Here is a 72,089-nt window from a genome sequence, read left to right as displayed (position 1 = left end):
ATTTTATAGAGGTGAATAGCATCCTTATGGGGGCAAGGAGTGTTTGGTCAATCTTTTCAAGATGGATTTATTTAAGGGGGTCTATTGCCCTATTTTTGGAGGCTGGAAACTATTATGCTTTCTTTACTAGATGACTATTCTTGACCACTCTAATCCTATGGAGGTGGATTATTTGGTTGTGTGAGTTCGTTTGGTTCTTATTACTACAGGCCTCTATTTTTTTGTGAAGGCTTCAGGAGCTTTTCTAAATCTCAGATCTTTTGTGTGTGGGTGTGGCTATTTCCCCCCCCCCCCCACCTTATGGTGTTTAATGGTGCTTGGAAGGCTCAGCTTGTGATCAATATCTCTTTAGATCCTATGGAGGTGGGTCCTTTTTCTGTAGAGGTGGAAAAGTGGTCTGGCGGAGGGGAGATTATTTTCAGCTAGTTTTTCTTTGTTGGCTTTAACTTGTGCATTTTGGCACCTTTCCCAAAATTCAGTTTGCTGCTCATTTTGGGAGCTTGCTCAAAACCCATTGTGGTTTTTAGGGGCCTTGATATACCCTCTGGTTGTGGGAGCTATGCAAAACTCAATCTCTTGAAGATTAGGGGAGCCTTTTGAAACCCCTATGTCTCAATTCAGTTTTTAATGCTTGTTTTATGTAATCACTTCTGGCGAGATGCTAATAGTCATTACTTTGGTCTATTCTCTTTACTTCTAGGAGCATTTGTTTTCTAAAACTTATACTTTCTTATGAGTTTTATGACCTAATTCTCTAAATCTAAAATTCCTATTAAAATAATCTATTCTATTATAGCCTCCTAATATTTAACTAACTTTCATGTTGGGCATAAGTTTGCAACACATTCACCATTGAAAGATCATGAATAAAGCTATATTTTTTACCAATATTACCTTTTTTGATAATCCTTGAGATATAATCCCCTCACGATTCTCTTGAGATTGAAAATTGTATGCTTTAGGTTTCTAAGGCTAAAATTAAAAAGCTACACATAGAATTCGCTAGATCTCCAAATTTCTTGATCTCAAAACCGAAAGCTTAATAGGTATCCCCTCTTATAGAGAACCCAAATAAATTATTATTTAATAGTTTACATGGTGTATAAAATTTATATATACTAACATTGAAATCATGGAGTAAATGATTTACCTAACATTCAAATTCTCTCCACTCCACTATGTTGTAGTTCCTTATTAATAACATAGTGCATCTTACACCTATTTATTTTCTAATATCATTGTCCTCTTGGACATGACATTGAGCAATGCATGTATTTGGAATATGAAGTAAAATACATCATTGACTTTAATATCATTTAAGCAACTATTGTAAATGATAAATAATAGAAATGCACTACTCCTTCAAACCAAAACTTACAAATTATTACAACCACTTTATGATCCAAGTTACCTAGCTTTGTAGAAACTTCCAGAAATATAGTATCTATAAATCTTGAACCACAAGACAAATAACCTACAAACATGGTCAATGTTGAAGATACTAATCTGTAGAAAACCTAACCCAACTTGGTATTTACATTTACACATATCGAAACTTTTATATATGAACTTGATGGAGCTTTGTAAATTCCAACAAGAATTAATTATAAACCTACATGGAGAGTACACATTGATCATATTTTCATGTGAACATTGTTACAAAAGTATTTCTCTATGTACATCATCTACAACTAGACATGTATGAAAAATCAAGATTATTGATTATTATGCATGATCGTCTCACTCATCTTACTCTAGGTACATTAACCCCTCATATCTAGGTTAGACCCCAAATCCTTGTTGTGCCTTTTATAATAACACCAAAGGTAGACCAATTTAGTGTTAACTTGGGTCACCCTTGGCTAAATTCTATCAATGTGGCCCCTTTTGTAATCTATAATTGATTTAACTTTCTAGTTGAAGGAGAGATGTATACCAATTATTATAGTGGATTTTGACCCTTGCTCCATAATGGATAGTTTTTAGTTGATTAATTTTGGCCTAAACCTTTTGAAATTTATAGGCCTCACAATGAATTTTTGTTCCTTTTATAATAAAGTTTAAATATGAAAATTTTGCTCAACTATCATCCACTAGTTCCTTAGATCCCATTTTGATTTTAACTCATTAGGACTACTCATCTTTTGTAGCTATGTTAGTAATTATTTTTGTCCTATAGGTAGTGAATCGAGAATTGCTCAAAAAGGTATCCTTCCTTGATAAAACAATTATGTTCTTTATGATATGGTTCCTCCTCCATTGCCTTATTCATGACGATGAGGAATATTATAAACATAACCTATTCCTTCTTACCTCACATAAAATAATGATTTTTTTCTTTCTACTTATTCAAAACCTAGAGGAAAATAGTTTTTAATGAGAGGATATCCCCTTAATGTTGTTTAGTATCCTCCATTGATTTATTTCATTCATCTTTTGTTCGAGAAATAAAAATGATGGAAAATAATTAATATTCAGTGACACTTTGATTTATTTTACATAAGTTACTCTTACAACACTAGATAAAATTATAATTTAAAAGAACATTATATGTGATGTAGTTTTTTTAGTTCATATTCTTGTTGAAACAACTAAACCTTTCCCCAATAAACATTGTCCCCTATGCAATAAGATCATGCATTGACCCTTAACCAATCATTGTCTGCCAGAAATTTCTAAGTTTGATATATGACTAACCATAATAAAATCCTTGATATAGATATTCTTCTAAAGCTTGGGTTTAATCTAGTAAATATATTCACTATCAGTTACAAAAATGAGAAATTAGTGAGTCACATGTTTTTGTATTAAAGTTTCACCACTGAAGTTTGGTATGAAGTTCACTCCTCTCTTTAGACCAACTAAATTTCTCCTAAAACTATTAAGATGGCATTTTTTTATTAGAATAATTGCACTACCTTAAAATATCATGCTATCAAAGAACTCCATAAAGAAAAGTCTTCCATTTTTCTTACTCATAGATTTTAACAAAGACAAATAATGTAATCTTCATGGAGGAAGCCAAAAAAACCACAAATATCTTCTAAAAAACTATGTGAATCAAGGAAAATTTAGTTGTGTGCAATAAAGGAAACCAAGGAACGGTAGTTGAAATAGAAATCCTAAGAGATGATAAAGGTCAAATGATGGAAATCTATGCTTAAAATTTTAGGGTCATAAAAAATACATAAGCCATTAAATCTAAGGCTCAAGCTATTTGGTCAAGGATACGATGTGTTATGTTGCATGGATTTGAGAAAATATTTATTTCATATGACTATAAGGTGATTATTGATATCCTATATTCATCTTGAATACTACCATTTAAAATAAAATACTTAATTGAAAATAAAAAATAATTCTATCTACATTATCAAATGGAATATTTATCACATGTTTAGAGAGTGAAATAAAATAGTAGATGTTGGTTGAAAAATGGTATACAAACGCTAGTTTGGACAAATGTTAATGTAAACCGGAATAAGATTTTAGAATATGAGTTTTACAAGATAGGATATACTTTAGGGGTATTATCAAAGAGAAATTTTTGCTTGAGGTGATATAAGGAATGCATGAATATACATTAATATATGATTACATATGTGTCTGATTTTGGCATTTTTTATGTGTATATTATATTTTTTCCTAATATATAACTAGGATAGTATCTCAAATATATTCCTTGCTATCAATTAAGGGTATCAAATTACAAAATCATAAATCCTTTTGGTACAGAACTCCAGTTTGTATCCCACATATTTCTTGCTAGTGTATTATTAGGACCCTGGTTAGGTTATCTTGTGGTTCTGTTGGGAATAGTTTTAAATTTTCAAACTATTACCAAATCAAGAAGATAAACAACAAATGAGAGGAGAGATATGATTGATCAATTTTTTTATTCTTGATGTTGTCCTATGAGAGGGGGTTAGGTGCCAAGGGGATGGGAAATTGAAACAAGGAAAAGTTCCAAATAGACCTACGAAAAGAGGTTACCATTAGCGTAAATAAGTATATAACCACTATGGGATATAATATAAGAGTAATATAACATAAAATATTAAACACCATGGAAAAATGCAACAAAAATAATTCAACAGAGGCTTAGGAGAAAATTTTGTTAGAGAAGAAAGGTAAAATAGCTAGCCTTAATGGTGTTGAAAGGAGACAAAGAATAAAAAATATAAAGAGAAGAAAGACCTAGGAGGGTGGAAACAACAAAAAAAAAGACATGATAATGGCAATATGCGTGATACTAAGTGCTCCAGTTTAGATGCTAATAAGAAGTTAAGAGAAATAAAGTAGAATTAGAAGGGATTCTAAAAAAGTATAGAATCACTAGGTAGAAAAGTTATCAAGAAATTAAAAGAATAATTTAAATGGATATACAAGAGAAAGGAGAATGCTATCAGATGAACATAGTAGCGTTGAGGCTCCTACCCTTCCACAACTCTTAAAAAATACTGAACCTAAGATAGAATTGAAGAAAATTACAATAAAATTATACGATAGGTTTAAGGATTTTTTGCAAACTCTAGACAAAGTCCTATATATAACTACTGAATATTTAAATAAATTAGTTAACAAGAGAATACAAAAGTTAAGGGGAGTATGATGCAAGGGCAGCCTTAAGTACATCTAGTCATGTTTTTGATCTTTTAGGTTTTTGGGTAATATTGATGTGTTTTGGTCAAATGAGGTCATTTAAGACAATTTAGGGTTATTTGATCTATTTTGGGATGTTTAAGTGCAAATTTGTCAAAATATGTAAATGTTGCAAAAAGTTGTCAATGTTGTCGAGCAAAAAAATGTAAAAAGTTGTCAAAGTGGTTGATATTATTAGAAAAAGGGATTAGATGGTGGTTGGAGAGATAAAAAAGATGTAATTGAATGTAAAAGGAGGGAAAACACATAGACCAAGGTTGGAAAAGTGAATGAAGGAGAAAAAATCAACTTTTTGGCACACTTTTACCTTGCCTTTTTGTGTAAATAGTTTGAGTTATTTTTTGTATGGATTAGTATGACCTGAAGGTCAATTGGAGAAGTTGAAGAGTTGTCTTACCTTCCTTTTTCTTTTCATTTAAGTATATTTAATTGACTTTTGTGGGAGATATTGATTTTTTTGTGTTGATAGGCGAAAACCCTAGCTAGGGTTAACAATGAGCAAAACAATGTCATAAATTGGCTCTCCACCATTGTAAATTCATGTAAATGGGTGGAGGGCTATGTGATGGCATAATGTACAAGATTAAAAAGTTTCAAAAACTAAGGAGGTGGTTTGTATGTGTTCTAGTTTGACAGTCATTCTAAAATAGTGTGTAGTATGTTGTTAGGGTAGAAAATGGTAGGTTTTGGTTACACAAATTCATGTTTTGGATTTTTTGTCAAGGGTTTACTTAATAAGGGTGTGATAAGAGGTCTTCAAGACCTGTTACAACTTGTTTAAGGTTATTCTTAGGTTGTATTTCCTTAATCCACAAAAAGGACAACTCTCTTACACTAGTCTAGGGTGGAAAAAGTGCCTTACTAAACAAATCATGGAGTTGTCTATGATTGTAAAGGTTTTGGGATAGGTTACCACCTTGATGGTAATTTCATGTCCAAGGAATGCTCAAATAGGCCTAATGGTAGAAGTTTAGGAATGTAGGCTTAAATGCAGCCTTTGTGTATTGTTAGTAACCTTTAGAGAATAGTGTGTTTGAAGCCTTAATAAACTCATTCCTCTGCATCATTTCTGGTACCAGAGCAAGGAATATCAATCAAAGCCAATAAAATAATCTAAAACAAGTTGGGTTGAAGAGAATCCAAGATGCCTCCTAGGGTAAATGTTGAAAGAGCATTGGAAAGGATAGGCAAAGAGATTAGAGACTCTCTTTCCCAAGAGTTGAGAGAAATGAGAGAATTCCTTGATGGAAGAATTATAAAAGTTGAGATTAATCAGAGAAGAGGAGTGGTCATAGGATATTTTTGGCAGCAACAATGAAGGAAAACTGAGAGGGGGGTTGAATCAGTTTTCACCAGATTAAACCAATTAAGCACAATCTCAAATTTTGACCAACTAGAGCAAGAATAAAGATAAACACAATAAAAACAACACACATAACACCAAGAATTTTACATGAAAAACCCAGTTAAGGGAAAAAGAATAGTAGGAACCTGTTGGTTAACAAATTTGTCACCTAACTCTATATTATCATGCCCATAGAGATGACAAATGTAACCACAGTTCCCTAACAAAATATGAACTGGTTGATTCTCTACTTAGTTTATAAGGTGCCAGCTACCTTCTAATTATTTTCAATGAATAAACAAACAACTCATAGGATTTTAACCAGAAAGAAAATAAGGAAAGAGATATTAACCAAAAATCTTTGTAAAGGCATTCACTATACTGACTACTATTTTTCAGAATTTTTTGAGATTTTAAAATAAAGACACTATGAAACACCATTCACAGCTAATATTCCACAGTAATTGAAATTTCAAATCATCCATCATTTCAATATAAATTCACCAACTGAGATCCATTGCAAAGAACATAAAGGCATACACAGACCATAATTCAAAGCTTATGAATATATGAAAGCCACCAGTAGTTCTTCTATATTAAAAATAGCATATAACCATATGCATACAAGTCTTTATGTTCTAATGAGAAAAACAAAGTTTGTCACAAAGATCCCTAATTAGGAACATAGTCCAGATATTTAAAATATGAAAGATAACAATTTAGTGAAGGAAACCATTATTTTAAAAGTCTTTAGGACTTCCTGGTCAGCCAATGATCAATAAAAGTAATTAAAACATAAAACAAGAAACCACCCCCATCTATTCAACTTCTCATACTTCATCTTCAACAATGTCCCCCTCCTGTTTGACATGTGTTGCTTCCTGATCTTTGACCCTTTGATTGTATTCATGTTACCTGTTCACAACTGGCTCCTTCTCAAAACCCCCAATTCTAAGATATGAGAATTGGTCGAATTGGGTTTAAAATCTTCCAAATTTCATCAGAAAGTTAGTAGAAACATGATAAAACTGTAAGATAGGGTTTCCTTCCAATTTTCTAACCAAAATTATTGAGAATGCATCACTGATGCAAGAAAAATAATATGTTATCTTCCATAGGATCAGTTCAGGAAAATTTTGATAAATAGGTGCAGAAATAGGGGAAGGGTGATGAAGCTCTAGACCTTGTCAAGTAGACTCTTGACTAGCAAGGATGTAAACAAGATATGAGAATATATGGAAAGAAACTAACTGGCATAAATTCCACAATTTCTCATTCAGATGAAAACTAATGACAGAGGCCTAATCAATGAAACTATCGGTAGCATAGATAGTGAGGATGAAATGACACATCCAGAATTTGAAAACTCAGTAGAATTACTACCCACAACATGGTGCAATAGGACTATGACTTTCGCAACTTCATCTTTGAAATACATTCTTCTAAATTTAGTGCGTAGTTGAGACTTACCTCCTTTTTCTAAGTTATGCTAGTTCATTGCTATACAATTCATGCAGAAGTCAGCATGTGCGTGAGGCTAAAAGTACAAAGTTGTGTCACACTTTTATAAATGAAATGGCCAATGTTGATTCAACTTTTTAAATTAAATCAATAGAAAGTGAAATATATGTTTTGAATTTTGAAATGATGTAAACTAATCAGATTTATATTCTTATGTCTATTTTGAAATGATGTTCCTTTCTATAAAATTCATGCAAAAGTCACCATGTGCATGAAAGTACTCTTCATTAGCCAACACAAACATTCTCTCAGTCGCTTCTTTTCCAGGGAGACACAAAGTATGAGAAACACTTTTAGAGTTAATTCATGCGATCACTTTGCCATCTTTTGCCCAAATTTATTAAGTCTCAGGAAGATATATCTTAGAGAAAGCAACAACCAAATCTATGGAAGGGATAGAAAATAGAAAACCAATTGCAGAGGCCAAACCACACTGCACAATTTTCTCATGCAATGCAGTTGTCTTTCCTGTCTCTAGCTCTTGCAAAAAGGTTTCAAAATTCAATAGCTTTGTAACTATGTCTTGCACACCCACCAACTGATTTTGTATTATACCCTGCATGAGCACAAGCTAGATGACACACTTAGAGAACTCAAAAAAATGGAGGCTAGTTCAAAAATAATTCACCACCCTGTTCATGTACTTATTTGATGTGACATGCCCTAAATGCTGCATTTACTTCACCTCTTTAAATATGCCTTAATTCATCTTGTTCCCATTGACAAGGCAAATAGAATTAGTTCATATAAAACTTGACACAAAGATGGTGCCCTGAAATCTAGGAAAGATTTTACATGTTGCTCGGTCGGGGAAAACACCAACTTATGAACATAAGGTCGGGACTTGCGAGATATTTACAACCCATGACAACGTGACCAAATATAAGATAGGAGGATTCGGGAAATCAAGGATTTTTAGAACTTCCTAACTCAGTGATTGACTTATAAAAGGAGCATGATGCACGACATGACTTCTAGAAATCATTGACTCTACGACCAAAGGGGAGCGATTTCAAAATTAAAATAAAGGGGTAACACATTGGCTCTGAATGACGACAAGGAATTTTAGGATGTCGAGGATCTATAAAAATTGGTATAAGCCTTATTCATTGGGCAACATAGATGCAAGAAAGAAAACAATACAGACTAACTAGGAAAACAAAACTATGTATTGCTTTAACTGAAGATCTTCAAATCTTGCCTATTATAGGCAAGAGGCAGTGGAGTACCATTTGGGTAAGCCAATAGAAAGCATTGTTGCCGAGGATCTTCCTGATCTGAAAAGCCCCCATCCATAATGAATCAAACTTCTTATGTAAGCCTTTTGGTTCCCTTCTCTTGTCCCAAAGGAGGACCATGTCTCCAATAGAAAAATTTCTCTGCCTATCTCTCTTGTCAAAAAATTTCTTAATTATCTACTGGTGGTGAGCATTTCTATGAATCACCACATCACTTTGTGCTTATAATTTATTCAAGTACATAATCCTCTTCTATACTACAGATTGAAATTATTCATCCTAAATAGGCTTATGCAAATTGAGCGCAAAATGTTCTAGAGGAAAAGGTAAAACACTCTCCACCCCATAAAAAAGCTGAAAAGGAGACATGCCTATTGCCCTTCTGTATGTTACCCTATCTTCCCACAAAGCATCATATAACTTCTTATGCCATTCCATTTTATTCTCATCTACCAATTTCTTGATGATGGAAAAAAGATTCGTGTTGGTAGACTTAGCCTATCCATTACCTTGAGGATGTGAGGCCCTACCCCGACTCAGTTTGACATTTTTAGTTATTTGCATATTGAGACTATTATAGATGCTTTATTTTATGCTTTATGGATTTAGAACTTATATGATTCCATGATTTGGATCACATTGACATATGTTGATGCTTTATTTTATGCATGATTATTATGAAACTATATATGTTGCTAGAATAGAATTATTGTGAAATGGTGAATGTCATTATTGGGATTGCAGGACTTCATTTTGATGATAGAAAAATGATGCTTATTTTATGAATGGTTCAATTTTGAGAATTATGTTAATTGCTTATGTGAAATCGAATTTAATTGAATGAGATATTGAATTATTGTTGCCAATGTATGAGTGTTTGATGTGAAATGAAATCCATGTATTTAATTATGTATAATTGTGATTATTTGGAATTACTAATGTGTAAATTGAGATGTGCAGGAAAATTATCCATGTGACCATGGAATTTATATGGAGAACCAAACGTAGACCAATGTACATTTGTTAAGCCAGGGGTTGTCTATTTGGAGAGACAACACCCCATTTGTAATGTATTTTATTTGTGAAGTGTATGATGCTTGAGTGTTAAAATTAATTTTTATGTATATGTGTAATCCTACAAGAGACAAATTCCATGTGTGATTTTTATATTGTATTTTTATTGTGTCACTTGACACATGTGCTGATTAGTGTCATTGATTTTGACTTGTCTCTTGGAGGGAGTTTTGTTTCTACCAAAGCCATTCAAAAACATGAGTGTGGTCCCAAATTTGCCTTGGGTAGGGAGTCTTGGGAGTGGTCAACTCAGGTTTGACCCGTAGGTAAACGTCAGTTGGGTTTCTAAGGGGTTAAATGGACTCCTAGGGTCAGTTTTGGGGATTTTCCAAAGGTCCAAAGGGTATACCTATGGGTTAGGGGTATTTTGAAACATGTGACTACTCCCATGTGACTGTTTAGTCACCTCAAAAAGTGGTTTTTCCAAGGTGAGCGAAAATTCAACTTAGAAAGTTCCTCCTAGGATAGACAACCTTCCTTTTTGATGTCAAACTCTCTTCCCCATCTTCTCTCACCTTTTCCCCTTCCAGTTTTAGTAATGTGTAAGAGTTTGGGAAGAGCAACCAATGGGAACTCTCATCTCACCCAAGGGGTTGGGAAGTGTGTGAGAGGCCTTCTTAGGAAAGAATTGGAGACTTAGTGAGTAATCACCCACTCTCCATTTTTGGAGATTATGCTTTTGTTTTGAAAATTAGTAGTAGAATAGAATCTTTGGGAAAGATTGGAGAAAATTTTGTGTGGAATTGGGTAGCTCATCCCCAACTAAATCTAACATACCTATTGGCAGTATAAGCTTGGTTTTATTTCCTCTTATTTATGTTGTTTATGTTGTTTTGTTGAAGGAAAGAAATGCTTGTTGAAAGAGATGTGTTTATGTAAATTGTTGTTAAAAAAAAAAGTGCAAGCTTTCATTTCTATGTTTTTATTTATGTGTTCTTGTTTTGGGAGTGTCCAAGACCTCCTACTCTTTGGAGAGTAGGATGGTCTTGGGGTGGAAGGAGTATGACAGCCTTGGGTGAGAGGCTCTCCTTATGGAGAGTGATCTAAAGGGTGTCCTTTGTGACCCTTGCTGCATAGCCTTGTGTATGCATATGGGGGTCATAAGGGGAGAAGATATGGCCTTTAAGCCTTGGGGGGGCATAAGGTATGTGGATGTATCTTTTGTTGTATTTTGTATTGCCATGAGGTGGCTTGAATTGTAAAATTTTGGCTTGCAATCTCCCCAATGGTACTTGGTCCACTTCCACCCATGGAATGATCATCACCAAATGTGGTGAAAGTGTAGCTTGGGAAGGGAAGATGTATGTTGAGTGTTTGCCTTATTTTGTTGTGTTGTTTTCTTGTTTGTAACCTGTCTAGTGCTTAGTTCTCCAAGCTCGGGGGTGGCTTCTAGTAAGCCTAGGCTGGGAGGTGAGCTCTCCATGGTCAAAGTTGTATTTTATTGCAGGTTGCTTTGGATGGGAAAAGAAGAAATAAAGAGTTTTGTTGTTGTTTTTGTGTTGCAGAAAAGTTTTAAAGAAGAATATGTATTCAATATTAGCTTGTAAATAAAAGAAAAGATGTGAGCTATGTTGGATTTATTTCAAAAAAAAGAAGTGTATTTACGTTAAATCATATTCCTATGGAAGGGAATTAGTTGTTGGGTTTTCAAACCCATTTGTATTCTTATTTACCTTGTACTTAAATTTCCAAAGAAATATATTTTTCCTACTTATGTTAGTATTGCAAAAGAGAAAGCAAAAATGTATTAGCTTGTATTTGAATCTTCATGTTTTGCAAAAAAAAAGAGAAGTAGATGCATATTTGTGTATTCTGAAAAAAATTTAAAAAAATTAAAAATTGTTGTTACTACATATTCCGTTATGTTATTTATGCTGCTGCAAATCTAATTAAATTTGTCATTTTAAATTCCATTTAAAATAGAAAATAAACCCTGTAGTAGTAGTTTATTTCATAGAAAAAAAAAATATAGCATATAGTTTCTAGTCTTAAATTTGCCTACAAAAAAAAATATCTTTCCTCATTATTCAATCTGCAAATAATATCAGGAAAATGTGGTATGCATTTTAAGGATACACAGAAATATTAAACTCAAATAAAAGCCTAAATGAGTCATAGATTAAATAGTAGCAAAAAAAAATAAAAATATATATATATATATATACATTTTATTTCCTTAAATGTTATTCTGATAAATCGGTTATAAAACAAATAAAGAAACAGGAATGTATTTTACTAAACCTATTTACACATATTTTTATATAAATATATATATATTTATATATATAAAGTTGGTTCATGCCTTATAGAAAATTATTGCATGTTAATCCTTTAAAAAAAAAATGGATTTATTAACATATATATATATACATATATATATATATATATATATATATATTTACGTTTGTATGATTTAATTTTTTTCATTTTGTAAACACCTTTTAAAAAAAATAATAATAATAAAAAAAAGGAATTTTAATAACCCCAAGGGCCGAAACCCTGCGAAAACCGGAGTGAACGGCGCGGCCCGGCCGCACTGTGATTACTCATAGTGGACGGCTCGGTGCCGCGATTGTGGGTAACCACAGTGGACGGCACCGGGTCCCCCACTGTGGGTAACCACAGTGGTGGTGGCTCCCGGTCCGAAACTATGACTACCCACAATGGATGGCGCTCGGCCGCACTGTGGGTAAGCACAATGGCGCCCGGGGGAAACCCCCGCCCACTGCCTCTCACTCCACACGCAAAGAAAACCCTCCGCCGCTGCCGCCTCCTTTGGCCACTTGGCCCTCTCTCCGCCCTCCTCCCTTCGGCTCAGCCAAGGGTTAGAGCTCGGGCCGCCATCCCCGCACCTGCACACACACACACAAAAAAATGGAGTATACACATACAAAACACACACACAAAAATAAAAGAAAGTGTGAATGTTGTTTGTTTTACACACATGCCCTAACCCTATTTTCAGGTTAGGGCAAACACATTTAGTTTTTAAAAAAAAAAATAGGTATGGGGTGGGAATGTTAAAAAGGGGTAAATTAATATTATAAAATAAAAGCCCCATCTTCTCTTTAGAATGTATCCATAAACATAGATATAAAATTTATGAGTAAATATATATATATATATATATATATATATATATATATATATATATATATATATATATATATATATATATATATAAGTAGGTTAAGTTTTATATATATTTGGAATTAAATTTGTTAGTTGTAAAGCTAAGTTTTGTTTTGTTTTTTTAATTATTTGTCAAATGTAGAAGGATTTTAATAAGAAGGTCTATTCCTAAACTCTTGGTAGGATTAACCTAGGAGGTTTAAGATAAAGGACCCATGTGTGTCAAGTTGGCCCCCCTCTATTTTGAAATTTACTAGGCACCTTTTCATTAATGGATATTTTACTTAAGGGGTTAATTTAATCAAAGAGTTAGAGTAAATTAATTTTTAGACCCACTGTAATTTAAGAAACTATAAGATAATTATTGATCATTTAAATTTGAGATTAAATGTTAGGTTTGAGATTTTAATTATTTATTAATGGAAGGTTAGGGATAACTCTTTTGGGAGAAATATTAGCTCGCTGATGACTTAGTTAACTTTATCACAAGGTTAAATTAATTATCTGATTCACACAAAATATAGTTAAGACCAAACTAGAGTTGCATTATTTTAATTAAGTAAGTCGTACTAAATTAAGTATTTAAAATAAAAAATAAAAAAATTATCCTGTTTGTGCCCAAAAGTTTGGGCATGACAGAGGATAATAATCTGGGGAATGTCTCAAGCTAAAGCCATTTTCATTAAAAAATAGGGTAATCTTAGTTAATGAAAAATAACTAGCATTATCAACAACTATTTTCTTAAGAACTCCAAATCTTAGCAAGATATTTTCTTTCAGGAAACTGCACACTACCTCAGAAGTGGTATGTTTCACAGGGATGGCTTCTACCCATTTGGTGAAGTAATCAATGGCTGTCAAAATATGGGTGTGTCCGACAAAGGAATGCGGATTGATTGGGCCTATAAAAGTAATGCCCCATTGTTGGAAATGTTCATCTCTCACAAAAGGTCTCAAGGGTAACGCGGCTAGAGGGGGTCTACCAATAAACATGGCACACTTTTTACACTTAGATACCCATTCATATGCATCTTTGAACATACCTGGCCAATAGAACTTCTAGCAAATAACCTTGAAAGCTTTCACGAAAGAAGAGAAATGACCATAACAAGCCTCATTGTGGAATAATTCCAACAGCTTATTATGTTGCTCCTTATCTACACGTCTTGAGAAAGTACCATCAATTCCACTTTTATACAGGTTTCCTTCCCAAAGAATGCATCTCCTAGCCTTAGTTTAAAATTCCTTTTTTCCTTTGAGGACAAATGAGAAGAACAATCTCCATACATTAATAAATATGACACATCCGAGAACCATTCATTCGTTGTGCTAGTAAACAACACCAATGGAAGATTTTCTTCCTCAGAATGTTTGCTTTCTGCAATTGATTTCTCCAAGCCTTTTCCTCTAACAAAATTGGTAGGTTTGATATCCACATCATACTCCTACACTTTAGATATCCAAGAGCCCCTTTTATTCCAGCCGACCTCCTACTGAGTAAGAATACTTTTCACAGTTGCCTCCGGCACAAAGATGATAGCGTGAGAATACCGAATATAATAGTTGAAGCTCTTGAGTGATTTCACCACAACATACTCATGTTTCTCAAGAGGGGAATAATTTAGCTCATACTTCTTCAGAGGGATGCTCATAAAAGATATGGGGGCTTCAATACCTTGTTCATTCTTTTGCAATAATATAGCAGAAAAGGTATGTTGTGAAGCATATGAGTATATAATAAAAGCTTTAGAGAAATTAGGGTATACCAAGGTAGGTGCATTTACAATCACTATTTTGATGTCTTCAAAATATTTCTTTCCCTCAGGACTCCAATTGAAAGAAGGGTGTTTCTTCATCATTTCAACAATGGGATGGGTCAACTCAGCAAAATCACGAAAAAATCTTCTCAAGAAATTCACTTGGCCAAAGAAATACCGAACACCATCCTTTCTCATTGGCAATCTCAACTGCATGACCACCTTTACTCTTTCGAGATCGATCTTAATTCCTTCCTTTGAGACAATATGACCCAAGCATTTCCCCTTGGTTATGGCAAAGATATATTTATTTGGATTCAAAGAGATACATTCTTCTCTGCTTCACTACAAAACAACTTCCAGATCATGCAGATGATTGAGTCTGTTCTTAGAGAAAATTGTCAAATCATCCAAATAAATCACAATGATCTTGTTTTGTAAGTCCCCAAAAGATAGTTCCATGGCTCTTTGAAAGGTGGCACCACCATTTATAAGACCGAATGGCATTCAGTGATACGCAAATACTCCAATAGGAGTAGTGAAAATAATTTTATTTCTATTTTTTGGAGCTACTTCAATCTTATTATAACCTGAGAAACCATTAAGCATAGGCATCATCTCTGTGTTTGCAAATATTTGCAAGATATGGTCCATGACAGGCAAGGGATAATTATTCTTTAAGGAAGCCTTCTTCAGATTTTTGAAACCCACACATATCCTTGCCACCCATGTAGAATGATGAATGGGGTAGATAATCTTTGCATTTCACATCTTCTCAATTTCAGCAAAGATTTCACCAACAATCTTTGGATTATAAGTGCGTTGTTTCTACTTGAAAGGCATAACACCAGGTTTTAAAGAAATTTTATGCTAAAAGGTACCATTTCTGAATTTCTTCAAATTAGCATAGCTCCAAGCAAAGATATCTTGATATCACAGCAATAAATTTATCTATCTCTCCAAGATAATAATATCATTGGCTAATCTCTAAATCACTAGATCGGTGGAATTTACTAGAAATGGTTTTCCAGTCTATAATTGTTTTTTCCATTTCCCGGTTGTAATAAGATCATCTTCTATTACTATAGCCAATGTTTGAGCAACTTCTATATTACCAGGACCCTCTCTTTTTATAAGAAAACTTATATCAAGCAGTAAGGTGGTAATAAACATAGCCTTGATGAAATGTTCAGCAAGTCCGATGTTAGTAGAACTCCTATTATACAATTTCTTAAATTTTTCTACAAAATCTCTCATAGTTTCATGTACTTCTTTCTTCATAGAACCTAATTGAGCAACCAATACTGAATCATCCTTAGTTGTTTTGAATCTTCTTTCAAGCTTGGTTCTTAATGCATTCCAATCATTAATGCACTCAGCAATAAGACTAATCAAAGATTCCACAAACAACCTCATTTTAACATATTTGTGTTGCATTACCAAGATAGAAGATGCAACAAAGAAAGCCTTTCTATCCCCATTAAACTTAGGGATAATTTTTCTAGAGCCTTTGGGTAAGTCATGGAGTTAGGCCCTAGCTGCAAATATGATAGGACACTATGGTACACATGGTGCAGGTTGAGACATGATTTGGACAAGCAAGGATTGGGAAACAATCTTGAAGAGGTAATATAATCCCCTGCAATATAAGGGATTGAAAGAGACAATGCGAATAGGAAGATGTAGGCCTATTAGACCTAGGGGGAGAAGGAGGTGTACTGATAGTTTTAGTTCTCTGAATAGGTGGGACAGTTGGAAAGTTGATAGAGTCTAAAAATTCAAAATCTTGATCAACAATCCCTTTTTGCTTATCAACCCTAGTGTATCGTTTGGAAGCTAGAATTTAATAAGAAAGGCTAAGAGTTGCCAACTTCAACATAAGGGGTATATTTAATTAATTCTAAGGACTGGTAAAGGGGGGTTATCTTTAGCTTGAATAAATACTTCCTCTTGGGCAACATCCAGATGCACAACATTTTCTCCAAACTCCTCTTCCTTCTCCAAGACTACATTAACTCTGTGAAACTGACGTTCAGTCCTCCTCTTTTTTAGGCAAGGCGTTGAAGAGTTACCACTAAATCTTCTTGATTATTAACAAAGCAATCTACATCAGGTTGTAACATAGGGGCAACTTGGCTTGCCAAACCCATAACATACTACCATCCCACAAATGCTTCATAATACTCATCCTTATATATTTTCCCCACCAGAGTCGCCAAAAATATATTGGTTAACAAATTTGTCACCTAACTCTATATTCTCTTGCCCACCGAGATGACAAATGTAACAACAGTTGAACCAACCCAACAAAATATGAACTAGCTGATTCTCTTCTTATTTTACAAGGTGTCAGCTACCTTCTAATGATTTTCAATGAATAAACAAACAACTCATATGATTTTAATTAGAAAGAAAATAAAGAAATATATTTTAAGTAGAAATATATGTAAAGGTATTCACAATACTAACTACTATTTTTAGAGTTTTTCATATTTTAAAATAAAGCCACTATGAAACACCATTTATAGCTAATATTCTATAGTAAGTAAAATTTCAAATCATCCACCATTTCAATATAAATTCACCAACTAAGATCATTTCAAAGAACAGAAAGGAATCCATACACCATAATTCAAAGCTTATGAATATATGAAAGCCACCAATAGTTCTTCAATATTAAAAATAGAAGATAACCATATGCATAGAATTCTTTATGTTCTAATAAGAGAAAAAAAGTTTTCCCAAAAGATTCCTAATTAGAAACATAGTCCATATATTTAGAATATGAAAGATAACAGTATTTTAAAAGTCTTTAGGTATTCCCAGCAAGCCAATGATCAAGAAAAATAATTAAAAGATAAAAGAAGAAACTGCTCCCACCTATTCAGCTTCTGGTTATTCATCTTCAACAATCTCCCCCTCCTATTTGACATGTGATGCCTCTTGAGCTTTGATCTTTTTCCTATATTCAGGGTACCTATTCACAGCTGGCTCTTGTTCAAAACCCCGAATTCTAAGATATGAGAATCAATCAAATTGGGTGTAAAAGATTCCAAATTTTATCACAAAGTCAACGAAAACATGAGAAAACCATAAGCCAAGGTTTTTTTCCAATTTTATGATGAAACTCATTGAGAATGCATCATTGACATGGGAAAAAGTGTGCATGCTCTTCCACAGAGTCAGCTAAGGAAAATTTTGATAAATAGGTGCAAAAATACGGGAAGGGTGATGAATCTCTAGACCTGGCCAAGCAAACTCTTGAATAGCAAGGATGTAAACAAGATATGAGCACATATGGAAAGCAAGGGATTGACAGAAATTTTGCAATTGCTCATTTTGATGAAAATTGATGACAGAGGCCCAATAGATGAAACTATCAAAAGCATAGATAGTGAGGATGAAATGACCCATCCAGAATTTGAAAAAATCAATAGAATTACTACCCACAACATGGTGCAATAGGACTATGACTTTTGCAACTTCATATTTCTAATGCATTCTTCTAAGTTAGTGGGTAGTAGAGACTTACCTCCTTTTCCCGCCTTAAGACAATTCCTTGTTATACAATTCATGCATAAGTCACCAAACGTGCGAATGTACTCTTCACCAGCCAGCATAGACATGGTCTCAGTCTCTTATTTTTCATTGAGACACAAAGCGTGAGAAATGATTTCATGTTTAATTCACGTGATCGCTGCCACCTTCCACCTAAATTTATTGAGCTTTAGGGTGATATCTCTTGGATCAAGCAACAACTAGATCTATGTAAGGGACAACAAATAGAAAACTAGTTACGAAGGCCAAACCACACTGCACAATTTTCTCACGCAGCGCAGTTCTCATTCATGTCTCTAGCTCTTACAAAAAGGTTTCAAAATTCAATAGCTTTGTCACTATGTCTTACATGCCTTCCAACTGATTTTGTATTATACCCTATATGAGTGCAAGCTAGATGATACACTTAGAGAACTCAGAAAAATGGAGGCTAGTTCAAAAATCATTTTCCACCACATTCATGTACTTAATTGGTCTGACATTCGTTAAATGTCGCATTTACTTTGCCTCTTTAAACAGTGCCTTAATTTGGTTTATTCTTGCTGATAAGATAAATAGCATTAGTTCGTATAAAACCTGACACAAAGATGACGCCCCAAAACCTAGGAAATATTTGACATGTTGCTCAGTCGAGAAAAATACCAACTAACGAGCCTAAGGTCGGGACTTGTGAGCGTTTTACAACTCATGACAAAGCGACCAAATACAAGATAGGAGGCGTTGGGTGATCAAGAATTTTTAGAACTTCCTAACTCCACGACTGACTTAGAAAAGGAGCATGACACACGACATGACTTTAGGAAATGAGTGACTCCACAACCAAAGGGTAGCGATTTCAAAATTAAAATAAAGGGGTAATAGAATCTACCCATAATAAGATGATACTCTATAATATCATGTATAAATATTACAATAGGGAATGTACATACATTCAAGCACACTGCCTAAAGCTCACTACTCAAGATATAATGATCCAAAAGGCTCCAACCCTCAAGGAAGGTTCACCACCTTACAATAGTAATCGGACTACAATCCAGATTACAAGAACTACAAAAATAGTATCTGCTAATGCTTGATGATAGTTTTGATTAAGCTAATTTGTCTGCTCTACAAAAATCTCTTCTTAATACATCACACCGAAAGATAAATTTTCTTATGCGAACATACACCATTCTCTAATAATGGAGACACTACAACCACTTCCAAATTACATGAATCTAACACCTATTTTTATAATTCATCAACCTTGACTATAATGTTGACCAAACCCTCAACCCTTAATTACAAAATTATATATCACACGATACATAAATAAACCATCGAACCAATATAATATCTGATGTAACATTGACTAAACCAAATCTCTAAACATGCATCACCACTGGAAATGTCGTTAAGATTAACCGCAACACACTACACCATTAGAAATACTGCATAACATGAAGAATATCACCAGGTCAACAAAATCACCAATATCGCGCACAAGGATCAATACAGACCATCAAAATAAATAAGATACAATCAAGAAAGACTAACAAGAACATTAGAACCATCCGTAATAGTTTCACCAGCACCACTTATTCAAATATTCATCGACCAACACGCTAATTCTCAACAACACTTAATAACAATAATTCGGACTACAAAGATAACCTCCAGAGAACAAAATCACAAACCATCTGAAATGAAGATACATGTGAATATCCAAAACATTCTCCCAAATCTGCAAGCAAAGATATTTTCATACTGGAGTACAATGGATCAAAGACTAGAATCTACCAACCACTGAAAAGAAAAACTAAACTTCAAACTAGATCAAATGATGTGATCAAGTAAACTTCTAGATTACCAAAACCAATAACGAATGAAATATTCCAGTATCCCAAATAGATAAACCAACTAGACCAACTCAATGCAATCACCAGATCACCAAACAACTCTCTGCAACACCAAAACACATGAATATGTTGACATCAATGGCAAGAATATATCCTAGCAGCAATAATATCCAATAATCTCCCCATTTGGCATTGATGGCAACATATGAAAGTGAAAAACAATGCAAAGAAATGAATCAACACCAACAATCTGTAACAAACTCCCCATAAGACCATGCACACAAAGCTCCATAGGTAAATAAATTTTTCACATGCTCCTCTCCTCCTTTGACAACAATTCCAAAGACAGAATACAAATCATGTTTTAATCCCCAAAACTCATCCCCTAAGAAGGATAATCACTCCTCCTTAGGATAGACTCACAACTAAACATCCAAATCACACACTAACTACTCTGGCTGAGTAGACACAACAACTCATTAACCTAGATAAAAAGATAAGGCTCTCAAATCCATCGAATTGATGCAACTCCATGCATCTAATTCTGATCAAGAGGGGCGAAGACCTCTAGGTTGTCTCTCAAATAGACAAATGTATCTAAAGGAAAAGGCTTAGCTAAAATAATTACAATCTAATCCTTTATAGATACACATTCCAATCTGACTTCCTCATCATTGACTTTCTCTCGCAAGAAATTATACTTTATGGACACATACTTTGTTTTAGAATGCAGGCCCAGATTATTTCAAATATTGATAGCACTTGAATTATCACAATAAATAATAGTAGGCTCATCATAAATTAATTTGATATCCTTCAACATTTACTTCATCCAAACTACTTAAGTACAGTTGCTAGCAGCAACAATGCATTCAACTTCAGTAGTAGATACTAATACAACATCTTGTTTCTTACTATACCATGAACTCAATTTATTTCCCAAAAAGAATGCTCCACCGATAGTGTTCTTCCGGTCATCAACATCACTTGCCCAATCAGCATCAGTATAGGCACATGTAGGAAATCATCATTCTTCAGATACCAGAAACCATATTCAACAATCCCCATCAAATATCTAAAAATCCTCTTCAAAATAGTAACATGCATCTCTTTAGGATCTTCTTGAAATCTAGCACAAAGACAAACAACATGCATAATATTTGGTGTAGTCCGAGTTAAGTAAAATAATCCACCAACCATAGATTTATACAAAGTCAGATTAACTTTCTAAGATTCATCATTTTTACATAATTTACATCCAATCACCATAGGAGTTCCAACAAGTTTAGAATTAGCTAACCCAAACCTCTTCAACAATTCCTTCACATACTTAGATTGAGAAATGAAAATACCTTTACTAGTTTGATTAATCTGCAATCCTATGATGAATTTCATCTCACCTATCATATAAATCTCAAATTCGTTTTGCATATTATCAACAAACTTCATTCTCAAATCATCAAATCCTACAAAAATGACATCGTCAACAATCAAAATGTTATCTTTTTCAACCTTAAAGTATAAATTACTATCAACAATACCTTTACAAAATCCTAATTTCATTAAGTATTTGTCTAATCTAGCATGCCATGCTCTAGGTCCTTGCTTAAGTCCATATAGATCTTTCTTCAATTTGCATACCATATCTCCTTCATCTAATAATAAAAATCCATTTGGTTACTCAATGCAGACTTCCTCTTCTAGATCAACATTCCAAAAGGCTGACTTGGCATCCATCTAATACACCTTGAAATTTTTGTAAGAAATATATCCAAGCAACAATCTAATAGCTTCAATTATAGCCAAAGGAGAAAAATTATCCTCATAATCAATTCCTTCCATCTAAGAACATCCCTTGCATACCAATCTTGCCTTGTTTCTAACAACTTCACCAACTCCATTAAGTTTATTTCAGAACACCCATTTAGTGCCAATTATATTCTTATCTTTAGGTCTTAGAATAAGCTCTGAAGTGTTATTCTTATCAATCTAATTCAATTCTTCTTCCATTGATTGCATCCAATTGTCATCTTTACATGCTTCAGCAACATCTTTAGGCTCAATATTTGAAATCAAACATATGTCTTTATAAACAATCCTTCTCCTAGTCATCATACCTTTATTCTTATCACCAATAATCTAATTTTCTAAATGATTCAATCTTGTATACCTTAGAGTTTTCTGATTGTTATGATTCTCAAGCTCTTGCACTTATTCATTGACAACAGCAATAATCAGATTAACTGTCTCCACTGGATCATTTTCCTTAAGGATCTTAGTCTATACAAGCTTAAGAACAACATTTTCATCATCAAAATCATAACCACAAGCTCCGATCTGCTTTTCAAGACATTCATCCACCTTCACATTTTCACTCTCCACTATCTTTCTTAGTCTCTTATTGTAACATCAGTGGGCCTTTCTCTTAGTAGAATATCCCAAGAAGATCCCTTCATCACATCTTGCATCCAACTTTCCTATATCCTCATCTCTCTTGATATAATGTTTACTTCCAAAACCTCTGAAATATCTAACTATAGGAACATGACCAAACCATAGTTCATAAGGAGTCTTACTAGAATCAGCTTTAATATGCACTCGGTTGAATGTGTAAATAGTAGTGCTAATAGCTTCTCTACAAAAGGTTTGTGCAACATTTCCCTTAATCAACATAGTCCTCATAGCATCCATGATAGTTATTCTCTTCCTTTCAACAACTCCATTCTGTTGAGGGGTTCTAGGAGCAAATAATTGTCCTCTAATTCCATTCCTCTCATAGAACGTATCAAACTCACTTGATGTAAATTCCCCTCCTCTGTTAGATCTCAAGCATTTATTCTTCAACCCCATTTCAGACTCCACTCTAACTTTGAATATCTTGAATTTATCCAACGCTTCTTATTTCTCCCTTAGAAAGGTAACCCACATCATCCTAGAGTAATCATTAAGAAAAAACATGAAATATATGTCACCTTGCATGCTTCTCACTGTTGTCAGACCACATAAGTTAGTATGCACTAGAACTAACAATCCATTAGAACTAACAATCCATTAGATGAATACAACTTACTCTTAAATGAAGTTCTTATTTGCTTTCCCATTTGACATTCCTTACATACCGGATTAGTAGGCTTCACAATCTTAGGAAAATATCTACAACTTGAGTAGAACTTATCCTTATCATGTAATCAAAATTAGCATGACACATTCTCCTATGCCATAAATAACTTTCATCAGTCTAAGAAATCAAATAAATTTTCTCTCCAGCATTCAAGTGAAATATATTACCTTGAGTCTTAGTACCTGATGCAATCTCTACATCAGAGGCATTCAAGATCTTGCATTTACCATTCTTGAATTGCAAGTTATATCCCTTGTCAACCATTTGTCCAACACTCAAAAGGTTATGCTTCAATCCTTCAACATACAATACATCATCAATATTATGCTTTCCATTAAAAGATATAGAACCTCTACCATAAATCACATAAGCTTTATCATCTCCAAATCTCACTATGCCACCATCATACCTTTCCATAGTCACAAATTATTTTATCACCTTTTCATATGATGTGAACAACCGCTGTCAATAACCCATTCATCTTTCTCTTTAATCTTAGCAGCCAAAGCTTCCTCCTCAACAATGTAGCTTGTAGGATTCACTGGTACCAAATCATCTTCCTTGATAGCAATAAATACAAACTCATCTTCTAACTTCCCATTATTTGGTTCTTCATCTTTCACACCTTCATCAGCAACATAATAGCATCTCTTCTAATTTCTAAACTTCTGGTAGGGCTTATAGGGCCTATCATTCTTATCATGCTTCTCATATCTATCATACTTATCAGATCTATCGTGCCTTTCAAATTTTATCATGTTGGCATAACTGATGGTATTGACACAACTGGTTCATCAGTTAGTATTGTCATTGATGACCAACACTTATCAATGAATAAGGCCATGCTCATAGGCAAGGAGGTGTGGTAAACCTCAATTGTTTACTCATGGCTACAAACAATATGGAGGATTAAGTGCTTCCCTAATATGCCTCATTGACACACTGAGAAGTGTGTTGGTCGAAGACTAATTGGTTGAAGGATAAATAGAGTAGTTGGTCGATCAATCAAGCATCATATAGGTGTTGAGATCAGTTTCTTAAACAGACAGTTGAAATGATGATGCGGTCAAAAGAGGTGACTTAAATTACAGTTTAGTAGTATTATGCATGACTGAAACACTCTGGACAAACAGGTGATTAGTCTGGTTGATGATCAGTGACCGGTGGTAAAAGATGAAGAGTTACACCGGTGAACCCATGATACAGGTTGGTGAATGCTATCCATCGAGAATCTTAGAGCAGTGACTAGTAAGCTAGATGCAATGAACAAAAGTGAGTCGGTCATGGTGAGATATCATAAAAATAAAAATTGCTAGTGAAGTCTACAATAGTTAACAACTAGTTAAGGTGAGACTTGTGTGGATTTTCTGGTTTGTATTAAAAAGGCAGAATACGAGCCAAAAGTTGGTAGAATTGTGAGTTGCGGTAGAAAATAAGGATGAGTTGCTGGCGAGATTAATGAAGAGTGTGCAAAGAAAGTGCAGAAAGATTTGAATTTCAAATCTACCAAGTGTTAGGTGTAAACTCATTTAGGAATCGGCACATATGTGTCAGTAAAACATGGTATAAATGTTTTTGGTGAAAACCAAAAAGTTTGATCGTAAAATTGCTAAGTGTAATTTTGAAGAGAGGCGATCCAGCAAGGTGAGAAGAGTGTAGAACTGCTAAGTGAATAGCAGAATGCTCAAGAGAATGTGCAGAGCTGGGATAGTGTGAAGAGTAGAGAAATAATGCAGAGCACCAATAGAGTGCAGACCAAGTGAAATATAGAGCACCAGTAGAGTGCAGAGCAAGTGAAATATAGAGAACTAGTAGAGTGTAGAGAAAGTGTAACTGGTGGTGAAAACAAAGAGCTTCAATTGGATTTGATTAAGCTAAGAGTAGCTACTATAGCATATCATTCTCTTTGTTGTTTCCTAATAACTACAACAACAAAATCCCTTAACCGGGTGGACTTTAACAAGTCCCTTTGGAAAATCCCTTAACCAGGTGACATATTAATTGATGATTCTAAGTCCTTTAACAAGGCGACCTCTAACAGGGTAAAGGTTCTAACAGGCCTTAAAGAAAATCCCTTAATCGGGTGGCACCTAATAGTCTCTTTGTAATCTCCTAACAAGGATGGCTCCTCACTGGGCATACTCTAGAAGACTGCAGATTTTTTAAGTTTCTACTCACACTGTAGTTTTCTCACATTTGGGTTTCCACGTGATAAATCTTGGTAGTCATGTGTGTTTGATTTTATGTGTGCATGTTTCTTATTAATGTTTCTTATACTAATAAGTGCTAAGTTTGAATAGAAACTTTGATTAAGGTTAAATCTGGTAAAAACTAGTATAGTGTTGATTCACCCCTCCTGTCTCAGCATTGGTTGGGACTAACATATCATGCTTATCATATCTAGAAATCCTCTTAGGGAACCTAGAAGCAAAATGTGCTATCTTATTACAAGAGAAACATTTCAAAGGTAACTTTCCATCATACTTACCTACTCCTTTAGGCAATCTTCAAGCAATAAGGGCTTCGATCTCATCCAATTCTCTTTCTTTCTCTTCCAAATCTCTCTTCTCTCTTTCATATATTGATACCCAACATGAAATTTCTCCTAGATCATACTTTTTCTTCTCGAATGCAGAGGCTCTGAATGCAGTCTCAGAATTTCCATGTGATTCTCCAAATTTGCTCAACTCAAATGCAGCAAGTTTTCCAACCAACATGTCTCTAGTCACTATAGTCACACTCTAGATTTCATCGATAGTAGCTACTTTATACTTGTAAGAAGTAGGCAATGATCTTAGCACCTTAGCAACAATATTATCTTCTTCAAGGCTTCCACTGACACATCTAGTGTTCATGACAAGCTCATTCACCTTAGTGACTTTAACCTGTGCATGTCCTTCATACAAGGTCTCTAGCTTCTTCTAGATCTCATGTGCAGTCTTCAAAACCCATCACACTAGTCATCTCTGAATTAGTCAAGGAACTCATCAAAGCTTCCTTAGCTTTTATATTATGTTTAGCATCCTTGATCTCAGCCGTAGTAACTAGTCCATTCTAAGGAACATTGTAGACACTCTTTGTAGTCTTCCAATACTCATCTCCAAGACACTTCAATTGAACTTCCATCCGGTCCTTTCAAAAAGTGTAATTGCTTCCATAAAATCTAAAACTCTCCTCCTTGAACAAATAAGCTACTATTCAGGATCTCCTCAAGCAATCAAGATTCTTGACTCCCAAAGTGTGGAGGAGCCAGTACAATTCCACACCCTGAGAGCCTGAAAATATTGAAAGTGAAGTAAAACCCAAAATAGAAAGAGAGTTTGGGATACGGCGATCCTGGAACCCCGAGGTCAGGAAAATAAAAAAAAATTGAAACCCCGAGATCCCTGAATCCTGAAACCTTGAAGTCAGGTAATGGGCATATCATCCATATCAGTGAAGCTAAGTTTTGAGAAAAGAGAGTGGTACAATTCTAAGCAGTAAGAAGAAATCCCGACCCATGTTTGGGCATCAAGTGCACCAGGTATAAGTTGAGTGACATTGATAGTTAAGCTCAAAACATGAAGGAGGAGGCATCGATGGCACTCAAAAGTAGACAGAATGTGTTGTAAGTGAAAAGTAAGACACATGAAAAGGGAAGAATAAAGGCCGCTCTGGAACTTCGGACCCCCGCGGTACAAAAGGAACATTCATTCCAAGACTCAAGGCTTCGGAGGTCTGAAACCCAAAAACCCTCAATTCTGAGTCCCCATTATCGAGATTCTGGTGTGCAGTGGGGAAGAGAAGCAATACTTTGGTTGGATTCCAATTTTATATTTTCATTCTAAATATGAGCTCACTCCAAATAGAGCGTGGATGTTTAGAAAGATTACAACCCACTACATAGAAGAAGCGAGAAATTGTTGCGTTTTGGGCATCAGCAGCTTAGCCGCATGAAGGGAGTAACAAATCCGATTTGCCTACATCCTCAATGGGATTAAACATGACACAAAAAGGGTGGTCCCCTCACAAACCAAAATCTGTACAAGAAAATACTTGAAGGAAAATTAATGGAAAGGTTGAGTTAAGATAATAAGTTGTAGCCATGATCGAAAACACACAGGATTGATACTATTTGATGATGTTAAGGGACAAGATCCAATGAATCGAGAGTTTTGCAATAATCTGCATAGCCCATCGAATATGCTTGCAAAAGATAGACAAATAAAAATGTGGCATGGAAAGAGGGAAAATTGTATGATATATCAATAGAAGACACGGTTAGGGCATCATGGATCGAAGTAAACTAGATAAGAATGCATGCTTGAAATGATAATGCATTGAGTAGGTATGGAGCAGCGATATGAAGAAAACATAGACTTCAAGAAACATGTTATGACGAAGAGAATTTGCAAGCAGAGAAAGTGCAGGAACCCGATTAGGGTGAACAAAGAGAAGTGCGCAAAATGACATGAATCTGAAAGGATAAACTAAGAGAAAGGAGCCAAAATTTGGTTTCTTTTGAATGACACACTTAACCCAATTCTAGGTGATAGGAAGGAGTGCTTGCGTAATCCCTAATTAGGTCAATCAAAAACTCCAAGAATTATGGATGCTCATTGATTTGTTCATTGTATTTTGTTTTTTTCTTTCACCCTATGCACATAAAGATGAACGAAATCAACGAACGGTGCACAACAAATGAAAGAAAAGCTTGAGAAGAAATGAATAACATTTTGAAGGGAAAGTGCGTTGAAGGGTATGGAAGGAAAGCAAGTAAAATAAAAAAAAACAAGTCTATTGTTTGTAAGAGGGAATTTTATGGAAAATTATTATAAATTGGAGCTTGAAGCTCATTGTAAGGGGTAGAAATTATGAAATTAAACTTTTCAAGGTCATTCCAAATAGTTGCTCCTTTGCATTTTCACTCATATGGTTAATTTTAATCTCATTTTGTCTAGTTTAACTTCCTGAAATTGAGAGAATCATGTTTGTTTCTCGTTGATATGTGCATTTCAATGGTGCTTAATACCGATACAAATGTCGTTTAGTAATTTTAATCTCTGAGCATGCGGATGTATGAACACTCCAATTTCCTCCAAATTTAGTTAATATTGTTAGATGGAATGAATGTTGAATATTTGTCATCCTCTTGCATCTCCTTTATCTTTTTCTCTTTCTTTCTCTCTGGATAGTTTAGTTTTCTAACTTATGTAGATGAATCATAAAGTTACAAATCAACAGGCCACCGAGTTACTCAACACCATCGTGACCCCACTATAGAGACCTTGGAGCTGTCATTATTTCAAAATTGATTATTTTTCAGGAGAGGTGGTATGTGCATTCATGTTCTACCTGCCTGTCGGTGAGTGTGTCAAAAACACCTGTCAACATGTTCAATTAAAATATAATTCCTCATGACATTTATTAGAGCCAAAATCAAGCATCATCAACATCATTTAGGATCTAATATTTACAACATATAGGGATTAACACTTGATTTGGCCTTGACTCTTGTGTACCTAGACCTCTAGGTGTACAAGATATTGGTAAAGGAGATGAGAATCCTCGTGTATGGTATTTTAAATTTTGCCTATTTAATCAGATTATAAATAGATTATAATTTAAAAAATAATTAAACATGTCTATGTGCTTGTGTTTCTTATCTTGTACAAGATGACATAACACTTGGAGCAGATAGTACATGAAGAGCAAGTCTTTGGAGGTGCTGAGAACTTGCATACGTTAACTTTAGAGAAGATGTTTTTGAAGTGCTAGAGGTTCCATTGCAACAACTTCTACTTAACATAATTTAGCTTTGAAATAAAGTAATAGAGTTTGGAGCCTTCAAATGTTTCTTCTTTCCACCAGTCTTCTATCAAGGTTAGGAAGTTTGAATCTTTCATCCACATATTCTCAAATCTTAAGGGAGATTTCAAGATGTCTCAGACCCCTTGGAGGGTTAACATAATGGGAAAGTGATCAAACCATGAGTAAGCTAGGACAAAGCACTCCTAAGAGAAAGGAAAGGAGCGGAGACAACTGAAAAAATCTATCAATTTTCTCTATAATGTTACTAAAACCTTTTCTCCTATTTTTCAATGTAAAAGAATTGTCTCCTGAGTCAATATCTAAAAGTCCATTCCTATCTATCCAATCTTTAAAATCTTGCCGAGATCTTCCTAGCCTAATAATGCCTCCCCTTTTATATGACAAATTCCTAATATCATTAAAGTCTCATCCTATGATGAGTTGTCGATCCAAGAGATGAGATATGACCTCGTCAAGAGTTAACTAGCGGAGGTGCTTGTTTTGAGGAAATGTTGGTCCATAAGAATGATAACGAAGGATGTATTTTTTTGTAAGTGTGTGATCTTTACTAGAAACTAGTTTTTGTTAGAAGCAACACCTTCTAGTTGAACTTGAGAAGGCTTCCAAATTATTATTAGACCCCCCGAGGCCCCTTCTAATGCAACTGAGAATTGAACAGAAGCTTGAAAAAGAGAGATGATTCCCAAACCAAAATATATTACTTGCTGACAATCTAGCTTAGCTGTTTGAGGGAGGGTGACATTTGCATTGACCAAGAGAATCCTTCACTTAATCACTCTTTGTTTGTTAGGGGCATTGATTCCCCTTACATTTAAAAAAAGGATTTTCATTGTTGCTCGGGAAGGGTATTACCCTTCACTACTTTCCAAAGGTTTTTTATTTTAGATTGGCTCTCCACTACCCCTTTTTGAGTTCTTGCTTCATTCAAAGATCTGCAGCCTTTCTTGGGAGGAGAAAGACCATAATAAGGTTTAACCTTTCCATCTATCAATTGGTTTAATCCAAGTTTTCTTTTCTCCTTAATCTTTGAATACATTATAGCCAAGAGAGTTTCTAGAATAATGTGCATATCCTCATCATCAATTATATAATCCTAGAGAAGTCTCTAAGTTTTTAGGTCCAGGTGGATTGAGCTACCAAATTATTTTTTTTCTTCCATGCTTAAATGTATATTTGTCTAGTCCATAATTCTTTGCAATTCATCCTCAACAGACTAAGCATATCTTATATTACGAAGAATAGTATGAAATATTTGCTGACTTTTTCTTTGTCCTTGTTGACAAAAAAATGTTGTCAAACATAATGACTATTGTGAAAGTCAACCACAAACTTAATGCTCTTGAATGTGACACTTATATCTAGGTTTATCTAATATAGGTGGTAGTTGACCAAGGTCGAGAAGAATAATAATAGAGAAACCACCGAAAATTTGATCTTGATTGTGAGGAAATGCCTCATATATCTATCATTTAAATTCAATAGTACATATTCAACATCAATTTTACAAAAAGGCATTGTGAATTTTGATCCCTATTCAATCCATTTCATACTTGAAGAGTTGATTACAATGATGATCAAATTAAATTCGTTTGACCCATCAATGTAATGTTAAATTTGAAAATAAGTGGTTTTCCCAAATTGTATAGATTAACATTGAATCCAATAAAGATTATAATGATGATCAAATTTGACATTAGTAGAAGCAAAAGTCAGAGGAATGGGTTGCCTAAGGGATCTTGATCTTGTTAATCTGTGAAAAATCCTAGGATCAAATTATTAGTGACATTTTAATTCTGAAAGTTTCTTGTTCATCCACATCTGATAGTCGTAGGACTAGGTCATCCCGAGCATCCATGTTGAATTTTCTAACACACGTGCCTTTCTATTCTTTCTTGTCCAATTTAGCTTTGTGTAGGCTTTTCTCTTTCTTGCGGAATTTAACTTTGTGCCTACACACCACATCTCTAGCTTTTTGTAAATGTTATTTTATGTTAGTTTTCCATTATTTTCCCTAGATCTAGTATTTAAATTCAACAAAACATATTCAACCATCAGTTTACCTCAAAATGGGTGGTGAATTCTGACCTACATTAAATGCATTTCATAATTGAAGTCGGGATTAGATAAATAAAAATCATTTCACCCCTTTAGTAATATTTTATGCAAAAATAATTGAATTTCCTAGTTTACGTAACTAAATTTATTAAATCCAATTTTTTAATATTACATTTTGGTGAACTAGACATATTTATTTCTTTACTTCTATTTTCTAATTTCTATTTAGAAGCATTAATTTATGACATGTATCATTTTTTTAGTCTTATCTTTTTGCTCTTTGTGTATGATTTTTGTTACCTTTTCACCTACATCGAACATCTTGGTGAGAAGAAATTATAGGCATGGCTTCCCGAAGATTAAATGGTAAGTGGTGTAAAGCCTATGTTGTATAGCCCATTCCATGAGACCTTGGGTGAATATTCAATCCCTACACATGACATACCTAATATTATGGACAACAATTCCCCTCACACTAAGATCATGATGAGGATGAATCTTTAAGTAGATTTCCTATTCATGGATAAGCTTCAACAATGAATGGGTCAAGAAAAATTAAATAGAGAGGTAATCCCCTTGATTAAAGGTTTCAGAAGAATATTTAAAGTAATGAAATTGGTGTACAAGTGGTATGCAAAATTTCTCATACTGTTGATACCAATGTTATACCCAATAAAAAGTTATGTCAAAATCTTGGTTACTCTAATTCTACAAATAAAGTTGAGAATTCCATTCCTATGTGTAAATTCTTTCCTAATGTTCCTACATATACACCTTCTATCATGACCACATTGACACAAAAAACTAATCCTATACATGTTAGTCATGGGGGAAATCAGGTATTTATCAATATTCTTGCATAACTCCTTCTGTTAGCCTTCCATGTGTTTCCCAACTATCTCCTTTACCAATAGACCATATTGTTCCACCTACTTATTACCAACCTCCACCTACCTATCATAATATTAGACCTCTATCTCAATCCAACATTCAAAACTGAAACTCATCTACTAAATCGGCTATCAATAACCAAGCTCAAAGTTTGTCATCCTTACAACAACAATTGGCTTCTTTATCTAATATAAGTTCAATTTCCTCAAATATGATCTAGTTAGACTAGTATTGAATGATGTGGTTCATTCCATTACTCATGCAAATGTTGAAATTCCCCAATTAGAGTTATGGAAAAGGTGACCTCTTGACTCATGTCAAAATATTTCATAAACTTCTATGTTGATTTCTATCAAGGTCATAGACATATGGTATAAACATTGACTCATACTTTTAGAGATAAATATTGCAACGGTATTTCTCTTTGCCTCCTTATTCTATTACTTCTTTTTAATAATTGGTTAATGCATCCATTTAACAATGTCAAAATAATATTGGTCCTAAATTACTTTGAGTAATTTGATTCATTGTAAGCAAAGAGTTAAAAAGAAGTTACTAATTTCATTGGTAGATATAAACATTTGCATTCAAAAATTTCTTATTATATGTCCTATGTTGATGTTCAAAGAATTTTCATTACTAGTTTAGAATAGGATTTTTATTTTTCACACAATTGTGGGCAATGCTTCATAACTATTAACTTCAAATGAACCATTTTCAATCCTCTTCTTCAATAGAACTAGTTGATAAGAATGTGAAAGCTCCAAAAACATTCCAAAAGTTTCAAAAAAAGATATATATTTATTGAAGGTCAATGATAACTTTTACAATCACATTGATAAACAAGTGGCAACCACAATACCATGTGTGGCCCCTTTATCATCAATCTTTAGAAGAGAATTCTTGAAACTTTACACAATATAATGCTTATAATGATGAATGCAAATGTGTTGTAACTTCCACCCACTAAACCTACCTCTAAGACTTTAAGAACTTCTACTCATAAATCCTTTTCCCAGTACCTTTTGACTAAATTTAACCCTAACCCTTACATTATAGGAAATTGAATCCAAACCATAAAATTTATTGAATTATAACCTTAACACTAAACCACATTGAATTATAAGACTAAACTAAATTAAATTTTAACCCTAACCCTATGCTTAATTGGACACTAAATTAGATTGAACACTAATTCTAGATGAATACCAGAGTATAATGAACTGTAATCATAAATGAACATTTAACTACATTGCTAAACCAAATTGTACCCTAAGATTAGCACTAAATCAATTTGAGCACTAACTTTTGACCAAATTCAAAATTTAATACTAAAACTTAATAAAATTGAATTTTTTTTTAATAAGATTTTCATAGCTAGTTGATAATATAATGTTGATATCAAACACATGAGCTGGTATACATAAATTCTATACAGCATGTAAATAATTCAACAATAATTTATTTGGGTTCTCTACAAGAGGGAAAACCTTTTACCATTGGGTTTTGAGGTCAATAAATTTTGAGATCTAACCAATTCCATGTGTAGATTTTTAATTTTAGCCTTAGAAACCTAAAGAAAAATTGTCAATCTCAAGAGAATCATGAAGGATGTTAAAAAAATAATCAGCTAAAGATAATCACAAGGGGATTATGTCTCATAGATTGGGAAAAGAGGGGTAGTATTGGTAAAAAAATATAGCGTTTATTCATTAAATTTCTATGATGAATGTGATTCAAATTTATCCTCAATGCCAAAGTTAGTTAAAGAATAAGAGGATATTATATAATAGATTCTTCTAATAGGAATTGTATTTATAGAATTAGGTCATAAAACTCATAAGAAAGTATAAGTTTTAAAAAACAAATGTTCCTAGAAGGTAAGAGAATAGAAGAAAATGGCAACAAGACAAAAATGCACATCAGATATATATATGATTTTAATTTTATGTAATTATATTTGATTGTTTGAATTAATTAATTTTATTTACATAATTTAAAAATAGAAATAATCAATCTCTTTTGAATAATAATTGAAACTTACAAATATATGCATTATTGGTTAAAATTATATGTATTGTAATTTTCTTTTAATTTTGATTTAGAAACTGAGATTGTATTAGACAATAATAAGAAATATTATAATAGTGTCTTTAGTTCTATTCCACTTATAAGTGATATAATATAAAATAACCTGAAAATAATTCTAACCTAACTTTGAAAAACTTAATATTATAATAAGTAATTCATTGTTATTTGAACTATTATATTTTTTTAATTCTTTAAAAATAATTTTATTTTATTATGAAATATTTTATTTTATAGATAAACATTATGATTGTTGTATTATTGTACTTTAATTATTATATTATTAATATGTGTTACTTATATATTAATAAAAACATTATGGCTGAGTTAGAGTTATGTTTAAAGTTAGTGTTAGGTTAGGTTTAAGTTAAATATGTTAAAGTTCATTTACATATATGATTAGGTTTAAAATTAAGTTAGGTTAGAGTCATATAGATAAATATTAATATTTTAATAATATTGTATTTTAGTTATTATAATTATAATATAATATTAATGTATAAATTTTTATATATTATTATGTTGTTGTTATTTATTAATTAATTATTATAAATATTAGTACTATATTATTCATTTATGTTTTTAAATATTATATATGTTTATTTATTTATATAAAGTTTTAAAATTTTAAAATTTATTAAATATTAGTTTGGTAAAATAATTTTGATTAAAAAAAATTAACAAGCTAAATATTATTTGAACATAAAATACTGTCTAGAAATCCGATAATAAGATGTAAATTTTCCAAGTCAATTAGATTGGTGAAAAATATTTTTTATAATTTAAAAACTTAAAAATCATCCATCTAAACTTTATAAAAATTAAAAAGCATATCAAAACAAAAATTTCACAGTTCTAATTGACCAATAATAAATTGAATAATAAGAAATTAACAAAAAACAATAACAACAAATTGTAATAATACTCGGACAAATATAACTAAAAGTTATTTTCATGAAATGAATTTACCTTAAATAAAGTATTATTATACTATATGGTTGTAAACTATTGTAAAATAAATTTCGTACACATGCATGTGCATTGAAGCATAGATAAAGAAAACACACCTTTAAATGTCATTATTTCAGAATAGGTATTGTTACTCACCAACTAATAGATATTCTCCAAGGTATTTCCTTTGACACCAATATTAACATTCACACATAAATTTAAAATAAATATTCAAACATCCTCTTAGACAATTTCTTCTCCCTGAAAAGAGACTAGGACCGGTGAGTCTATGGTTAATTTAAAAACTCTCTTTAGATATGTGATTTTAAAAAATAAACACATCATACATTGTGTTTCATTTAATTTGAATTATAACATTTTTAATTATAATTAATTTTTATATTGAACTTTAGTTTTTAGTTTCATCAAGTATTTATGATAATAGTGTGGGATAATATTACATCACCCTAGGGAAGATTATAATTATTATAACTAAGAGACATGTATTGAATTAAGATTCATCAATCAATAGTTTTAAACATAATATTTCAATATTAAAATTTTATTGATTCTATCATTAAGCTACAATCCTTTTGCTTTCAAATCATATTTTCATCTACAACAAAAATTTAGATTCTCTCAATTTATAATGTGTTCAAAATAAATTAAACATTTTTCATTGTTCATTTTTCAAATTAATGTTAATGTCTCAATTTTCTAATAGATCAAAGTTTACATAATTTATATTATTTTATTAATTTTTATGCCAACACAACTGTATATATATTATAAAATAAATATATTATTTAAATAAATTAATTAAAAAACCAAAATTCGAAAGTATTGGAATCCCTAAATCCAGTCTCTTTTATTTTTGTATCCTCTCAAAACCTAACTACTACTTTCTGGTGAAGCAAAATGGTTGCCATGAATAGAGGAGAGATGGAAATACAACCGAAGAAAGTCTCTCTCATGGCGGCCGGGTGGTGGCCTCCTTCGTTTCCATTTTAAGTTATTGGCTTGACCTTATTCCTTTTGATGTCAGGTTTGATTTCTGATAAACTCGTTAATAATCTTTCAGACCAAAGATCTATTGTCTAATCTTTTTTAAACAATCACATTTAAATAAATCCACACAAATATATTAAATGTCTATCGTAGCAATAGATACGAAACGCATTTCCATAGATTTTTCGGTTCGTCGAGAGAAATCAATCTGACAGGCATTTTTCTCTCCATAGAAATGTTCGGTTCGTCGAGATGAATCAACCTCTCAGAGGGGGCTGCTTCAGGGTTAAACATATAAAAATCGGGACGCCGACGAATATCATTATATCCGCACAAGAAAATTCGATCACACCACACTGTGGCACGAACATGGAGAAAGTGTTGAGGGAGAGGTTGAAATTCTCTCAATACATTTTTTTCCCAATCATATTGCTCTATTCCATTTCTTCTACATGCACTTACTCGTCCAAACGCAAATTATCGTCCAAACGCATACAGAACATCGTCGTACCACGAATTATGAAAACGTATATTTACCATTGCTGTCCATTCTCGTGTGTTGGGATCAAATCTTTGAATTCTATTACCCATTATACTAATCACATACAGCATCCCTTCAATGAAAAGACCATTACAAATGCCCATTTTTTGGTGCGAGTCAGGAAGAAGCTCCCACTTGTCTTCGTCAACATTATAAACTGTTGCTTCACTGAGTTCACGAGAGGGAGTATGTTTCTCAAGTCCCCCTGCAATGTAAATTGATCCTTCAGATGAGGTACGACATGCAAACATGGATCTTGCAGTGTGAATATCAGAACCCTGCTTCCATGTATTCGATACGAAATCATATATCAGAATCTTAGTAGTAAAAGTGTCATAATATTTCAAGCCCAGCAAAACAAGCTTATGATTTACACACATAATCTGTGAAAAACCCACAATTTCAAATCCAGTGGGAATTTGAGGGAGCAATTGACATGATTGTTCAACAGGGCCGTATACAGATATCCCAACACGCTGGAGCAAGCACATACATTTCTTAGCCAGCCCAAGTTTAATTCTATCCCTATAAAAATCTAAACATTCCATCATTTCTTTGGCAGGATTCAACAGCTGCATAATATTTAATTGAGATTTTTATGGCATTCTTAGCAAGATGTTTCGAAATATCTGCCCTGGAAGTTCCTCCAAAAAATCCATAATCAACTCTTTCTTCTTAAATAAGATATTGAGATATACTCTATCACACCCAAGTCCAAAGTGTACAAAAATCCTGAGAAATATATCCAGTATAAATGGCCTTTCTGAATTATATTCAGTTCTGTTAGATGGCGTTTAAAACGCTTTTCAGGAAGGTCACGCCCCTTGGGAACGTCCTCATAAGTAAAATTAGTTTTCTAAATTATCTCTTTTAAATAAGCCTTTGTATGTCATTAATATCATAGACAGATCATGTCCGCGAAAATCATGTTTTCTTGGATTACAGATTACTTGTAATAAAGAAAATAATAGTTAATCTATGCTACCATTTTAGACCTCAATTGAAAAATAACTGCAGATTTTCATTTGTGTCATTTAAATAAATAAAATGTAATATTTATTTCAGTAGAGAAACAAATTGCTGAAACTGAAATAGAGCCTTTAGATTTATGCTTCAGATTTTGTTTTGGCATTTATATTACAAATTAGAATTTGTAATATAAATAGGCATAACTTATTTTGAGCTATATTTCCTAGATTACATTTCTTTTTGCTCTGGTTAAATTTTATAATTATTTAATTGCTTTAAGAAATTTGTATAGTAAAATACATCTAATTTACTTTTAGCATTATATCTTGTCAAAGAGGGAACTTCAAATAGACTATTCACTATTATACATAATTAAAGTAATTTTTTTTTTAGTAAATAAAGGCAAAGCTAGAATAATATATTGTTTTTAAAAATATTTTACACAATGAAGGCACAAATTTCTAAAATGGTCTAGTAGGGCCTAAAAACTGTTAAAATAAAGCTATGTCCATGAGTATGCATAGAAAAAGCCCTAAAATTTTCTAGACTTGGAGTGGGATTTGAGTGTTGATTACACTTCATTTATCCTTTCCATAAAATCTCTTAAAGATTTTCAAAATTTATAAGCCTAATGCTACATTAAAGTTTCTATGAACGTTTAAGATTAACAAAAAAATTTAAAAAAGCCACCTATGAGATCTATAGCAGCTTCAAAAAAGATCAGACGAACTGGAAACCTATATGTTTAATTCTCTCCTTGAGGCATGGACGACACCTTCCTCAGCTAGAAGCATGGCCGGTACCTCGGCCATCACCTCGCCTACCGTGCTCTGCTTGGGGACCCTCTACTTCTGTTTTGGGAGGCAGAACACCATTAAGTCTGGCATAGTCTAGGAATTCTTCTTCCCTACCTATGTCCTCTGAACTGTCCCACAGAAACCTCCATTTTAGAAACCTAGGGGCCATGCCAGTAAAGGTTTTTTGCTTTTGTAAGTCCTTTCCCGTTAGGTCGAGCAGAAAAGGATAGAATTTAATCAGCTCTCCCAAGACATTGAAGTTGATTCTCTCACTGGGACATAGAGCGCTAGAGTCATGTCGCGCTTTGTTTAGGACTTCTTGAAATTCAAGCAATATGTCACCTAGGAAGAGTTTTTTGGTGAGGTTCCAAACTTCCTATTTATCAAGCTTGAGGTCCATTAGGGAGGCGACAAACCGGGATGAAATTATCGTGCTGTCTTGGGGATATTCTTCTCTGCTGATATGCCTGCTACCAAGAATAAGCTTAACAGCCAGGATAACTGTTGCCTTAGGAAATAGGAGGAGCCTCTTCAATCTTAGGTCCGTGATTTATTTGAAAGAGACCTGATGGGTTGAGTTAGAGAGAGAGATGGGGGTATCCTCTCCAAAGAAAGAGATTGTTCTAAGGTAGACACTCATTATAAACCAAAACGAGTCCTCCCCAAACATCTCTTAGAAACCTATAGTAGCTTAAGCTTCTATGTAGAAAGTTGAAGAGAGAATCCAGTTGATAATCTTGCAAAGGAAGCCAAATAAAAGATAATGAGCATTGTCTTTAACATGCATTAATGGAAAATATCATGCAATGAATATGCCTGCAAAGGTGGCAAGGGATATCTGTCTAACATCATGCCAAATCTTCAGGCTAAAAAATCGAGCTCTATCCAATGGACAATGCATGCCTCGCACTTGGAATGGCGGTGGACCACACGCTATCTTTTCGAGATGAGTGTGGGAGAATTCGCTATTAGAAAGGCCAAAAATGAATGACATCATAGTTGGCGTAAGAGTTTCAATATTATAAGATGGAGGAAAGGTTTGAATTTGAAGAGATTGCCATTTTGACCAAACTTGGTGGAAAAGTTTTATGTTTGACATATGAAAACAAGAATTCACTACTGAGCAATATTGATAAACTCTCTATATCTTAACCATGGTTACTGTTCTCCTTCTCCCACCAATGTAAGGAAAGGCCTTTTGTTGCAGCTTTTGAGAGAGTGTCTGCCTCTGTGTTAGCCTCACTATAGACATGTTTAGCCTCATATTGCTCTAATTTGACTAAATTCTCAATTATGCTGTCCAAAATTGCCTGTAGCCACCAATTTGCGGTTCTTCTTGATTTAATTGCATTGATTTATATCTTTGAGTCTCCCTCTACTATGAGGTTTCTTATCCCATGATTGTGGCAATCAAGTAAGGCTAGGAGCAAAGCTATGAATTCTTCTATATTATTGGTATCTGGTGCTAGTGGCATGGCCATCTTTCCAATATCTATTCCTAAATGATCTCTAACCACCTATAGCTGAAGCACTTGGGTTTCTTTTGGAGGCTCCATCAAAGTTTAGCTTGAACCAACCCTACTTAGAGGGAGACCATATAGCATCCTTTCTTGCACTAGGTTTTCTCCCAAATTAAGGAGGAATCTTGATCCCTTACCAATGATTTCTTATTCTATCATCGCAAGAAGAATTTTTTTTGCTAGAATTTGTTGAGAAGGCTAGTTTGCAATTTACTACGTCAACAATTGATGTTTCAATTGAGGATAAAACTGATTCAAATCTTTGATTCCTTTCTTTCCATATTTCCCAAACAAGGCAATAAGGAGAGGTTTCCAGAATCTCACTTAAAGTGCTTTCCTTAGAAGGAAGTGGCCAACATTGAAAAAGTGAGTTATATCATTAAGGAGGGTTGTTATCTACCCCATATTTGCATAAATCCATTACCAATATTTTGAAGCAAATGGCCAGTTTAAGAGGAGATGGTCTACTATCTCTACTTGACCTTTGCACAAAATGCATTTTGAGGGCCCTTCATAGCCCATTTTAATGAATCTTTCTATTGTGAGGATCCTCTTTTTCAAGGATGACCGTGCAAATATTCCTTCTTTTGGGATAGTCTTGTTATTCCAAAAGAGTTTTAGTATAATATCTTGTTCCTGTTGATTTCCAAAGTTTGTTAGAACCCTATAGCCATCTTTAGCATTATATTGTCCTATTTTAGAAGAAGCCCATATAAGAGAATATTCCCCTCGTCTGGGATTAATATCTCTTTCTCTAATGATGTCTGATAGCTGGTTGATTTCAACAATAGGAATAGGCAATCCCTCCAAAAGCTTCTAGCTCCATCCTTGCATGCTAGAAGCCCTATCCAAAACCAAATAATCAATAACTCAAGATCCCCAGTGTTGTTGAAGCCAGCGCTTAGCTATCAAAATATTGAGAGAGTTATCAATGCTTGGATATCATCCCCATGATTTTTTTCCGAAAATGGCTAGAGGATCCATCATGTATATCCTGAGACTAAGAGTTTGCAATTAAAATTCTGCATGAGACAATGAAATTCCAAGTCCTAGAACCCTTTCAATAAGAATTAGATCTTAGGATGTTTTGAGGATCCCCATCTGTAAGGTATTTTGTTACCATCATCCTTACCTTTATTTCTTTGAGGTCTTTAATGAACTTCCAAACTAGTTTATCTCCCAAGGCTTTGTTCTACAAGTAAATAGTTTTGATTCCTAGACCCCCCATGGACTTGGGTTTGATGATTTTATCCCATGCAATTAGAGCAATTTTCTATTTTTCTTCATTTTTTTTGCCATAAGAAGTTTCTCATGTTTTTAATGATGAAGGAATTTGCACCAGTAGTGAGGGATAAAAAGGATAAAAGGTAGATGGGTAGGGCAGAAATAACTGCTTGGAGCATTACTAGCCTACCAGTGCATGAGAGCCATTTCCCTTTCCAAGAATTTATATTTTGATCCATCTTTAGCTTTAGAGGATCCCAAAGTTTTGAATTCCTCAATCCTCTATCAATTGGAATGCCCAGGTGAATACAGGTAAGGATGCCTTCTTTACAGTTCAAAATTCTTTGGATCTTAACCTCCAAGGGGGCATGGGTGGATAAGAAGAAATTTTTTTATTTTGCTTTGTTGATGATTTGGCCTGAGGCCTTTCCAAATGATTCCAGAAGCATTTTCAACTGATTTACTTGCTTGATCTTTGTTACACACAACAAGAGGTTATCGTCTGCAAATTGTTGATGTGTGACTACAAAATTTATAGTTATTTTAACTACTTCCAAGAGGTTGCCAGATTTTTTTTATTTGATAACCTTCCCTAGAGATTTTACTCTGATGATGTAAAGAAATGGGGAAATAGGATCTCCCTACCGAATGCCCCTTGATGAGGAGAAAAAACCAATTGGCTTCCCATTTATCAAGATTGAGAATTTGGGTGTAGAAATGCATTCAAATATCTAGTCGATCCATTTTTTGTCAAACCCAAAAGCCTGGTCTCTTCGTATTTTGGAGAGTGTGGATATCTTCTTTGGAAATAATGACACCATCTAGAATTGAATAGCTAGGGATAAATCAAGTCTGTTCTTCTGATATAATGCAAGCCATAAGGAGTTTTAGTCTATTTGTCATAACCTTTGAGATGATTTCGTAAAATGTGTTGCAGAGTGAAATAGGCTTGAAGTCACCTAATTTAGAAGCTTTCTCCTTCTTTGGAATAAGGGCTATAAATGTATTGTTGATTTCTTCGATCAAATTGTCTGATCTTCTTGCGAACTCCAAAGCCTCAACTAAATCTTTTCCAAAAATATGCTAGCATTTATTAAAGAAGTATATAGTGAAACCATCTGGGCTAGGAGCCTTACGCAAAGGGAGTTGATTGAGAGCTTAAGTTACTTCTTCCAATGAAAATCTCTCATTAAGCTTCTTGTTTTGTTCATTTGAAATGATCTTTGGAATCAAGGCCAAGAAGTTTCTCTGCTCTGTAAGATGGGAATCATCTTCATTGTTTAGTAAACTTGAGTAATATGAGGCTATTTCTCTCTTAATCCCTTCAGGGCTCACTATAGATTAATACTGATTCAAATCCAACTTTGAGATCCTATTCATGCTTCTGCGAATCTTTGTCACATTATGGAAAAACTTTGTATTCTTATCTCCCATCGGAAGCTAATTTTCTCTAGACTTCTTCTTTCAGAAAATTTATTCTTTAGATAGAATATCCTTGTATTCCATGAGCAGCCTCTTTTCTTGATCAAAGAAATCTTGATCCATGCCTTTAGAGATTATTTTTGCATTTAAATCAGTCATCCTCTCTTCTAAAGATTTTTTGGAAGAGAAAATGTTTTTGAAGTGTTGGAAGTTCCATTGCAACAACTTCTGCTTAACATACTTTAGCTTTGAAATAAAGCAATAAAGTTTGGATCCTTCAAATGTTTCTTCTTTCCACCAGTCTTCTATCAAGGTTAGGAAGTTTTAATCTTTCATCCATATATTCTCAAATCTAAAAGGATATTTTGAAATGTCTGAGACCATTTGAAGGGTTAACATAAAGGGAAAGTGATCAGACCTTGAGAAAGCTAAGACTGAGCACTCCTAAGAGAAAGGAAAGGAGATGAGATCCCCCAACTAGAAAAATCTATCAATTTTCTTTAAAATGTTGCTAAAACATTTTCTCCTATTTGTCCATGTAAAAGAATTGTCTCCCGACTCAATATCTAAAAGTCCATTCCTATCTATCCAATCTTTAAAATCTTGCCAAGATCTGCCTAGCCTGATAATGCCTCCCCTTTTATCTGATGAATTATTGATAGCATTAAAGTCTCCTCCTATGATGAGTTGTTGATCCTAGAGTTGAGATATGACCCCATCAAGAGTTAACCATAGGAGCTGTTCATTTTGAGGAAATGTTGGTCCATAAGTGTTGATGATAAAGAAGGATGTATATGTTTGCAAGTGTGTGATCTTTACTAGCAACCCATTTCTGTTATAAGAAACACCTTCCAGTTGAACTTGAGAAGGCTTCCAAATTGTTATTAGACCCCCAAAGGCCCCTTCTAATGCAATTGAGGATTGAAGAGAAGCTTGAAAAAGAGAGCTTATTCCAAAACCAAAATATACTCCTTGGCAACAATCTATCTTAGTTTCTTGAAGGAGGGTGACATCTCCATTGACCAAGAGAATCCTTCTCTTAATCACCCTCTATTTGTTAAGGGCATTAAGGCCCATAACATTCAAAGAAGGATTTTCATTGTTGTTCAGGAAGGGTATTACCCTTCCCTACTTTCTAAAGGTTTGTGATTTTAGATTGACTCTCTCCTACCCCTTTTTGAGTTCTTTCTTCATTCAAAGATCTGTGACCCTTCTTGGGAGGAGAAAGACCATAATAAGGTTTCACCTTTCCATCTATCAATGGGTTTAATCCCAATTTCCTTTTCTCCTTGATCTTCAAATACATTACAGCCAAGGGAGTTTCCAAAACAAGATACATATCCTCATCATCAATTATATAATCTTAGAGAAGTCTTTGAGTTTTTTGGTCTAGGTGCATTTCCAAATCAGGTGGCATCATGGAAGGCAACATTAGAAGAGGGTTTGAAAGTTCTGAGGAAAGATTAAAGAATTGTTTAGAAGATAGAGGATCTTTGAGTGGGGAAGTCGAGCAATCAGGATGCTCGTTTGAGCGGATTTTAGTGGAGGGAGGCATAGGGCTAAGAGGCAAAATGGCTTGAGCTCTATCTAAAGAATCCTTTCCGTCTGAAGGTAAGAGATTATTTTCATCCTCCATGTCTTCTACTATGTCATTAGCAATAATTCTCTCCTCCTGTAAAATATTAATTAGGGACATAAGTTTTCCTTTGCTTGTCTCTATTAAAGAAGGAGCACCCCCTTCTTGCTTTTAGCTTACTTTGTTCCTTATTTTGGAGACTTTTCTAGGATTCTAAGAAAAAATATTGAAAATCTGCGAGTCGGAGAAGGGGTTTTATTTTGGCCAAACAGACTTCTCACAGTATTGTTGCTTTGAATATTAACAATCAGAGACAAAATGAGTGGGGGGATGGACGGAGGAGGCTGAGAAGAAGAGGATAAAATAGAACCTGGAAGAGACTAAGATTTAAGATTCTCAATCAAAGCATCAGAATGTCGAGAGGGCCTTGAGGTTTGAATATGGCACAAGGAAGAAACTACAGGCAATTATGTTGGAGATACCAATCGTCTGTTCACCGTCTCAAGGTTCTTATCATTTTAAAAGTGAAACTGTTTAAAGGGGACAGAGTGCACCTCTAGCAGTAGCCATAGAGTAGTTGAGCACTATTTGGTTTTGAAGGATGCATTTTCTAGGAGTCTCCTTTCCCAGCCTTTGAACTTTCTGCTTCCATCTACCAACCTCCGAGATTATCTCTAACTCTCTAATAAAGCCCTGTTTTAAATCTATTTCCACATAGATATTAGCCACTTCACCCTTAATCCCATTCAGGAAGTCTTCTGCAATGCCCACTAGAGATCCTAAAGAATCTTATATCTTTAGAAGGGCCTCCCGACACCAAAATTTAGAAGGTAGACCAACTAAAGAAAGCCATAGTTGGGATTTCTAAAATCTGTGATTAGCAGGGTCGAAGCCTAGTTTCCACTCTAAGAAATGGAAGGTCGAGCCCTGAAAGAAGAGAGAGCTACCATTAATGATTGATTCTTTCAGTGTGGAGTCCACACATACTAAAAAGAAAATATCATTCTGCAGAGGTCTAATTGAGATCGTTTCTAGGAATGAGGAAGTCCACTAGGACATGATTTCATTGCTATCCCCTCGACAGCCATACCATTGAGAAAAAAAGGAATTCTCCTAAAGGCAGGCAATTGTTGGGTTTAAATAATCCAGGGGAAGGAAAAAAATCTTGCTCCCCATACCTTTCCTTTTCCATTTTTGTAACTTATGATCAAAAGGAGGGACTTGCAAAGGAGGAAAGGACTTGCAAATCTAGTGGTCTCTGTGACTAGCCAATTCTGTTAGAGTACTGACATGAGAGTGGAGGCGTTGAGAATGTGCTTTCTTTTGGGAGGGAAAAACCTCTTTGGTCGAAACAAATTTGGGAATCCTTGTTTGAAGAGGAATGCTATTTGGACTAGTTGCCACTTTGCCTACCCAAGAATCCAATTTAGAGAAATTAAATGAAATAATATTCTGGTAAGGCTGATGTCTTGAATGTCGAGAAAGCTTAACTTTACAAGGTATATCATGGTTTTTCCTTTTAAAACTCCTTCTTCTTAGGTCTTTCACATATTTGTTTGTCCAAAGAATTTGTTCATTTTCCTGCCAAGGGTGTGACAAGCTTTAACTCAAGCAAGAGCCCCTCTGATCGGAGCGCCGAGGAAGGCCTACCCAGTTCCATGCCTGTTGGTTCCACTCCATGTTTTGAGTATGCTATAATTGATTACTTAATGAATTACAGTAAAATTTAATTAATGATAATATGTATATTTTTCAATAATTTGTCTTATATTTGAAGAGGAACTTTTAATACATAATTATTTGATAGGTAAAGTTGCACATTCAATTCAATTATTTCCACAATTGTTTTTTTATGAATTATGTGTTTTTCTCCATTCTCTTTTTAAAATATTTATTTCCATGTCATATATATTCTCCCTCTATTTTATCTGATTTATCCTTGGACACTGCTAAATTGAAGTTAGTTCTTTCTCATATTATACTTTCACGTGCTAAGATAATGTGTTCATTTTGATACAATCCATGCTCTTGAAATAAGCTCTGCACAACAATCAAGCATTGGTGAAAGCTTACAAAACTGTTGGTTTCTTGGTTTTTGTTTTATGGGTAGTCACTCTATTGTCACTAGAAAATCCAAATTCCTAAATTTGGAACCACTTCATTTTAGGAGAAATTTCTTTGCATTTTCATAGTTTCAATTTTTCCTCATTTAGTTTATATTTCTGGTTTTGTATATTCTCTTGAGCAAGTTAGTTTTCTTCCTTGAAAGAATTTTTATTTCTTTATGTACCAAATCAATAATATAATGATAAGTATAACTGACATTATCCTATTTACCCTCACATTTATAAAGAAGATATAAAGTAAACAAACAAAAAAATAAAATCAAATGTAATATGACTGCATGGGATGTAAATAGAAGTTTATTTCTTCGTATTGCAAAATAGTACCATGATCTGTCACTTTTTCACAAACTGCCATGGCTTCATAATATTAAATATTTTGTTGCCCTTCTTCTAGCCTATACTCGCACAGTGAAAACACTTAGGATTTCAAGAAAATCTGACATCAATGTATGCAAAGAGCCTGTTCACAAAAATGAAGAAATATGGACTAACCGGTAGAATTGAAATAGCTAGATAGAGAAACAAAGAAGAGAATATATAATTCTTATGTTCTTTGACTTTGTTTTTATTCCACTCACACAAACCCCAAATCATCACTTTTGTGGGACCTTACTCAAGTTTTAGTTCTCATTCGTAGGACTAGGATTCCCTGAACACCATTGTCCTCCCGAATGACTCAACTTTGTACCCCACAATGATCATGTTTTGAAGCTAACAAAATTTTCTCTATGTTGGCCCGATTTAAAATTTCAAACTTGTTTGTCATGGTTGGGTATAAAAGCAAGTCTTACCCCTCATTTTGATAAGATCTCTCAATTTAAAAATTCAATCCATATGAAGCGAATTCAAGTGAGCAATTATTCAAGCATGTTCAAGTTCGTGAAAGAGTAGTGAAGTTTAAGTTTCAAGCATTCATCATGGCATACATGATCAAAACATTAGGAAGATATTCTACATGACACTTGTTACCAAAATTTTCACTACATTTCAATTTTAGTTGATGCGTTATGCATGACAAGGAAAAGTACATCTTTCTAGCTAATACATTATTATTCAGTTTTAAAAGATTACAAGAAAGGAAAAGAAATATCAAATTTTTCTTTTGTATTGATCATAAAAGATTTCATATTTTTATACATCAAAAAAACAAACATAATCAACTAAATTTCAATTTGATCTCTCACACAAGCCATGAGAGTGGCCTTACTCTTTTCTATACAAAGAGAGAGCATACATAAAAGAAAGGAGAGGTTAAGAGTGTCCAGTCATTACCTTTTGACTATTTGGAGAATTTGTCGGGTTTGAATATGTGCACCAATTTGTGGTCTCCATCTGCTTTCCAAATGGCTCCTAAAACCTGCATGTAGAAAAGATTGGTTAGATCCAATGAAAATAAGCAATGAATGATCATGCTTAACCCCTATCACATGTGGTAGTAATATATGCTCTAAGTTTGCATAAAGAAAAGCAAGGTTATATCACCATAATGTATCTCATAAGAGTCAGTGGTTTTGCTAATATTTTTTCTTCATGTGTAGATTCAAGTAAACCATACTAATTTTAAGAATGTGGGGTAAAATGGGCTCCCACAAGGGTTGAGCGCAACATGTGTGATTATGAGAAGAATGCAATAGCGCTTGCCCATCCCCTATGGTGATCAAAATAAAGGAATGTGTTCCTTATGGCTGAATGTTGACAAGAACATGCAGATCCTGAATGTCCTTGTCAACATGTTGTCATAGAGGAGGGCCATTCATTCACTCAGATCATCACACCAAGAAGGGAAACAAGTATTGCATGATCATCATGCTAATTCTAATGTTCTAATAAGTTACACTCAAATCCAAGTATTTCACTATTGTAACCTGAAGAAAATACTTGAAAACAATGGTAGAACAACATGGAAACCAATAAAGAATATCAATGCATCATAATAGTAAGAATGATGCAACATTTAAGGATAGCATTCAGCAGAATCAAAACCCCACGGTTTCAAATGGAGCCATTAACAGTAGAGCCTTAGCCACAAAAAACCCATTTTGGGGTTGTTTCAAATATCTCTCCTAAGCATGGAAATCATAGAGTAAGGAGGCCGTAATTTTAACATTTTCATTGTAGATCTATTCATCAAATGAAAAAAATCACCATTGATAGAATGCAATAGCCACGACTTAACCACAAAGAGATCATACAACAAATGATGGCAACCATGACACCATCTTTTCAGATCAATTCAAATAGAATAGAGCAAGAAATGGCACCATCAATGTATTTTTGTTGTAAATTGATGCAAGCAAAAGGAGGCAAATATCACAGCATATGAAATAGATAAAAGCACAAGAATGCCAAAAAGATTACCTCACAGGCATGAAATCGCAATTTCTCCTATCATGGCGTCTTAGAATGTGTGAACAGTATAGGCGGAATATGAACTATGTGGCCGATGGATGAAAAGAAGATCATCAAAAGCTCTTAGATACCTTCGTCACAAATCCCTAGATGCACTCACCACAGATTTTTCATAGGTTCCATGAAAGCCATCAAACCCTAGCCTTAGCTTCATCCAGAGGGTTCGAGAAGACAAGTGAAATTGAGGCCTCAAATGCATGTTTTAGGGTTTGTATACCCTAAAAATATCTCGACCAAGTGATGGCATTTTTTCCTTAGCTTTCAAAATAAAACCTTGTAAGTTGTAACTAATACCACCGTGGGATAGGTTGTATAACTTATGCCTTATTTTTTGAAAACATGTCACCTTTTGCATGTAATTCACTTTTAAAGAAGGGGTAAGCATATTGTTTTTTATAAAACACCTAACTTCTTGTTATATTTTAAATAAAAAGGTGACACATGTGAGACATTATTTAATGAAAATAGAGGTGGCTAAGTCTTTTTGCCAAGGACATAGGGTTAGTGAGAGGTGGCAAACCATTTTTAGAGGATTTAGGAGTAGTTTTAGTGGCAGTTGGAGTGTATTAAGTGTATTTTTGTGACTCATTATGGTTGACGTATTCTTGCATGACTTTTTAACACATTATGAGCTCTTTACAAGAAAATCTAGTGGCTAGATTTTAGGGCTTTTAGTTGAATTCAGCCAAGGGATTAAGAATCTAATTTTTCTTGTAACTACTCAAGTGAAGCACAAATATGCTTCCAGATATTTTTTGAAGAGTTTGACATACTTTGGTTTTGTAACTCATATTATGATATACAGAGATTGCCTTGGGGATCTTTTATGACACCATTGTCATCTTCTTGTTATTCACAGAGTTGTGTAATTGTATGATTGATCAAATTTTTTAGTGAAATATCTTTGTTATCCTCTCAAATTTTGTCTCATTATTTTCATACCTTCCCTATGATAAGTGTAATGTGTAGGTTGCAGGTAGTGCCAAGTGGATATTGTAAGCTCTTGATTATGATATTTCCTTTTCCTTTATAAGAGCAAGCACGTATTTGGACCTTCTTATGAAATATTTATGCATGTGCATGATTGAAACAAGTTGTGTGAAGTTCACAAGCTATCCTTTGGTGTCCAAGTGTTCTATTCCTCTGAGTATCGTAAGTTTTCAATTAGTGTATCACCCAGTTAATTTTCCTGCTTAAGATTCGTTGTAAAGCTTTTATGTTTCAATTTGCTTCTTTTCCCTTTTCTCAGTAATCAGTAGTTTTTTAGGTGATAACCAATTAGTAGTCGGTCTTATCCAGAGGTTTAGCCAAACTATAGGTTACCCATAGCCTTTGGTTATTCCCATGTTACCTCAAAATTCTTAATTTTTTAGGAAATTTAACAAGGGTGCATTTTTGAGTTCTAACAACACTATCAACTTTTGCATGAAGACTTCAAGACAAGATTCATCAAGGTATCAAGTTCCAATTAAAGAATTACAATTCAAATATAGCCTTACTATCAAAAGGTAAGCTTTTTAATTCATTCAATTCCATTAAAAGTTCAATTTAAATTTTAATTTGATGATTAATTTTAAACTTGGGTTTAACATAGGAAAACACCTATCAACAACACCATTTTAAAATTTTTTGTGTAGACCACAAATCTCGAAAGTGATAAATGAAGTATCTGATAGAGAACCCATAGGAAAACTCCTATCAACAACACCATTTTCCTTATATTTATGTAGACCATAATTCTCGAAAGTGATAAATGAAGAATTCGATAGAGAATATAACAACGATCAGGTCAAACTTTTGCAGCATAAAACATTGTAGGGTTAGGTCACCGTGAGCATGTCCATCCTAGGGTAAATGTACAAAGTTGGGTCCCAATCCCACAGAAGTCTGCGGGTTGGAAAAAGATCTCGCTAGAAAAAATCAGGCACCCATTTCTTTTCAAGTGCCCAAGCCATTAAAAAACAGGCGCCCCAAGCTAAATGGGCACCCTTTTTTTTCAAATCGGGTGCCCGATTTGAAAAAAATGGATGCTCGTTTCTTGAATGTATTTTTTTTTAAAACCATTTTCCATCATTTTCACTGTTTCAAAAATGGGTAAACGTTTTAGAGGAGCACGGGTACCCATTTTTTTCATCCCAGCTGACCCCCCAGACCATTTTTTATCTCCTTCTAGGTACATAGTTTTATTTTTTATATTCTGTTTTATTTATTTTTATTATTTTTCATTAAAAAATATTCATTTATTATTATTATTTTTCATAAAAAATAATGTTAATTTATTGTTATTTTTTAATTTTAGTGTTTTAAAGTTTGAAAAATGTTTTTTATTTTATTTTATTTCATGTTTAAAATAGTTTTTAGTTTTTAAATATTGCAAAAAACATGAATAGTAAAAACATTAAGAAAAAAACAAAAAACAAAAATGTAAACGAACAATACACACTAGATACCAAAAACAGACAATAAACCCTGAACAGAAAAATGAACACTAAACCCTAGATAGAAAAAAATGAACAATAAACCCTAGAAAATAAACAAACAACAAACCTAAAAAATTAACAAACAACAAACCTAAAAAATTAACAAACAATAAACCCCCCTTCTCTCTCACACACACACGTACACGTTACCATCTCTGTCATTATACTCTCTCTCTCTCTCTCTCTCTCTCTCTCTCTCTCTCTCTCTCTCTCTCTCTCTCACACACACACACACACACACACACACACACACACACACACACACATTATCCCTTCTCTCTCTCACACACACACATTACCCCCCCTCTCTCTCTCACACGCACACACACATTACCCACCTATCTCTGTTTCACATGTTACCCTCTCTCTATCATTACCTACTCTCTATCTCTCAAATTATCTATTCTCTAACTCGTTGTATCTCAAATTACCTACTCTCCCTCTGTCTCTCTCTATTTTAATCATGCGTAAAAGTTTGAATGTTTAAATTTATATTTCTAAATATTGTATTTAATTATAGGATTCTTTTGTAAAAGTTAGACGTTTAATTATGTTTAAATTGAACTTTAAAATGATAATGAATATGAATGTGTTTTTGTGTGTGTGTGAAAAATAGGGTTCTTAAATTTGATAATACTCTAACTGTAGACACCTAAAATTGTCTTGTCTAATTAAATAAATATCTTTATTTATTTAATTATTTTAACCCTAATTATTCTATTAATTAAATAAATCTTTATTTATTTAATTAATTCATTTATCCTCTTCTAGCCTTATTTGTCATTTAAATAAATACATTTATTTATTTAAATTATCCTTTTTCCTAAATTAGATAAAAAATTTTACTTATTTAATCGATCCCACTTCTTCTATTAATAAAATAAATCTTTATTTATTTAATTAATTCATTTGCCTTTTCCACCCATGACACATGTCATTCATCTCTTAATTCCTACACTACCTACCCTCTCATTATTTTCTTTTTTTCTACCTGCCCTCTAATCCTAGCCGACCATTTATCTTTTACACCTCTCAATCTGATCCCTCCATTTCTTATAGTGTCTTCTATATAAGGAGATGCTTCCTTCATTATCAGACCTAATCAAGCATTCTAGCATTCGAACTTTCATATGCGATCAAGTGTACTTGCAACCTCATTTTCATTCTTTGTTGAGCTCTTATGCACACATAAAATCTGAGAGCAAATATATCAAGCAAGATCAATGGAGATAGGAAGAATGGAGATCCAAACCCTATTTGACATGTGATGGTATAATCTTTGTGATTTCATTTGATTTGCATTATCTTAGGTAATCTTCATATGTTATGGTGGATCTTTGTTGTTGTTAGGCTAGGGTTTTGTGGTTGAATCTATTTAGTCTTTCAATATTGTTGTTTCCACTTTTCACCATTAAAATTTTGGCACACCCCGTGGAACATGGATTTTTGTTAGATCTATGTTTTTTGCAGGTTTTTCTAATGCTATATTGTTGTTTTGTAAAACAATTTGGAGAATAACCTTGTACAGCTAGGATTTTGGACACAAAATCAAGATCTTGGATAGATTTGATTCGATCTCACAAACGACTTTTTTTTTCCCCAAATTTTCTTTTCAGGTTGAAAACAACATCAAGAGCTCTCACTCCAAAATTTAGAATTTTTGGAGAACATTTGCATTTTCCATGAATATTTTATGAATTTTCATAAAAAATTACTTTTGAGAGCAAATGAGAGAATTTTTCAAATCTTGTTACATTTTTGGAAATCTCTCTGATTTGTACACATTATCTGTTCTTGGTGATTTTAATTTTGATGCAAAATATTTCCTAAAAAATCAGATTTTTAAAAATTAGGGGTTTTCATTATTTTGATCAGATCTTACAAATGGATTTGAATGTGGACATAAAAGTTTTTTTGCAATTCAAGAATAGTATTCCAAATGCTCAGTAAATAAATCAGATTTTTTGGAGTATATTTGAATTTTATATGAATTATTTATGTATTTTCATAAAAAAATAATTTTGAGAGCAAATGGGTGAACTTTTCTGATTTTCTTACATTTTTAGAAATCGCTCAGAATTATACACATGATCTATTCTTTGTGATTTTAAATTTGATGCAAAATCATTCCTAGAAAATTGGATCTTTAAAAGTTAGGATTTTGCATTATTTTGATCATATGTCACAAACTACTTGGCATTTTTGCAGGAATGTTTGTATGAAGGTTTGAAATGCTATTAGGAGTGTCCAGTAAAAAATTTAGAGTTTTTGGAGAAATTGTGTATTTTATATATTTTTTTATTATTTTTCATAAAAAATTAATTTTCTGAGCATATTAGCAATTTTTTTGAATTTTCTTAACATTTATGACAATGTCTTGAAATTTTACAGGTTCTTTGTTTTTTAATGATCCAAAATAACTCATGGAAAACCAGATCTTTGAATCTATCAAAAAAATGTCTTGTCGAAGGCCCCTATTTCACAAAGTCTTTTGCATCTAAAATTTACCTAACTTGTGTCCTTGCAAGAGGGGTGTTATTTCAAAACTACTAACAAATCTTTATTGTAGAACTTTGGCAAGGGTTTTTTATCTTTATTTGGTACCTTGTTTTCATAGATTACCAAACACTTCAATTGGTGCACTAAAATTGAACCATTGTCTTTTGTGTCTTGAACAATAGGCTCTTTTTCTTTAATCTCTAGAGGGCCTATCTCCCCGTGTGATGATTAGGACTACTAGTGAGGAGAGAATGACCCAAGTGGTAGCGAGGAAAACCCACCTCTTCCAAACCACTATAAATAACTATATCCATGGTGAAAGCCATGGGTAATGTGTTCTGATCAGTTCATACCAACACTATGTCTCCCCATAAACCCGTTTGATCAAATTAATTTGATCAGTTGCAAGGTGTAACTTGTATCGGCTGGGAGCCTTCTATATTTATAGAGCTAATGTGTCACATGTATGGCCACACAAGCGAATGCCCTTACTAGCACCTTCATGTTTTAGAAAGCCAAAATGCTTCTAGTTGTTAGGGCAGGAGGTCGAACCTCTGGAGAGGCCCACACACATACAGTTCTTAGTAGAGATGCAAAGTTCACCATGGGGAGTTTTCGTAGGGACTGATGCTTGGCCATCTTGGAGAAGTGAGTGCTGAGGGTGGAGCCAGTGGGGTCAAGCATCTAAGTATCCACTTTGAATAGTGTAGCCTCAGGGGAAACCCCATGTGGGATCAACAAATATTATCCTAGTCAACCATAGGAATTGTGCTTGTCTTCTTTAAAACATTCAAACATTCAAGATCAAACATCAAAACATTGTGTCTTTTGTGTCTTCAAGTGTATGAAAAATATTTTTACATCAAACAACACACTTTCTTTTGAGTCATTTTGAGTCTAAACACTTGCAAACATAGAGTCCTCATCAATATTGTGTCCTCTTGTCACGAAAAATAGCCAAAAATTCAAATTTGGTTACAACAAACAACTTTACAAATGGGAAAAATTTACAGTTCAACAAACAAAAGCAATCAGTTTTAGAATTCTTGAGCTTCGTAGGTTATTTCTCTTGGTGTTCATCTAGCATTCAACCTACCTTTGGGTCTCACAAATTTCATCATTTATTTACACTTACATTATATTCATATTTGTCTAAACTTGAGTCAAAAGGTCACTTGCTTGTCCTCATCTTGCTTTCTCAACACACTACATACAAAAATATTTTGCTAAGTGGTCCCTCAACAAGGTCTATCACCTTTGAGTCTTACTTAGAGTCAAGGTCAACTTACCTCATCAAGAGAAACTATCATCTCTTTGGAAGCCACACCTACTCTACTACATACATACTTGGTCTTACACTTTGGATATTCCAAGTAAACTTCAGATTCATTTACATTTCATCCAACTCTTGGTCTTTCATACTCTTTTCATTTTCATCTAGTCTCACACATCTTGGTCAAAACCTAGTTCATAGTTGAAACTCGTTCCCAAAAATCTAGGAGAGAAACTAAATAGGCTCACTATATATCACTATTAATCCTCACAACTTCCTAAGTTAGCCCAATCTCTAAATATATACTATATTTTATAAACATGATAACATGTCCCTTTTCTTATTTTTTCTCTTTGCTTTATCCTTTTATCTTCCTCTCATAACCAATTCCTCCTTTTTTATAGTAAATACCCCCCTAATAAGAGAGATAAAACGAGAATACAAAACTCCCCATAAAGAAGTAGGTCACGTGCTAATGATGAAAGATTGTAGAAAAAACATGATCCATTACTTGCAAACAACGTGTTTTTTCCTTTAGGAAGAAATAAATACATTGGTGACTAGAAATATCATTATAATAAGCTGGGTAACTATAAAATTCAAAGCTAAATATACTTGTGTCTCTAAAAACTTTGCAAATATTCACATGTTGGAACAAAATGATGATAAAGAATCTTGCGAGGATCAAAGTAGAATGAGTGCAAAAGATAATATGATGGGTTTTCAATGATGGCATAGCTATCATTAAAGAGGATATATATATCCTCAAAATAATATTTAACATATGTAATTCTAAACTCCTCAAACAAGGATAACATATTCAAAAGATATGAATCCCAAGTGGCCATGTTTAGAAGGTGATTAATGCCATGCCAGACTAAATCAATTGGGTTTATGGAATTGGTGATAATAATATAAAATAATAAAAAACATAAGATGGATATTAGGTCTTGATAGGATGAGTACTTGAAGAATGAGACAAGCCTCTAAATTGTCAAAACATGCAAGACCTATGATATAATAAATTTCCTCTTAAGTATCACCATTGAAGGGTATGTGATCTTCATCTACAAAGGGAATGAAACAATCTACAATAGGATCCTCTAGGAATGGAGAGATAAGAGGGTCTCGATGGATCTCCTAAAGTCTTTACCAAAGTGTGTGGGGGAAATCAATATCCAATGCAATACACATAGAATCATGATCTTGATACTAGATCAAATCACTCCTACATGGTCAATGATGTTACACCAAGATTATATAATTTATAGTGTTTCTAGTTAAGGTATGAGTCCATACATAAAAGGAAAATGATTACACCATCTAAAACTTATCAAGATATCATTTTACAAAAGAATCATAGCTATCCCTTTCTAATTTTACCACAAAAGGATGAATAGAGAAACCTATGATACCTCCTCAAATAAAAAATTAAAAGATCAATAAATCACTACATATAAAATATATCAAACAAATTCATCTCATGTAAGACGGTCATTTTCAAGTGCCAAGATGTCCAAGTAAATCACTAGAATGTGAAAACACAAAAAATAAAATATAAAATACGAGGGAATATTCTAGAAAATAATTCTGTGATCTATGAAGATTTATGAACCACCTTTTCAATGCCACATGAAGCATGAAAAAATATTCTCTGTATCAAAAGTTACGAGGCTTTAAATTTACATAGCTTGTTTAAAGTTAAGGGGACAATAAATCACACTACTAGCAGATTTAATAAAAATAAGAATCAAATATAGATCAATATTGGAATCAGATTTTGTGGGTTGTGACTTTGAACAAGAAAATACCAATATAAAATTGAATATTAAATTTTTTGTTTTTTTTTTGTTTTAACTATTCCTCTGAGAACCTACTATTTATTCAAGCTTCAACTTAGTGTAGTACTACTAGTTGTGATCACTAAATCATCCCATGATTCTAGCAAAGAACATAACAAAGCAGTACATGTATTGACAAGTTCATAGATATAACTTATGACTCTAATGAATTTAGTTAAAACCAAAAGAGAGTAGTTGAATCAATTCCTATCAAGTTAAAAATATAAAGTGGTATCCTAATTGACAATAATGGTTAAATATTGAAGGGTACTATAATTCCATGGACGTTACCTTCTTTGAAAAGATGAACTACACAATGCTACCATTAAACTATGATTAGAAGCCTCTCATGACAAGATGGTCAACTATTATGGGTACCAAAGTACAACTATCATAGGTATTGTAATCATCCATCTCTCTATAACAAACATACAAATGCACCATGATGGCCCAAAATGCCAACTTAAAAAAAAATCTTAATCGAGAATGAGCCCTGAGTGAAGTCTAGAGGAGATGATTATCCATTATATAAATTAGTGGAGTCATTTTATTCATTATCTATTCTCTCTCTCTCTCTCATGACTATTTTAATGATTTTGATGGATCTTATACTAATTCATCTTTAGATGTTAAAAAGTATTGTTTGAGTTGCATGGGCATTATGATGTTTTATTTTATAGAATATTTCTTATACTTTGATTTAAGTGGATAATATTTCTTAAATGATGCTTATTATTAAAATAGACCCGCCTATTAATAATATTATAGATCTATGTGAGTTTCCTTTTTTTATATTTAAGTTGGTAAATTGTATTTCATTTTAAATTTTTTTGGAAGGTGAAATGTAACTTAAATAGTAAATGTAAATTTTTATGTTTGTATATATATGCAGATTATTTTCACAGAATGGATGAGTTTGAGATAGATGAGCTATTAGGTCTAGCGCCACCTCCACCTCCACCCCCTCCACGTCCACGTCCACGTCCACGTCCACCTGATCAGTTGACGCAGACCATTAGGAGGAGTATTGATTCTTTTATTAGAGATATCCATACCATTAGACATGAGCCTCATCCACCTCCATAGTTGTTATGCCTTGCAAATAGTATGCAAGGGATTGTACAGTCTATACAGGCTTTAGATAGAAATTTGGATAGCTATTGTAGTTAGCGGGAGGGATTGCGCACATTTTACGCTGATGGCCTTACATACAAACAAGTCAATGAATTAAAAATAATAAAAATGGATTTGAAATAATATTTTGTGAACCCTAAGATGGGTGAAGAGATAGATCCAAAGAAACCACGGATCTCAATTCGATGGTGTAGGCACCCAGGCATAGCTAGACACTTTTGGGAGCGGTTGTGGATGATCTTTGACGATCCACCACACTCCAATCATGAGGTCCCGATGTATTTTTTGAAAAAATTATGGGCTGAATTTGAATTAGGTAAAAATCCCAATTACTTTGATATTAGATCATTTTAGCGGGTCGGGAGAGGCATGCCCCAGGATAGGCCGGGAGCCAAATTGAGCGATCAGGTTACAAACCGTGTGCATGATGATCTATTGGTTCCTCTTCCTGTACCAGTTGTTCTAGCACCCACCCATCATCGAGCAGTGGATTATTCTCTTGGTTCATTGAGTGCCCTATCAGGTAATTTGGTATAGCAGTTGTGTGAGGTGAGGGCTACCCCCAGCTTAGCACATGTTTGCATGAGCTGCGAGGATGTATGTACGGGTCCACTGAGTGAGGATACCCCTGGAGGAGATGGTGATTTTGATGATGCTGATGTTGCCCATGGTGGTTATGATGATGTCGAGGAGGATGCACATGTTGATATCGTCTCTTCATATGTTGATATCATCTCTTTATATGTTGATCTCCTGTGGGCAGACAATGATCAGCCTACAAAGGTACAAATTTATTTATATAATTTACAGTGCAATATTAAATTCCTTATATATATACATATGAACCATAACATGAGTTAATTTTTTTCTGAATAGAGGATGGATCATACCACATCATTGAAGAACTGACATCATGTTAACTCGATACCTAGAGATGTTGGTGCCCCATTTATAGTATGCACTTTCATCTAGATACATTGTATTGATATGTACATTTAAAATAAACAATAAATTTTTTAATGTAATGATGTGTATGATATTTTTTTTCAATTTTGTAGGGTGCTCCGTGTATCACTGAGGTGGGTAGCTCTTCACGTGACCCGTGGACCACTAATGCTTAGCCTCATATACCACTAGTATGTTTTTCATCCATTAAATTGAAGTGTTTATATGCTTACTAATTTATGTACAAATTTGATTCATGTTCGTTATTTTTTGCAATTCATGTATGAGCTCAAACGAAGCCTTTGAAGTTACAAAATTGAGGATTGAATAGGAACAACTGAGAGAATCCAAAAATTTTGAACAACCTATGCACCAAAATTAGACAATAACCACACCACTGCGAAGAGAACAAAAAATTAAACCAAATAAAAAAAATTGTACCCAAAAGGGAGCAAAATTGAGCAAGTTATGAGCCTCCAAAGTTGACCCAAAAATCCAAAATCCTCAAAGGAGAGGGGTCTAAAAATTTTCAAAAAATGTTGATGCCAACAAAACATTGTGCTAAATTTGACAAATGTCTAACTGTCAAAATGGCTGTCGCACCTTTGGACCAAGTTGACTAGGCGCTGACTATGCTCTGAGGATTGGGCAGAAGGTACGGACCCCCAAAAATAAAATTCAAATTTTTTCTTTTCAAAAAAATATTTTCGATTGGAAAATTTATTTTTCACATTTTTTTTAGAAAAATTTCAAAAATTTCGTACCGTACCACCCGAATTGGACAAAAAATTTCTCCAACACCCAAAATTCGACTTTCGCCAAAATAGGTCGAGTTTGTACTCTATTTTTATGGAAGCAGCCTCCCGGATGCAATGGTGAGGTCGAAAATGGTCTAAGATGCCTCCAAAATGTGCAAAAATTGAGATCCAAAAATAGAAGCCTTCCAAAATGTGTCCCAAAATCAATCAATGAAGCCCCAATAGCTCTGATACGATGTGAGATTTTTCCAAGATCAAGGGCACAATGAAAATCAAAAAAGAGAGATAATAGAATGACAAGAACAAACTATATTCTCATCAATATACAAATGATCAACTGGTTTCACCAATACCATGAATATGAGCCTACTTATATAGGCAAGACCATATGGATATACGAGAACACAATCGTGACATGTGGCTCAATGAGAAACAAGGGTGGGTAAGAAATACTAGGGGTAGGTAGGAGAAATAATATAATATTCCACAAGAGGTGGATGACCCACCGAATGTCGAGTGTAACAACAAAATAAGACCACAAAAGGTGGAATTTCTCCTACAAGCTATGTCCCTATGTGCACACTTCCCTAAGTGTCTCATATCCAAACTACGAAAAGATGTATTATCGTAAACTTTAACTTAAGTAAAGTGTAATAATATCCATGATGAATATTTATTTACAAGAATAAATTCCCATAACAATTTCATTAACTCTTTCCATAAAAGTAGTAATCCTCTCATCTTCTTCCATCTTCAGATTCTCATACCTTACCTGGTAACCATCAAGTTTAGAAATTTTAATAGTAGGGTCACCTTCATTCAAAGCATACAACTTATCCCATATAGCCTTCGCATATGATTGGTCAGTTAATCCCATAATTTGTTGATCAGAAAGTGCACTTAAGAGTGCTTATCTAGCTCTACAATCATTCTTAATGTCCATATCCAAGGCTATCGGAGGAGGATTGCCAAATGCTGGATTATGAGGAGTATAACCTTTCTCCATGATCTCCCAAATCTCTTTCCCAATACATCTCAAATGAGTTTCCATCTAAATCTTCCATATCCTATAATTTGTTGAATCAAACTTAGGGGTTTTTCTCTGGAAAGTAGATGTTGTTGAACTATTAGTTGCCATAGGATCTTCTTCAAGTGGTTAAGCTTCTACAAAGAGGACCAAGCTCTAATACCATTTGTTAAGATAATCGATGGACAACTTAGAGGAGGGTTGAATCAGTTGTCAATATATTATAAACCTTTAAGAACACAAAACCTTTTAACAGAATGTATAAACCAAATAATGGAATAGCAAGATGAAACAATTAAGAATAAACATAAATCACAAAACAATTACCAACCATCCATAACACTGAACACCATGATTTGTACATGGAAAACTTGGTAAAGGGAAAAAGTACGGTCGGAATCCTACCCAGAGTCAGATAATACATCTGCAGCAAGTATGTGAATACAATAAGAGGAATCTGCACATGCAAGAAGGCCAACAACCTACAGTGCACTGCTCATCATAAAAGGAGCCTCATTGACTACAAAATAAATCCAGACTACAATCCGGAAAGATGAATGAACTTCAAGAATAGGATCTCCTATGCCTAAGTATAGTTTTAGTTAAGCACAATACCAGAGGTATTAAACCTTTTTTACAAACCCAATTCAATCATCTATGATTGGCTAGAACCTATGCATATGATTACAACTTTATTTGCACACATATAATCTCATAAAGTTTTCCTACCACATATATGATCTACAAAGAGATCTTACATTATATTTATACCAACCCAGGACCTAAACAATTAGGTCGGCCACGAAAAAGATAATACAATAGATCCATTACATAATCCCACAAATGAATGATAAACCAAGTCGGCCTAAGACCGAAACAATATAACCAAATAATAAATCCAACCGATAACGTATTAGAAGCATCAACCAACACGTTACATAAACTGGTCCATAACCTAGCAGAATAACCATTGGACCCAAAATAGGTCACCATAAGACAAATGAAACACCACGAACATGATAACCATCAGCATCATGATAACCTTCTAGAAGCCACACCAATACCACTTATTGGAGTCATCAAAAGATCTTCATCAAAGCATTGCTGGTAAAACCCTTACTGGTAACCAAAAGGTTTACTAGAACATATGATAGCATCTAGATCATCAAATCCTAAACCAACTGAATATGATACACATTAGGAACACATAAATAACCAATCTAATCAAATACCAACCACTCTACTAGAAGTCAGTAGACAACAAAATAGCTAGTGTTGACATCAATGACAAACATCAATGCAACACATAATCAATTCCTCCAAATTGCCAACAGAAGAATTGGGTTATCTGAAAAGTTCATATGCTTTCTCTATCAAGATCATTTAATAATGTATGACCATGTATGGAACTCTCGGTACAATCTTCTTCCTATGTCGATTGGCTTTAAACCTGCATCCTATCCTCATTTGTTTTATTGGAGAAGAAAACTTGTCTTGATTGGTTTGGAACATGATAACAGGAAAAATGGCTGTACCTTGGTCTTTGATTTTTCTTTAATTGTTGGCATGTAGGAAAGGAAATGCCAACAATCCAACAACTTATGAAATTTGCATGTTGTGTATCTGCTCAAGGAAGTGTATATGTTGGTGGAGGATGTCCAAGTAATATGGTGGGAGCAACAATTTACATAATTGACAAAGATGAGTGGGAGCCTCTTCCTCCGATGCAATGCCCAATTGGCCTTGCTTCAAGTAATTTTATTGAAGGAGTGTTTTATGTATTTGATTTAGAGACTAGTGGGGCACACAAATTTGATACGGACACCAGATTATGGACTACCACTGATAATATGCCTGAGGTTCAACATAACTAGAAAGTGTTATACGCATCCTGTAAACCGTTTCTCTTTAATCATTGATAAATAATTGAATGTGATTTAGGGAAATGAAGCTATGCTTTTCTTGAACTATTTCTTGTGATCAGGATTTTTGTTTTTTTTGGCCAAAAGCTAAAAATATATTAGAAGGAAAAATTACAAAGTAACAGATACAAAGCAGAGAGATTTCCAAATAACTGTGGACATAACCACACAAAAAACATGTAGAAGCCAAAGAGGACTCCTAGAAAACCTGCATAACCAAAAGGTCCACATGATAGCAAGAGGAAACATAAAATAAGCACCCTCAACCTACGTAATACTAAAAAAAATTGAAAATTTGAGCAACTTTATCTGCAGAAAGAGAATCCAAATCAAAGACATGCCAACCACAAGGAGAATTTGATGCCAAGAAAGTTAGAAAACCCTATTCCACTCACGATAAGTGAAGCTATGCTTTTCTTGAACTTTAATATTTTTTAGTAAAGTATTAATCATTTTATTTTTTATAGCTTTAATTCTTTGGCAATTTATATTTCAAGATTGTCTCTGGATATCTTATATTTTTTATTGAATACCTTGTATATGAATTTTGAATAAACTAAGTTAAAAATTCTTTATTTAATAAAATATAATTGCAAAAGTAGGTTTAAATATTTTTTAATCTAAATAAAATTATATTTATAAAGACATTAAATGTAGACATTTATCAAAGAATTGTTATTAATTTTTGAGAGTTGCATTTCAATAATATATTTTCTATGGATATATATATATATATATATATATATATATATATATATATATATATATATATATATATATATATATATATATATATATATATATATATATATATATATATATATATATATATATATATATATATGTGTTTAATTTTATTGTTTCTTAAAATGTAAAAGATAAAATGTTTATAATACCTTAAAAAATATTTTTGAATATATTTAAAAATATATCCGAAATTATATTGATATAAAATTTAATGCATCTTGATATCATTTGAGGAAAAAATCACATGTAAGAGATACTACGTTGGGTTGAGGAAAAAATTAGATGTAAGAGATACTACGTTGGATTGAAGAAAAAATCAAAAGACATTGTTTTTCTTTTCCAAAAATCTTCAAATTTTAGATTTTCTTCTTGTACATGAAAAGTTCATTCCTTCATCATCTAAGATCAAATTTATACCTACAAAGTTGTGTATAAGATATTAAGTAGAGATTATTATTCTTGTGTTCAACATTAAGAATATATATATATATATATATATATATATATATATATGCTTATGTTTGTAGATATGAAACTTACATTTTAAATACATTTTTCTCTAATGTATTTTTAATTTTTTTCTTATTAAAATTTTTCAATTCATTATTTTAATTATTTTTTAATAGAAAACATAATTATGGAAAGCCAGTTTAAAATAAATTTTAAACACATAAAAGTGATTTTTGACAAAATGATTATTTTTTAAAACGCTTTAAGCGCCAACAGTTATTCAAAATCATCCCAATTTTTTTAAAATATCCCTTGCAGCAAATAAATTCCTAAATGCTTTAGTATAAATTTTTATGAACACGTAAAAAAAGATAGTGGTTTATGTGTCAAAAATTTAATAATTTTTCATTGATATGACCTTGTTTGAAACATAATTTTGTAGTTTAATAATTTTTCATTGATATGATCAAACAACATAAAAATAAATAAAAGTTTAAAGAACATGATTATTTGAAGAACGCATCCCCCAAAATCTTTTGAATTGCCGAAGTAGTTTAAATTTTATTTTCCAATCCAACGACTTCATCATGAGATTTTTTTGTTTTTGAAAAATAACAGAATAGTTTTTCTACAGAAACATTAAATATGTGTCTAATAGAGATCTCTTTGACATGAAGTATCCTCTAGATAAGTAATGTGATCCTCAACAAATTTCTCACTAGCTAAAATAACATTTAAGAATAGACATTTTAATTTTAATTTAAAAGTTTTGTACATTACCTCTAGCTACAAGAATTTTCTCACTACATTATATAGGTTTCATGTTTCATTAATTGAATGAATTTATTATAAAATTAGTTACCTTTGTCTATAATTATCATTTGATAGCTATTATTTATAATAATTATGACCACTTGCTATGTCAAAAAAATATAGAACTAAAATAGAAATATACAATATTGAAAACTAACTTACACAATTTAGGTGATTTCTTATTATGGGAATAAGTATACAAAAATTTTGAAATAAGTTGAAATGAAAAAATATGATTACAAATATTCATAGAATACTAGAAATTGGTTTTACATATTGAATCACTTTTTTTTGGTTATTAAGCTAATTAATTAATTTTATGTATTAGAGTAAATAAATTAGCTTGATAGTTAGTTGTGATGTTAGCATTTCAATATAAAATCATTTATACTAAATATCAATATAAATCACCATTTGTTTTGAGTTTTAATGATTTCAAAATGGTTATGTGACCTTCAGAATGTGCATAACATTTCAGTTTCATATAAGAGTAGAATTCACTCTTGTAGATGATTTTAAGATGTAAGTAAAAGAAACTCGTGATATTTTCTAGCTAGTTGTTGTGTATGATAAATACTATGCAACTTAAGGAGAATTAAGGAATTTGAAATCTCATTTAAAATGGCTATTAGTTAAGGCATTGAAGCTCAACATTTAAAGAAATGGCATTATTTTTTACTTTATTTTTTCATTCATGCAATTAGATTTTTAGAAATGCCTCCAACAAATGATATTATAGGAGTGGAAATATGGAGATAAAGGTAAGTTTGAAGAATGTTTTTTATGAAGATAAATGGGTTTTATAGGGACCTAAAACTCAAATCTATCCAGAAATTAAACACAGTAATTAGAGTCTAACCAGCCGCTAAACAAAAACAGAAACAAGGGATTCACCCCAAAATAGAAAACCACAAAAAAAATACCTAAACAAGATGCACCAGCAAAACAAACAAACAAAGAACTTTTGTAATCTCATCATCCTTCTGGATCATTTTATTATTAATCTTCTAGAGTTCCTCCTTAGTAATCCTCAAACTACCTTTTTCCTAATGTTTTCTCCTGGTCCTAGTAAAAGGACCCATGGATGCGTGCACCTCTTGGTTTATTTTAGCAAAATTGCTATCTAGGGATCTCTCGTCTTTGGTCATCTACTCCTTTTGCATGGCGATTTCCTCATTGACTCTTTTGAGGCCCTCAATACTATTATGCATGGCTTCCTTGCTAACCTCCACAAAACCCTTGAGTTTACCTTTCATCTTCTGTATTTCTTTCTCTAGCCTGTCGATTTTATCCTCATGTTTAGTCTCCATAACCTTAATATCTTTCACAATTTGTTGGGACAACTTCAAGAGTTCATCAGTCTTATCTAGAGTTGGAATCTTCATGAAAGTGACAATGAGATCTTTAATCCCCTATTTCATAATATTAATTTCCTCAAAAAACCATCGAAAGAACTTCTCCTGATACATCAGCGACTTCCAGAGAAGCTTATCACTATCCATTTCATCATCTTTGTTCTCATTGGGGTCCACATTGATGGGGGTGTCAAGTCTAATTTCATTATCCTCCTTGTTAGGAATCTCCACCTTTTTTCTAGTCTTCTATTTTTTTAGATTTTGCGGGCCCAAGATGTGGGTCTGCAAAATAAGGGATTTCTTTTTAACAACCCATCTAGGTGGATTTTTTCTACCACTACTAGTTCTAGTCATGGTCTTCTGCAGGAGACCCTCATCCTCCGAGAGTTTATAATCTGAATTTTTTGACACATGGACATCATTCTAGTCCATAACCAATTTTCCCTCTGCATTGTCAAATTTTGTATCTAAAACATCATGCACCACCTAGCTTGCTAATGACTTAGTGTTTTCTAGAGCAAGGGAGGGTTTAACCTCATGAGCTTTAGCATACTCCATGATTAGGAGGATTAAACTCTCATGCAGAACTGAATTATCCTCACTCTTAGAGTGCTTACTAATAAATAGCTCCAAAGAAGATAACAAATAAAATGGAATTTTGTCATGCCTAAAATGATTCAGAATCATGAAATGGTAAGAAAAGATGCTAGCAAAGAAACCATCGAGGGTTATGTACCTCATTATGAACTCCACCATATCTACCTAAAGACTCTAAAGGTCCAACCTATTGTAGCAGCCATCCAGGTTCTTTTTAACCCTTCTTCTTTTACTCTTGTTTTCATAGAAAATAGAGATGGCTTCTTCTGAATTCTTCCTCCCTAAAAAATTTTGTACACTTCATATTGAGCTCGGAAATCTCAGCAATAAAGGATTTGTCAATTTTGAACTCTTCCCCATACACACGCAGCACCCGACTATCTCAATTTCTCACAAACTAATCCGTGAGCTGATGGTTTTGTCCATGAAGTTTCTGAACAAAGGGATCCATTCCCTCATCAATGACTTCCCTCTAGACCTCCTTATTTTTCTCCCAAAACTCACATGAGGACAACTCCACTCTGTTCTTATCTTCCCCCTTTATGCTACTTCTTTTGTAAATCTTTCCGTTGACACCAAAACTAGGCTTTAGACTAATGCAAAACAAACAAAGTCACAGGAACAATCTGACAACTCACCTTCACTTATTTCTATGAAAAGTCCTACACATGTGATCTATCATCATTAATGCTCAAATGGAGAAATATTTTTGGCGTCCTTCCTCACAAACTCACACAACTATAATGGGAAGGAATCCCCTTCCTACCACTACTTTTCATCATCTCTAACCACACTGAGATTTTCCACATGGTCAGCTGGCCTGTTACCCTCCCTCAAAACATGTGAAATTTTAATAGCCTCAAATTTGGTCATCATTTCAAAGCATTCCTTCATTAAATGGTTAATTGTCCAGCTAGGAGGAGAATTTTTGTTCAAATAATTTATTATAATTACTGAATCACTCTCCAGCCATACCTTCTTAAATCCTCTGTGGCTAGCCAATTTAAGCCCAATGTAGGCTACATTTGCCTCAAAAAAATGGTTTGTCTGAGTGCTCAGTGGGAGTGCTAATGATATGATGAACGAATAAGGATCCGGTAGAATAGTGAGAGGGGGGGTGAATCAGTATACTCAAAAACTGATACAAACTTCCAAACTCAAAAATAAACTTCTCAACAAGTAACTCAGTCAAGATAATATCTCTAAGATTACCAACATCAACTAATCATCAAGCGGTTTGACTATTATACCAACTTAATAGTAAACAACTTTGATATTGTAAACACAAATATCAACATATCCATCTCTCATGCTTCTAGTTATCATGCCTTATCAGAATAGTTAAGTAGTTAATCAAATCAACAAACAAGATCATAACCACAAAAGCATTCACCACTAGACACAAACATTTATATGTGGAAAACCCAAATAGGTAAAAACCACGGTGAGATGAGACTCACAAGGATAGCTATCTGAACTCTTCTGAAGTTCGCCCTGATAGGAGCCAAGCCTGTTAAAACTTTTACAATAAGTCAATTTAAGAACTAATTTTGATTAGGACTCATTTGGTTAAGGGATTTACAAATATGCCTTGATGAAAAGCACAATACCATGTTAGGAGTAACCTCGCTAGAGGATATGAGAATCCAAACTAGTGGACCACCTTGTTAGAGGATTTAATAAGTAACCAAGCTTGTTAGAGCTTACCCAGTTAGGGGATTTTGATTTCTGATGTATTTGTTAGAAAACAATGAGTTTTCTTGATCTGTCTGAATAGAACTACATCTACTTGATCAGATCCTTCTTAAGCTTCAATCTGCCTTTACACAAACTGCAGATCCATCCACTGGTTTGGCAACCACACACTCAACTAATTTTTGCCAACTTTGCCAACCCTTTTTACAAACAAATTTATTGACCTTAAATACAAATCAACTAGGTCAGTAACACAACAAAAACCTATTTCTCATCATCGAGATTACAAGAAAGTTAGTACAATATTCATCATTAGAAATCATAACAATCTCTTCACATTAATCAATAAAATTCCAACCACTCCATGATCACCACTTCATCGGACTTGTAACTCATCATGCGGTATGCATTTGATGCAATCCACTTTGCTCCTTTTCAAGACAATCAAAACGTGCAAAATCAATCTAAACTTATCCTCATATAATGATCACACATGTCTCCATCATTATCGCTCAACATAAACCAACAAACTTGATTGGTTAGGGTTTAACACAAAACAACTGGTAGGGTTTACTAGTTTACATAACATAGAAATGTTTAACCTTATACACCGGTTCAACTTAAAAACTACCATATACTGGTTTACAACATCTTCCTTAAATTTTATCATACCGGTTACAAGAGAAAAGAAATATCAATAGTAACATCAGCAATATTATGAATATCATTCACCAATTCAATTGACATCAATGACAACATATCATTAATGCAATCTATATGCAAAAACCCAACAATCTAAAAATACCAATGATCTCCCCCTTTGGCATTGATGGAAATACAAATATCAACGTCTTTGATTGCTGTTGTGATTAGTGAATAGGAATTCTGGTTTATATTACCAGGTATTCACCATGCTCTAGTTGTCTTCAACTTGCCGCTGGTTCACCTAATCAAAAACATAATTCTTCTCCTTAATCACATAATTCTTCTCCCCCTTTGACAGCAATACCAAAAAGAAAAGTAAAATATGTAATATCAAAATCTCACTATGCATCAACATACTGCTACTTGATGCTCTCCCTGTGGATACATCCACTCCTTCATCAATCCATTTAAAAATTTTGCAAGTGGTTCAGGGACTGATGCAATCATCATCATGCTCAACTGACTTCATGAAGATGGACAACCCCCAACTGACTTCTAAGATACTCAAAAGTTGTCTTTAGCAGAGGTTTGCTAAAGATATCTGCAAGCTGCTCCTAGGTAGAAACATGCTCTAAGATAACATCTTTACTTTGAAATTTTTCAGTCAAAAAGTGATACTTCAATTCAATGTGCTTAGTCCTTGCGTGCAAAACAAGATTTTTAGAAATATTAATTGCACTCGTATTATCACACAAAATTTGGATAGGTTCTAATATCTTCATCTTAAAACCTTCCAAAATGTTTCTCATCCAAATAGCTTGTGTGCAATTCATATAAGCTGCTACATACTCAGCTTTAGCAATAGACTGTTAAGTACAACTCTTCTTTTTACTACTCCATGAAACTAGACTTCCTCCTAAAAAGAATGCTCCACTGGTAGTACTCTTCCAGTCATCAATATTTCCTGCCCAATCAGCATCAGTGTATGCCTTCAAATCAATGTTTCTACCATATGGATACCATAATCCATAGTCAACTATGCCTTTCAGATATCTAAAAATTCTCTTGGTTGCTATCAGATGTGCTTCCTTTGGATTTTTCTGAAATCTAGCAACAATACCAACTACATGAACAATATCTGGTCAACTATGAACAACATAATGTAATTTGCCAATCATTGACCTATACTCCTTCTCATATACAGACTTAGATGAATCTTCCTTGGACAATTTGCAACCTATAATCATTGGAGTTGCAACTAGTTTACAGTCACTCATGCCAAAAGTCTTCCAAACTTATTTCACATACTTGGATTGAGTAATGAAAATACCAGTCTTCATTTGTTGTATTTGCAAGCCTATGAAATTTTTTATTTCCCTTACTAATGACATGTCAAACTCATTCTTCATTTAATTTGCAAAGTTGCTTCTCATGACATCATTACCTCCAAATATAATGTCATCAACAAATACTTCACTAACCAACATTTTGTCTCCTTCAAACTTGAGATAAATTTTGTTGTCATCACTAGTTCTTGCAAAGCCTATCTTCATCAAATGTGCATGAAGTCTTTCATACCATGCTCTAGGTTCCTTCTTTAATCCATACAAAGATTTATGCAATTTTCATACAATATCTTCTTTGTCTGTCAATGCATAACCATCAGGTTGTTCTATATATAACTCTTCTTCCAGTATCCCATTCAGAAATGCAGACTTGACATCCATATGGTATACCTTTAACTTCTTGTGAGCTACAAATGCAAGTAATGTTCTTACTCCTTCCAGTATTGCTACTAGTGGAAAAGTTTCTCCATAATCCTCTCCTTCTTCTTGAGCATAACCTTTGCATAATAATCTTGCCTTATTGTGAACTACAACACCATCCTCATTTAAATTATTTCTGAACACCCATTTAGTACCTATGACATTCTTGTTTACCGATCGGGGTACTAGGGTCCAAGTGTTGTTTTTCTCAATTTGATCCAATTCCTCTTCCATTTCTTTTACCCAATGATCATCACCAAATGCCTCCTTAGCACTTCTGGGTTCAAAGGTGGAGATCATGCAAGAGTTCTCTCTAACTCTTCTTCTAGTAAGTACTCCAACATCCTTATCCCCAATAATCTACCCAGAACTGTGATTCAGTCTCACATATCTAGGAATAACATGATCATTCTCCTCAGATTCAGATTCTTCATCATCTTCTTCCTCTGAAATTATCTATTCCGGTTGAACAAGTACATTAGGATTTGCCTTATCGGTTTCAGATTTAACTATTTCAGGTTCTAAAATAAAAATGCAAGGATCTTCATCCTTTTTCTTTGAACTGGTTGCTTCTGAAACTTGAGGACATTCATCTACACAAAAATCAACAGTCTCAACAATTCTCTAAGTCTGGTTATTGAAACATTTGTAGGCCTTACTCTTGGTGGAATAGCCAAGAAATATGCCTTCATCACTCTTTGCTTCAAACTTGCCAATGTAATCACCTCTTTTGATAAAAAATTTACTACCAAAGATCTTAAAATAACTAACATTAGGTGACCTTCCATACCAATACTCATTACGTGTCTTGTCCTTACCTCTTTTCACCAGAATTTGGTTCATTGTGTAGACCGGTGTACTTACAGCTTCTCTCCAAAATGTTTTTGCTACATTTCCTTGTATCAACATAGTTCTAGTTACTTCAACCACTTACCGGTTGTTTCTTTCTGCTATGCCATTTTCTTGTGGTGTCCTTGGTGCAGAAAGTTGCCGCTTGATACCATTATCATCACAGTACTTAGTGAACTCCACAGAAGTGAATTCACTACCTTGATCTGTTCTCAGACATTTGATCTTTTTGCAACTCTCTTTCTTTACCAAGGCCCTAAATGCCTTGAATTGACCAAAAGCTTCATTCTTATCTTTCAAGAATGTGACCCACATCATCGTTGAACAGTCATCAGTGAATATCATGAAATATCTATCACCTAAAATGCTTCTAGTTCTTATTGGTCCACATAGATCTGTATGAACCAAATCTAACAAGTACTTTGTTAAGAATGACTTGCTTTTGAAGGTAGAAGAAGTCATCTTCCCTAACTCACATTCTTTATAAAGAGCATTAACTGGTTTATCTATTTGAGGTAGACTTCTTACTGTCTTAGACTTACTCACTTAAATAATATTGTCAAAATGTATGTGATAAAATCTTCTATGCCAAAGTTAGCTATCATCTATTTTTGCAATCAAACAGTTGCTAACTTTTGGATTAAGAGGAAATGTATTAC

Source organism: Cryptomeria japonica, chromosome 7 (genome assembly GCF_030272615.1).
Source record: "Cryptomeria japonica chromosome 7, Sugi_1.0, whole genome shotgun sequence".
Classification (NCBI taxonomy): domain Eukaryota; kingdom Viridiplantae; phylum Streptophyta; class Pinopsida; order Cupressales; family Cupressaceae; genus Cryptomeria; species Cryptomeria japonica.
The sequence above is the reverse complement of the archived record's forward strand: the minus strand, read 5'-3'. Positions refer to the sequence as shown.